The sequence below is a fragment of the Canis lupus genome, chromosome 9, assembly GCF_048164855.1.
Source record: "Canis lupus baileyi chromosome 9, mCanLup2.hap1, whole genome shotgun sequence".
Classification (NCBI taxonomy): Eukaryota; Metazoa; Chordata; class Mammalia; order Carnivora; family Canidae; genus Canis; species Canis lupus.
In genome coordinates, this window is record NC_132846.1 from 70,823,006 (window position 1) to 70,894,520 (window position 71,515).

General features: G+C 51.3%; 1 long non-coding RNA gene across 1 annotated transcript; it reads left to right on the forward strand.

Moving 5' to 3' along the window:
• Positions 1-22,960: 22,960 nt before the first annotated feature.
• On the forward strand, positions 22,961-27,788 carry LOC140639574 (uncharacterized). Its single transcript, XR_012036233.1, has 3 exons — positions 22,961-23,093; positions 23,882-23,987; positions 26,988-27,788. It is a non-coding gene; the product is annotated as an uncharacterized lncRNA (long non-coding RNA).
• Positions 27,789-71,515: the final 43,727 nt, after the last annotated feature.

The window sequence follows — 71,515 nt, forward strand, 5'->3', positions numbered from 1 at the left end:
GAAGTCCTTTAAAAAAAATAACTGAAAAGTCTTGTAGAATTGAAGCATAATTTACGTGCAGTGAAATGATCTCAGGTGAACAGCTTGAGGGCTTTTGAAAATGCATACACCCAGATAACTGACTCACAAATGGAACAGAACACTGCCGTCCCCCTAGAAAGTCCCCTCATTCGTGCAGCCCCAATCCCACTCCCGTCCAGGGCAATCACCGTTCTGATTTCTATCGCCGCAGGTTGGCTGCACCCGCCCTAGAGCCTCACGGGAATCCACCCGTTCATGTCTTTGCTTCTGACCTCTCTTATTTGGCAACCCGCTTTGAGGTTCATTCACACTGTTTCTGTGCAAGTTTTCCTAGGTTGCTTAACGGTATTTCACGTTTGCATAAATCACGGTTTTCCTGGTAAACCGTGGGCGGTTTATAGTTTGGGACTATTATGAGCACATACGCAGCTATGAACGTTCACATGAAAACCCTCTCGTGGGTACAGGTTTGTACGTCTCTTGGCTGAAGGCCCCAGACTGGAGCTGCTGGCTCATAGGGAAGCTGTACGGTTAACTGTGTAAGAGACCGCTGACCAATTTTCCAGTGTTTTTGCCCTGTTCCTCTCCTTTTTTTTAATTATTATTTTTTTGTATATTTTTTTATTGGAGTTTGATTTGCCAACATATAGCATAACACCCAGTGCTCACCCCATCAGGTGCCCCCCTTAGTCACCCCATCCCCCCACCCACCTCCCCTTCCACTACCCCTTGTTCGTTTCCCAGAGTTAGGAGCCCTGCTCCTCTGCTACGGCGATGTATGAGAGTTCTGGATGCTCCAGATCCTTGCAGACACTTGGCACTATCCGTATTAGTCTCGTCACTGGTCATCATTCTGTAGGATGGGCAGTGGTATCCCATTGTGGTTTTAATTTGTATTTCCCCGATCGCTGGCCTAATGCACCTTTGCATCTGTTCACGTGCTCGTTGTCCATTTGCAAACCTTCTCTAGTGAAGTGTCTGTTCGACCCTCGTGCTCCTTGGATTTTTTCCTTTTTATTATTGAATCTTAAAATAATATGAAAGTTTTTAATATATTCTGGATACATATCCTTTTCCAGACATAGGTACTGCGAGTATATCCTCCCCGTGTGTGGTACTCCTTTCCCTTTTTTAAAAAAAAGATGTTTGAAAGTTTCTTTGACAGAGAATGAGTGTGTGTGTGTGTGTGCACAAACGGGGGTGAGAGAGGGAGAAACAGGCTCCCTGCAAAGCAGGGAGCCCTGCCTGGGGCTCAGTCCCAGGATCCCGGGATCATGACCTGAGCCAAAGGCAGATGCTTAACTGACTGAGCCACCCAGGCACCCCATTACTTTCATTTTTAAATTTTTTTGGTAAATTTTTGATTTTGATATACATTTGTGAGAATAGTCTAAGGGACTCCCGTATCCCTTCACTCAGATTCATCAGTTGTAATGATTTTATCTCATTTGCTTGATTATTCTTGCATTTCTCCTTTCTCTCTCATGTACGCAAGCAACACATATGTGTATTGATCTATAAACACACGTTTATATGTATATGCACATGTGTAAAAAATATTTATATAAACATATATAACATATACACATATAAGGATGTGTGTGTGTGTGTGTGTGTGTAATTTCCCCCCTGAACCATTTGCAGAAAAGTTGGGGACATCACGACTGTCTTATACGCAGTGTGTGCATCCCAAGAAAGAGATTATTTTTCATACCCACAAAAGAAAGACCAAAATCAGAACATTCAACACTGATACAATGTCTTCATCCCAACCACAGCCCATATTCACCTTTCATTAGTTGTTACAGAGTGTCCAGGGCAGCCATGGTGTTGAAAGTCCAGGATCCAAGGCCGGGTGGCGCCGAGCGCTCCATGGTGTCCTTCCACCTGGACCCGTTTCTCAGCCTGTCTTTGTCGTTTGCGTCATTGAATTTTGAAGTGTGCAGGCCAGTTCTTTCATGCTCGGATTATGCACTCCTAAGGGGAGGGTACTGGTGAGGGGACACATCCTTGTCATGCACCAGGTCAGGCGAGAGGTGCCGGTTAGAGGCTGACGATGTTCACTTTGACAGCTGTGTTGACTTGGTGTTTGCCGAGTTCTCTACTGTGAAGTTATGATTTCCTCTTGTAATTCATAAGTAATATGACTCTACCAGTCAGCGTGGGCTGCCGTAGCAGGATATCCCTGATTGGGTGGCTTCAGCAACAAAAATGATATTTCCTTATCGTTGCAGGGCTAGTGGTCCAAGATCAAGGGGTGGGCAGGTTGGTCTCTCCAGAAGCCTCTCTCCTGGTGTGATCTCATTCCTCCATGTGGGCATCCCCGGTTGTGTCTCTTCCTCTTCCTGTAAGGGCACTAGTCCTATTGGATTGGCGTCTGGCCCACATGACCTCATGGCATCTTGGGAACCTCTCTCACCGTGCAGTCACTTTCTAAGGTAACGGGGGATAGGGCCCCAACATGGGAGTTTTAGAAGGACACAATCCAGTGAGTAACAAGGACACTTTGGTTTTTGTCTTTTTAAGTAAGCCCCACACTCAGCATGGAGCCCTACATGGGGCTTGAACTCATGACCCTAAGGTCAAGACCTGGACTGAGATCAAGAGCTGATGCTTCACCAACTGAGCCAGCCAGGAGCTCCATGGACACTTGGAAACTAAGTATCCTATTCCTCACCGAACTTTCAGCCAGTAGTTTTAGCAAGCACTGAGGACTTTCTGGCTTCATTTTTCTGTCTGTTTTATTAGTTGACATTCTTCTGAAGGTCCAGCTTGCCCTTCCCTATGTTTATTTATGTACATGTTCATTTTAGTATAGCTATGATGGGTTTTTATTATGTTTAATGGGTTATAGCCCATTACTATTGTTATTTATTTTTGTGCTCCAGTTGTTCTAAATTTGGCCAGTAAGAGCTCCTTTAAGCTGTTTTCTGTCTTTTTGACATATGCCTATGTGCTTTTTTTTTTTTTTAATTATTGCTCTATTTTTAAGAGCACTTTTAGGTTCATAGCAAAACTGAGTACAGAGATTTCCCACCACTTCCCGTCCTTCCCATGCACAACCTCCCCCACTATTGTCACCCTGTGTCCCGTGCCATGATGTTTTGAGGGCTTCCTAGAGTACGTATGCTTTTTTTCATCCCCTAGCACCTTCAGACTTTTAAAAATTATGTCCAAATCTTACAGTGTTTCTGTAAGGGGTATGTATGTGTGTGTTATGTGTGTGGGGTCTTTTAGTAGGTTATTACTTCACCATGATTGAAAGTAGAAATCCTACATCTTTCTTTTATTGTCTCAACTGATAATCCTTGCCTTTCACTTGGAGGGTTTGATCCATTTGCAGTTAGTGAAGTCATTGATGTGGTTAGGTTCAAGTCTATGGTCTTGCTACTTGTTTGCTGCCTTCTCCTCCTTAATTTATTCCTTTGTTTCTTCCCCCTTGCCTTCTTTTGGATTAATTGATTACTTTTTGTATTCCGTTTAATTCCCTTTAATGAGTTTTCAGTTCTACCTCTTTGTATTTTTTTGCTTGCTTCTCTAGGATTGCAATATGTGTTCTTAACCCATCGCATTCCAGTTTGAATGACTGTTCTATCATTTCACATATAACATAAGATGCCTACAGCAGTATTATTTTACTTATTTCCTGCAATCTTTTGGATTATTGTCATACATTTTACTTCTATATAAGTTATAAGCCCTCTTGTCTATCTATTAAATAATTAATTGTCTTTTAAGGGGTTAGAAAAATGCCATTTTATATTTACTCACATAGTAACCATTTCCAATGCTCCACATTCCTCTCTGAATATCAGAATTTCCATGTTATCATTCGCCCTCTGCATAGAGAACTGTATGTTTTAGTATTTCTTAAAATGTAAGTCTGTTGGCCAGGAACTCTCTTGGATTTCATATGTCCAAGAATGTTGCTATTTTTTCTTATTTTTCCAAAGACATTTCTGCTGGATACACAACTCTAGAATGGATTTCTTTTCTTTTACCATTTGGAAGATGTTACCCTGCCATCTCTGATATCAATTTTTCTGATGAAAAGCCACTTAATATTATCATGTTCTCTGGTATGTAATGTGCTTTTTTTCTCTGACAATTTTTAAGATTTTTCTTTTGATCTTTTGTTTTTACAAGTTTTACTATAGAATACCTGTTTTTTTTTTTTAATATTTACTGTCCTTGGGCCCACTGAGATTCTTAATCTGTAGGTTAAGACTTTCCATGAAATTTTGATTTTTTTCACTCTGCTTATTTTAAATATTTTTTCTTCTCTTTCATTCCTCTTTCTTCCTCTCCTAGGAGTCCAATCACAGATATTAGATGGTGTCCCTCAGGCCATTGAGATTCTTCAATGTTTCAAAATCTTTTTCCTTTCCTGGTTTCAGCTTGGCTAATTTCATTTTTTTAAAAGATTTTTGAAAGTAATTCCTACACCAAACATGAACCTCGAACCTACAACCTTGAGATCAACAGTCCCTGTACCAACTGAGCCAGCCAAACACCCCTAGTTTGGCTAATTTCTATTGACCTGTTTTCAGGTTCACCAATACTTTCTTCTTCAGGGTCCAGTCGGTGTTTAATACATTTTTCATTTCAGATGTTGCATTTCCAGTTCTGGGGTCTTCATTTGATTCTTTTGTAAAGTTTTCCTTTCTGTCTTGATATTATCTATCACAGTGGGAACAGGTGCACACTTTGTACATCTTTTGTAAGACTTTTAAACATATCTATAATAGTTTTTTTAAAGTTGTTTTCAAATAATTCCAGCATCTGGATTTTTGTCAGTTTGCTTCTTGTGAGCAATTTTTTTTTCTTGTGATTGTGGTATCACATTTTCTCACTTCTTTGCATGTCTAGTAATTTTAGATTAAATAATGGACATTGTGGGAAATATATTTGTAGAGGCTCTGGATTCTGTTATTCTCTTCTGAAGCCTTTTGTTTTAGCAGGCAGCTACATTACTAGCAATCACCTTGATCTTGAGGAAGTTTGGGTTTGGGCTTTGGAAGGGCAAGTTTATTCCAGTTTTTCCCACAGCCTACCAGGTCACCCTTAGTGCTGGGCCATGACCCTTACATATAAGGCAGAGCCCTTCTTTGGCTTCAGCTGAAGAATTGACATAGTGGAAATTGAACTTCAAATTCTGTCTCTCCTGAACTCAGCAGCTGATTAAATCTCTGCTGCCATCTTTCAAGTGGCTGGGCTTGAGTTTCATTGAGATCTTTGGAGTCTTACTTGGTGTGTCTGTAAATTAGTAGGATTCAGCCAAGGTTTGGAAGAAGAATTTGTATAAAGATTATGGGATACTTCCTTCCACCCTGTGGCTCTCTCTTTTCCTAGATTTCCTCCATTGCTTTCTGGCTCTTATGGTTTCTCTGAACTCAGACCTTGATTTTTCAGCCTCTTTAGACTGCCTCTTTCTGCTTGAGCTCATTCCTGCATGCCATGTAAACTGGAGAGTGCCTCTAAAGGAAGTCCATTACACATATATCTCCTCTGGGGTTTCTCTTGTGTTAAGTGTCATATCCTCTCAAGATATAGCTCATTTTTATTTTATTTTATTTTAATTTTTTTATTTATTTATGATAATCACAGAGAGAGAGAGAGAGAGAGGCAGAGACACAGGCAGAGGGAGAAGCAGGCTCCATGCACCGGGAGCCCGACGTGGGATTCGATCCCGGGTCTCCAGGATCGCGCCCTGGGCCAAAGGCAGGCGCCAAACCGCTGCGCCAAAATCTATTTACTTGAGAGAGAGCAGGGGGAGGGGCAGAGAGAGGCAGACTCCCCCTCTGAGCATAGAGCCTGATGTGCAGCTCCACCTCACAACCCTGAGATCATGACCTGAGCTGAAATCAGAGTTGGACATTTAACTGACTGAGCCAACTGGTGCCCTAGCCCACTTTTGGTTGTTCTTAAGTGTCTTCAAACAGCTGTTGTCCACAGTGCAATTATTGTCAGGAGAAAGAACAGCCTGTTATAAGCTATTTCATTGTTATTGGAGTATTCAGATTTTTCATTTTACTTTAACTTTAAAAAAAGTATTGTAGATTCACTGGAAGTTGCAAAAAATAGTACATAGAGTCCAATATATTTTTCTTCTAGCTTCCTCAATAATAACTCGAATGTAATATCAAAAAAAAGGAAATTGACATTGGTAAAATACTGTTAACCAGACTACAGATCATACTCAGTTTTCACCTGCATTAATGTGTGTGTGTTTGTGTGTGTGTGTGTAGTTCTATGCAGTGTGATCCTATACATGTTAACTAATTATTCGTTACACATAGAGTACTCTTGTGGTATCCCTTTATATTCACACAACTCATTTCATTCCGGTCCCTTGGAAACCACTACTACGTTCTCTATTTCTTTCTTTTTTAAGAGGAGAGAGAGGCAGTGGGGAGGGAGAAAAGAAGAGGGAGAGAGAGAATCCCAAGCAGGCTCCACACCGAGTACAGAGCCCGATGCAGGGCTCAATCTCACAACCCTGAGATCATGACCTGAGCCAAAATCAAGAATTGGTTGCCTAACTGACTGAGCCACCCAGGTGCCCTATGTTCTCCATTTCTATATTTTCTTGTTTTAATAATGTTATATAAATGGAATTCCATAGTTTGTAAGATTTGGGGATTGCTTTTTCATACTGAGCACAATGCCCTTGAGACACATCCAGGTTGTTATATGTACCAAGACTTGGTTATTTCCTATTAAAAAATGTCTGAATTAAAAAAAATAAACATTTAATTTTAGAACAGTTGTAGATTCCTAAGAATTATTCCAAAAGGACTACAAAGAGTTCCTGTATACCCCATACATGCCTAGTTTTTCCTACTACCGACATCTTACATTAGTGTAGTGCTTTGCCACAATTAATGAACCAATATCAGCTTGTTGTCATTAACTGGAGTCCATATATCATTCAGACTTCCTCGCTTGTCTCTACTGTCCTTTTTCTGCCCTAGAATCCCATCCAGGACTCCACATTCCATTTAGTTGTCATGCCTTCTTTGGTTCCTCTCAGCTGTGACAGTTTCTCACACTCTCCTTGTATTTTATTTTCATTTATTTTTTGAAGACCTTAAAAATGTAAAGCAATTCAGGTATTGGGATTTTTCTGATGCTTTTTTTTCATGATTAGCATGGGATAATGTGTTTTGGAGAGGAAGACTTCAGAGGTGAAGTGACATTCCCATGATACCACATCAAAGGCATATGCTATCAATATACCTTATCATTACCTGGCTTGAGATAGTGTTTGTCAGGTTTCTTTGCTATAAAGCTACTCTCTTTATCTTTCTTTCACACTGTCCTCTTTGGAAGAAGGTCACTGTGTGCAGCCTATAATCTGAGGAATAGGAAATATATTCCACCTCCTTAAGGACTAATATCTACATCATTGTTTGGAATCCTACACAGGATATTGTCTCCATTCATTACTTTATGCATTTATACATCTATGCATTTATTTATATCAATATGGACTCTTGAATATTTATTTTGTACTCTAGGTTATAATCGAACACTACATTACTTATTTTGTCATTTGGGTTGTTTCAGCTGTGACTGTTGGGAGCTCTTTCAGTTGACCACTTTATCCCATTGACATATTTCACATCACTGTTGACTTTTCTGGTTTGGTTTTTTTAAGGCACTTTCTTACTTTCTGACACTACAAAATGCTCTAGGCTCATCTCGTACTTCGTCGACCCAGTCCTACAGTAGACATTTCCCCAAGCTGCGCTGGTTCCTTTTATTGAATAATGATGCCGAAGCAGACATCTGGGTGCAAGATGCGCTTGTTGCTACTGGATCATCACTGCTTCTAAGCTCACTAAGCTGATAGAGCAAGGCGATGTGCTTGCTTATACTGACCCACGTGTATGCAACTCTGTACACATGTCTATGTGCAACCATCTGTACTTCTGTTACACTAAACACGAGTCCGTGGTGACATCTCTGCCTCTAGTCCACCACCACATGGATCATTTTTGACTCCTTCCCTTCCTGGTCTGTAACTTCCCATTCCAATGGTGAGAAATTTGGCTGCCACCATCTGCCATCTGTTTACTGCATTGTTCGATTCTCGTGGGCATGCATAGTGGTATCATAATTGTTAACCTCCAACCTCCATGGGAAACAGCACTTTGAACCAGAAGATGATGCTGATGTACAGTTCTTTTTGCCTTCAGGCTTACAGATTCCACTATGTTCGAAGTAACTTGGGTCAGCACCCCACTACCCTCCTTCTCCTCAGTAAAGTTGTGTCATATGTTCAAAGTATATTTAGAGTGACTTGTCATGTTCTGCATTCTATCCTGGGATGCTCCAACCTCCTAAATGATTTTTAAATTTTCCTATATTACTATTTATTCTTTGTGCTGTTAAGTTCTATAGGTATTGATAAATGTATGGTGTCATGTATCTACCATTGCAATATAATACAAAGTAGTTTCACTGCCCTAAAATATCCATTTTGCCTTACCTATTTGGCCCTTCCCTCCAACCTTAACCATGGATATTTGTATCTCCCTATAGTTTTGCCTTTCCTAGAATGTCATATATTTGGAACCATGCAGTAGGTAACCTCTTCACACTGGCTTCTTTCACTTAGACATTTAACGTTAACCCATACCTTTTTATGACCCAATAGACCGTTTCTTTTTATCGCTGAATAATATTCCATTGTATGGATGAGCCACAGTTTGTTTGTTTTTTTCATTTTCCTATGAAGGACATCTTGATTGCTTCTAGTTTTTGGCAATTATGAAAAAACTTGCTATAAACATTCATATGCAGGTTTTGTGCGGACATATATTTTCAACTCAGTTGGGTAAATACTGAGGAGTTTGATGGATCATATGGTAAGGCTATGTTTAACTTTCTAAGAAACCACCAAACTGTCTTCCAAAGTGACTATGCCGCTTTGCATTCCCATCAGCAACAAATGAGAGCTTCTGTTGCTCTGCACCCTCACTAGCAATTGGCATTGGGTTTCAGCCAACCTAATGGGTATGTACTGGTATCTCATTGTTGTTCTAAGTTCCGAGTCTGTAATGACACATGTAGTGAGCACCTTTCATGTTTATTTTTTTAAGACTTTATTTATTTATTCATGAGAGACACACAGAGAGAGGCAGAGACACAGACAGAGGAAGAAGCAGGCTCCCTGTGGGGATTCCAACGTGGGACTTGATCCCGGGACCCCAGGACGACCAGAGCCAAAAGCAGACACTCAACCACTGAGCCACCCAGGTGTCCCATCTTTCATGTTTATTTACTGTGTGTACATCTTCTTTGATGAGAAGTCTGTTCTGAACTTCTTCCTATCTTTTAATTAGGTTGTTTGTTTTCCTATTGTTGGTTCTTAAAGATTCTTTTTTATTCTGGATACAAGTCATCCAGCAGATATATGTGTTTTGCCAATATTTCCCCCAATGTATGGATTGTTTTTTTTATTCTCCTAACAATAGCTTTTGCAGAATAGAAGTTTTTAATTTTGATAGCATACAATCTATCACCTTTTTCTTTCACAGAGCAGGCTGTTGGTGCTGTATCTAAAATCTCATCATCAAACCCAAGGTCAAATAGAATTCTTTCTGCTTTCTCTTAGGGGTTTTACAATTTCATATTTTAATTCATCTCTATGCCCAATGTGGGGCTCGAACTTACAACCCTGAGATCAGGAGTCGCATCTTCACTGACTGAGCCAGCCAGGCACCCTTATAGTTTCATACCTTAAATTTAGATTTCTCAGCTATTTCTCCTTCATTATTGAAGAACATTTCTGGGTACAGACTATAGGGGTCAGTGCCTCTTGTCCTCCTGCCTTCACGTGAATCAGGGTTTCTCTAAATGTGATATATCATCTCTCTTTGGCTTCTCCCAGGTATTTTTCTTTGTCTTTAGGTTTTCAGGCATTTGATTATGATGTTTCTTGGTGTGGATTTCTTTGGGTTTATTCTGTTGAGGATTTACTCAGCTTTTTGAATCTATAGGTTAAATGCCTTTGGCCAAATTAGGGGAAGTTTTAGCCATTATTTCTTGAAATCTTTTTTTCAGCTCCACCTTTTTCCCTCCTCTCCTTCTGGGACTCCAGCGGCGTGAGTGTTACAACCCTTGTAATTGTCTCAACACAGGTCCTTGAGATTTTGTTCATTTTTTTTTCCAATCTGTCTTTTCTCTACCTCATATTGGCCCTTTGAGGGCCATTGGCCTGTCTTTGGTTCACTGTTTCCCTCCTTCATCATCTCCAATCCACTGTTGGGCCCACTAGTAAGGTTTTCCTAACATGGTTATTGTATTTTTTTTTTTTTTCAGTTCTGAAATTTCCCTTTGGTGCTGTTTTATATCTTCTATTTCATTGCCGAGATTTTCTGTTTCTTTTTTTCATGTGTTGCGAGCATGTTCCTAATTGCTGTTGAAGCATTTTGTGATTGCTGCTTTATAATCCTTGTCAGATAATTCCAACGTCTGATTCATCTCATTGTTGGCATCTGTTGATTGTTGTTTCTCATTCAAATCGTGATTGCCCTGGTTCATGGTATGATGAGTGATGTTTTATTGTATCCAGGATATTTGGGGCATTATGTAATGCAACTCTGGATCCTATTTAATCTCCCTGCTCACAGGCAGTCACTCTGTTTAGGTGTTGGGTGCAGGCACGGGTGGGGGTGGGTGCTCGGCTTCCTGCCTTGAGCTTTTATCACCACTCAAGCTAAGTGATTCACCCATTCATACCACCTTGATGCCAAAGGGTGAGACTGGAAGTTCAGTTTGAGAACTTCCCTTTCACCCTGCTGATAGCTCCCTACTGAAACACAGTTGGGTAAGAATGGGAGTGTGGCTCCCTCTTGAGCTCCACTGGCACCACCAGGGGGTTGGGGGGAGCAAAATCCCAACCAGCACCTCCTCACATCACCTCGTTCTGCTTCACGAATTCTGGGTTGGGGTGGATGTTCAGCTCTCAGCTGGACCCCACCAACACCATTATGGGATGTGGGCAATAACTGAGTACTTGGGCTGCCCCCCTCTGTCCTGTTGCTGTGGTCGGGGTGGAGATGGAGCTCCTTGTTCGCTTCCCCTATGAGGGAGGCAGGTGTTTCTCTGGTGTTTGGCTGGAGTGGGGCAGGTATTTTCAAAGAGGTGCTTGCTCTGCTAAGCTGCCCTGTTCTCTTTGGCTACAGGGCTTTTTCTTGGGCTCTTCTTGGGGCTTTTGGGGTCCATGCCTGTTGGTGTTTTGGGTTGCATCCAGTACAGGATGCATAGAAGGCAGAGAGAAAGCCTAGGGACCTGCTGCCATGCTGTGCCTGTAGTCCCAAGGTCCTTTGGCAGTTTGTTTCATCTTTTCCAAGTCTGTTGTTATGCCCAGGGTAATCTTCATTGTAAAAGGGACTAAGGAAGAAGGGGGTCATTCCGTCTTGGCTGGAACTGGAAATTTCTATTTTAACTCACTACTCTTTTAAAAGGAAAAAAAGTCCTCCAAGATCCCCAAATAGACTAGTGACCCCTCTCAGACAGCACAATCTTTGGTCTGCAAGACTCTTGAGAGGTCTCTAAAGAGAAGTTTTGCTTTTATAACTGCCCATGTAAGTTTTTAGATAGTTATTTAAAGGAGCATACAACTTAAAAAGATTCTCATAGAATTTGCAGGCTCCTGAATCTCAGCTCTGATCTGGACATCTTGGTTTGGGCTGAGGAGTGACCCAGGGGTCCCTGTGCCCCCCGCAGCCCTCTCCAGTTCCTTGTTCTGCTCCTGGACCTCGCTGACCCCTTGCTCTTCTCAGTGTGGAGGAAAGTGACACAGACCTGGGTTCAGTTCCCGCCTCTGCCTCTCACAAGCTGAGTCACATTAGGTTGGTAAAAATGGGATAATATTTGTACAGATCTTGGCAGATTTAGCTGTGATGAGTATGTTAGACAATGCAGGTCAAGGTGACAATGCAGGATGCAAGGCCAAGCAGTGAGTTCTCAGAGAATGGTTGCAGATGGAAGAAAAGAGAGCCCAGTGCTCCGTGATGCAGAATGTTATATCTACTTGGATGTGTCGCCTTTCTCTGCTTTCTGGGCTTTTCTCCCAGAGCCACTTCCTGAAAGCATCCAGAGCTCAGGGACCCCCTCTAGGACCCTTCTGTGCCCGTTCTTAGGTCTGTGGTGGCCCAAGCCCCGCTGTGCTGCTGTTTCCTCTGTCTTGATCCCCCTGGCATCTGGGGCTTCCTCAAGGGCAGGGCTCACTTATCCCTGTTCTGTGGAGCCTGAGGAGACCATGGGATCACTCAGGGGACAGCAGGGCAGCAGAAGAGAAGAATCCTGAGACTCACACCCCAAGGCTTATCACTGGTGAGCCGGCAAGCAGGACCCAGGTGGGGCGGCCAAGGGCAGCTGTGCCGTGGAGGCTGGGGAAGAAGAGGGTGAGGAGGGATCTGGGGATGTCGGATCGGGTGGCATGGATGCAGCTGGTGACCCTGTGGGCATTGCGTGTTGGCTTGGGGGCCTGAGGGGTGGGTGGGTGCCGAGACAGTGGGAGCAGTAGGTGTGTTCCTCACTGACCCAACCCTGATCCTGTGTAGGGTGCTCCCTGGCTCTGCTCATAAGCATTCCTACAGGAGAAGCACCCAAAACCCCAAAACATCTTTTTCTGACTCTTTTCCTCCTGCTCACCTGTCATCAAGGCCCTGGGATGGCACTGGGGCCCACCAGGGTAATCCAGGGTTGTCCCCCCATCTCAGAGTCCTTATCTTAATCACCTCCGCCAAATCCCCTTGCCACGTCACAGGTTCTGGGTGTTGGAAACCTTTGGAGTTCCTTGCTCTGCTGACCACAACCGGCTCCCTGGTCAGTGCCTCATAGGGATGTGGCTCTCGCATGGTCTCAAGTAGCTGGGGCCCTGGTTCGAGGCGTAGAGAGGTACTAGCTCTATTTTTTGGCTTTGCAACGAAATCCAAACTGGACCCCCTGGCAAACGCTTTGTGTAGGGGTCCAGGCAGGATTCTGACGGGGTCTCGAGGCACCCGAGACAGCCAGGCTGCGGGCCTTGGTCTTGCTTGCACTGAAGGCTTGAAAAGGTGGCTGGAGCGCTTCCTCCAACCTAATTCCCACCAGCCACTGAACTTTTATAGGGTGTGCGGAGTCCCGGCCCGTGTAATTACTAAACGAGGTCACAAGTTTCCTGTCACTGTAAAATGTAACAGGTTGGACTTCACTCACAAAAAAAGGAATGCTTCTCCACACAGACACACCAGCGCCGAGCCAGGAACTTGCACCCAGGGGCCGCGGGCCCATGCCCACCCACCCAGCTCCCAGTTCTGAAGAATTCGGGGTACTCTGTGTACAGGGCACATTATAGACGAGCCTCGGAGGGGGCAAGGGGCTTTCATGAGCTCCTGGCTGGCAGGCCTCGCCTAGCCTATGCCTCTTTGACTTCACTTTTCCCAAAATGTTGGTTGCCATGAGATGCCAGCGCCATCCGGGGAAAAGGCCAATCGGAAACACCAATCATATTGCTAGCCTCGTGAGGCTGCAGGGTGGTATGTGTGAGAGCTTCCCGGGACATGAGTGGCTGGAGCCCACCACCCGCAGCTCCCCTCTAACACGACAGGTTATGGTGTCTGCGTTCCCCTTGGTGGCAGGGCTGGCATCTCATGGCAACCCCTAGGGCCACCTTACCTGTACTTTCCCAGAAGCCTGATTCTGGCCTCTGTACCCAGGTGGCTCACTGCTTATTTTTTCTTTTAAAGAAAGAGGGGAATATATATTCTCTGGCAAAGAGTATAGACCTTGGGAGAGAAAAGAAATGCAGGCAGGGGACTGTCCCTTCCTCTAGTCCCCTGGCCACCATGCTCACACCCTCAGTTACCACTGGGGTCTCAGAGACAGGCCCCTCCTGGGCTGCATTGCTGGGCTGCCATGATTTCAGAGAGGCCAGGAAATGAGGTTGACCAACTACCTAAATGAGCTTAACAGCAGATTTCCCCCAGTTGAGCCTCCAGATGAGAATGCAGCCCCCCCACATCTTGCCTGCAGGCCTGTGAGATGCCACACGGAAGACCCAGCTCAGCCATGCCAGCCTTCTCCCCCCTGGAAACTGTGGGGAAGGAAATGTGTGCTGTTCTAAGCCACTGGCTTATGGGAATTCACTGTGCAGTGGGGTTAGCTGCAAAGGGACAGAGCCAGCGTCTCCTCCGGGGACACCAACACTGGAGCTAGGTCTGCTCAGTCACTCAGCGCAAAATCACTTCAGCATTGTCACCTGTAATATAGAGCCACCAGGCCTGATTCTCTGTGGCCCCTGTGCAGGTTGAATTGCAGAAGGCAGACGGCCTCTGAGCTGGGCTCAGGCTGTCATGGAGGGAGGACGTCACTGTCACAGTGTCCATAACCAGGATTATGCTACAAAGATTATAACCTGGTCTTTCTTTCCTTGCTCCCATGGGCCTCACCCTGGGACTGGGTCCATGGGCAGCCCAGGATGTGCTGAGGGTCTTTGCACACCAGCCAGCACAAGCTTCAGGATAACATGGGGTAACACTCCCTGCCCTGAGTCAAAGGCCGTGCCTGGTCCCACACATGTCGAAGCCACTACTGCTCCCGCCTAATGTTCACGGCCCCCAGCCTGGCCCTCCAGGACGGACACTGTGTGTTCCGTCCTGAGCCCTGGACATGGGGTAGGGGGGGAAGCCATGAGGTCCTGAGTCTGGATACACGCAGGTCCCGGGGACCAAGGTGACAGCCCTACATATGTTCCCAGAATGCTGGGCCCTGCTCTGTCCATCAAACAGGGAGATGTTTGGCCAGCTGACACTTTGGAGGACCAGATCTGTATGTGGCAGTGGGATGGGCCCCAGACAGTAGGAGAGGATGGAAACACGGCTGGAGCAGATGCACGGGGCCCACTCAGTTGCATCTCCTTGGATCTAACATTTCAGAACGTACTGGGCAGCCTTCCAGCTGCCAGCAGCTGCGCTCTGCCTGAGGGCTTTCTCTGAAGCTGCAAACGTCTGCTCTACCCATGCACACTGGCCCGAAATATTGGGGGGTTAACATCCCTGGGACACCTCGGGAGCTTCAGTGCAAGCATGCCAGCCCTCTGCCCCCTGAGTGGGGCAGCTCGGGGATGTGTGCTCCTTCTTGACCCCCAGATCCCGAGGGAGTTGTCGCCTCAGCGGCTCCCGAGGGAAGTTGTATGGAAATGCACCCTGCTCCCTTTCTTGGTGTTTTGGGGGCTCCCCTTCCAAACCAACCGCTAGCATTGTCTTAGGGTCTGCTCCTAAGGAACCCAAATAAGACAGGAAGTACAAACTGGCCCTCGGGAGGCTCATCACCTGCTAGAAGTGACCAGTGGTCACCACTGGACTCCGGGGCAGATGCTAAGCCTCGAGTAGCACAAGACGGTGCTCACGCCGTCCTCTGCGTCCCGGTCTGACATCCCGGGGCCTCTGAGGATGCTGCTCGCCGACGCAGAGGTGGGGAAGAGTGGCGTTTCCTGGAAAACAGGCCGGCCTGCCAGAGCTCTAATCACAGGAAAAATGACAACCATTCTAGCCAACCTTCGATTGCTGATTGGGATAAACACAGTGGGATTAAAAGAAACCACCAGAATTCCAGCTCATTTGAGCTGAAACATTACTAAGCTTGGAACGTCATCTTGTCAGGTCCCTCCAGACCCAGCCAGCCGGTGGAAAATCCGGCTAATTCAAACACGAGTGTGGGAGTCTGCTCCCTCCCAGGCCCCACAGGTCACGAATCTGGCTGGAAGGATGGCAGGCCCCAGGCTGGCTCCATGCAGGCCCATGACAGCCGTGATCTCACCGGGCCCTCCCCACTGCCTGCGAGAGACATCTGGGGTCACTCAGGGAGGGCCCGGGGCTCGCTCTGGTCGTGCGCCCCCATGTGCCAACCAGCTCTAGCTCCCCCTCCCATCCTCTCCAGGTCGTGACAGAGGGACAGCCCCACATGAACCCCCACTTGTGGAGGAAGGGCTCCAAAAGCCTTTCTGTAAAGGCTCAAAGAGTAAATATTTTAGGTTTTGCAAGCTGCATATGGTCTCTGTTGCATATTCCTTGCTATTTACTTTCTATGGGGCTTCAAAAATGTAACACTGTTCTTAGCTTTTGGGCCACAGAAAATAGGTCTCAGGCAGAAACGTGGCCTCTGGGCTGTAGTTCCCTGAGCCCTGGTCCACAGCAGTACAGATGTTCACGTGGCACCAATTTCTCCACTTTGGCCTCCCGTAGACTCCTACTCGTCCTTCACAGTCCCACTCAAGTGCCCCCTTCTGCATAAGGTCTTGCTCAGCTTTCCTCCTCCAGGCACCTACAACCTCAGAACTGCCTCCCAGCCCAGCAGGGCCTCGGGGCCTTGGCATCCACCCCAGGGATCACCCCGATTCACCCTTCTCTTCAGTACCTGCATGGGCATCCTCCAGGCACTGGGGCTAGAAGGGCATGCTCAGTGGCAACATTGCCCAGACTCAAGGTCTCCAGTTTCCCAAGGGACCCCGTGCAACGTGGCTCCCGCCCGAGTGATCACCGCCACATCCAAGGTACAGACCAGGGTCTGAGAAGTGAAGATAGCATGGGGCAGACCACACTGGGACAGGGACAAGTCATTTCCAGAGAGGACCCGGGGAGGAAGGGCCATGGGGCCAAGACCAGCTGGGGCTGCGCTGGGGCTGGAGGAAGGGCAATCTGAGGACGGGACAGCATCACCGCGGCTTCAGATCACACCATGAGGGCCAGGTGGTGTGTGTGCGCTGCTCTCAGCACAGGCCTGGGCCGAACCGGAGCTCAGAACCCATAGAGAAGAGCTGCGTGCATGGGGCAAGCATGAGCCATGCTCTGCGAGGTTGGAGACAAAGCAGATGGGGCGCGTGGTGGAGACAGCCTTGCGGGGAGGGTCTAGGCTCTGGGGGCCCCCACTGCTGGAGGGGGCACTTTGGGCAGGCCAGGTTGATGGGTCAGGAAGCCCCAGGAGCACCGTGTGGGAGTGGGTGGGGTGGAGTGGGGTGGTAGGACTGGGTGGTGGAGAGCTCCAGCGTGGGTGTAAGTCTCAGGGAAGGGTTTGAAACTCAGTTGTGGGAAGCAGGAGCTCTCCCCTGAGGCCGGGACTCAGACCCCACCGTCAGCAGGACGGGGCCAGCGATGGGAGACCGGTCGTGTCGTCCTCAGCTCAGCGAACCCCACGGAACCTGAGTGTCTGGTGTCTGATCAGGATACGTCCAGCCCTCGGCCTGAGATCCTCCGAAGAAAGGTAAAGGCTGAAGTCTTTCTGGAGCAAAGGACCAGTTATGTGTGCAGAGGAGGCCCCAACACAGGCTAAGCCTGGAAACTTCCACCAGGCCAAATAACCTTCCGAGTGACTGGTGACCTCGGCTCACCCTTTCCACCTGGCAGGGCTCGGGGCGGAACCCTCCTGCGGGCTGCCTTCTCTCAGCGGGGTCCCCGAGTGAGAGCCAGGCTCTTCGGAGAGCAGAGCATGCCTGCTGTGGCCGGGGTGGCTGGGGTGGCTGGGGTGGCCAGAGTGGTGGGGGTGGCCAGAGTGGTGAAGGTGGCTGGAGTGGCTGGGGTGGCCAGGGGACCAGGGAAGCCAGGGTAGCTGGTGTGGCTGGGGTGGCTGGGATGGCCAGGGTGGCCGGGGTGGCTGGGGTGGCCAGGGTGGCCAGGGGGCCGGTGGGCCCGCGGTGACTGGGGTAGCCAGGGTGGCTGGGGTGGCCAGGGCGACCAGGGAGGGAAGGGGATGCCGGGATGGCCAGGGTGGCTGGGGTGGCCGGGGTGGTCAGGGTGGCTGGAGTAGCTGGGGTGGCCAGAGGACCAGGGTAGCCGGGGTGGCTGGGGTGGCGAGGGTGGTCGGGGTGCCTGCTGTGGCCGGGGTGGTTGGGAACAGGGTGACAGCACACGTGGCCCCCCTCTCACGCCCCTTTCTGCCTCTGCAGCTTCCGAAGCTTCCCCTCCACAGGCAGAGCTCGCAGCCTCGGGATTCCCAGCCCCCCAGGGCCCAGGGCAGCAGGCGTCCCCCAGGTGTCAGACGACGTTGGAAATCCTGCTCTTCCAGCCTTAATGGAAAGCACGTTGACCCATAGTGGGGGAGCAGCAGCCGCGGAGCCGGCCAGCGACCCCCAGCCCCGGCCCTGGCTCTGGGGGCTCGGGGAGGGGGGTCCCGCCACCAGCCAGGCCTGGGCCACTGGGGCCCACGCTGTCCCCCACCCACAGGCCTCTGAGCAGCAGGCTGGACTAGGTCTGCGGCCTAAGCTGCCAGTGGCTCTCCGGGCCTCAGGAGGTCAAAGCCCCGGAGACGGGCTTCACGCGTGTCTCCGAAGAGCCCCTCGCAGCCTGTCAGCTGCCTTTCTGGAGAAAAGCACAGCCCCCCTTCCCCGTGGTGGGCAGAACAACGCCCCCTCGAAGATGCTTGGAATGTGGGGCTCTGTGGGTGGGACCAGGGACGGCAGGGGGCAGCGGGTTCTGGAGCACCGGGGCGGGGGCAGTGTCACCACAGGGCAGGAGAAGGGAGGCAGGAGGTCAGAGTCCAGGAGGCTGGGAGAGCGGCGGAGGTCAGAGCCGCACCACCAGCCTGAGGGGTGGGGAACAGGCCCCGGGAGCCCCCAGGAGGAGCCGCCTGCAGACGCCTTGATGCAGCTCCGTTTGGGACTTCTGACCCCCAGAACCGCAAGAGAATCCATCTGTGCTGTTTCAAGTTGCAGTGGTTCCAGCAGCTGGAGACCCCCCACCCAGGCCCCCCGGCTGCTCCCCTGCCCGGGCTCCCCGGGCTCCCCGTGCTCCCCGGGCCCGGGGTCTGCTCCAGCCGCGTCCCACGGTGGCGGACGGTCAGCGACAGCCTCATCGAACGGCCCCCGGAGTGGCGCCCGCGCACCTGCTCTGTGCCCCCCACTGCCCGGTGCCCCGGGAGCCACGGCGGGCTGCAGCGGGAGAGCAGGGCCACTTCCTCCTCAGGCCCGCGGGCTCGCCTCTCTCTCGGCACCTTGTGACCCCGAACTCCTGCAGGCACCCGTGGGCGCCTAGGGGCACAGTGGCCAGGAGGGGCTGCGGGGTCTCTCCCAGGAGGCTGCAGCTGGTCCGATAGGAAGGGGCAGACACCACCCCCACCTCAGGCCGGAACAACCAGCCGCTTTGGGCCGATCCTGGGACCCAGAGTTGGTGATAATGAGCGGGGGTGAGAGTGGGTGGCCGGGCCCCTGAACCCCCACCCCGGAACAGGTGCCGGAGGCCCCGGGAGCGCCCTGGGTAGCCAGCTCATGCACGGGATAGCCTGCCTGGCCGAGGTGCCCAAGCCCCCAGACCCAAGAGCCGACACTGAAACTGCTCTTCCAAGGTGTCCTCTGAGAGCTGGCTGCACCCGGGGACAGTCACACGTGCCCTGCCACAGCCCCAGGAGGGAGGGTCGAAGAGCCGGCGTGGAAACCTGCTCAGGAATGACACGAGGCCAGGGAACCAGCTGGCCTCTGAGAGCAAGGGAGTGAGGCTCTGGTCCTAGACGGGCAAGGGCCCGGGGCCTGGGGCCTGGGGGTGGGGAGGGGCAACGGCACAGCAGGTGCCAGGCTGGAGGACACCTGCCCCTGCCCTCGGCCTACACCTCTTCACGGGGTGGGGGGGAGGACATCACCCTATTTCTGTGGGGGCCCAGGTAAGAGCTCTACAGACACAAGGAGCAAGTGTCCGGCTCACACACACACACACACACACACACACACACACGGCCATCCCTGTAAATAAAGTTAGGTCCCTGCAAGCCGAATTGGTGGGTCTGAGCATCCGTGCATTTTCTGTTACGGAATATCCTGCCAAGCTGTCCCCCACCCCCCACCCCAATGTCGTCCCCGGGCTCTTGGCTGTGGATGCGTCCGCAGGCACCATGCCGCACGCCCCTGTCAGCCCCGGGTGTTGGGCCAATGTCACAGATGAAAAAAAAAAACGTTCAAAAAACATCTCATTGTTTGCTTTTGTCATCTAAATATTCCCGGTTGAGAGGCCCTTCGGATGTCTGCTGCTGATTTGCCTCCTCTTCTGCGAATTGCCTGTTCAGAGTCTCTGTCCATTTTCCGTCGAGAGCTATTTCTAATTAATTTGTAAGAGCCTGTGTTTATTTTTTTTAAAGATTTTATTTATTTATTCATGAGAGACACAGAGAGAGGCAGAGACACAGGCAGAGGGAGAGACAGGCTCCATGCAGGGAGCCCGACATGGGACTGGATCCCGGGACCCCGAGATCACGCCCTGAGCCCAAGGCCGATGCTCAACCGCTGAGCCACCCGGGCGCCCCGAGCCTGTGTTTACTAAGGGTATCGCCCCTCCGTCTATCAGAGATGTTGCAGATGTTCCCTCCGGGCTGCCATAGATCTGTTGGGCTGGTCCTAGTGCTCGGAGGCCTGGTGGTTTCCGTTTGCGGCTGCCGGGGCTTGCGTCCTGCTCGGAACGGTCCTACCCGACCTCGGGGTTCTGGCATCGTCCCTCTGTCTCCTGATGCTGGGCTATTCGTAATGTGGAACATCTCCAGTGCGGGCAGGACGTTCGTTTGGCCTGAAGTGCGGACCGACCTTGGTAGGCCCCCAGGGGGTGAAAGCCACACCGCTGTCCCCAGTGACCAGGAGGGCTGGGGTCTCACGGGGACCCTCCCAGGAGGGCTCTGTGCTGGAAGGAGAGGCAGGTGCGCAGGAGGAAGGCGGAACTCTGGGGTGTTCTCAGTCACTGACACCTCGGGGTGGGGGGAGTGGAGAGAAGGTGTCCCCCTGCCCCCCGGCCCATCACCCTGGTCTGTGCCGCACCTGAGCAGCAGCTGGACCCCAGGTCTGGGCCTAGCTGAGTTGGAAAGCTCTCAGAAGCTTTCAGAGCCATTTCTGTGTTCTGGGGGCATCAGATCTCGGGCGGGGTGCTGGGGACGCCCAGAGTCACTGTGGCTGTTGTCGCCTCTGCTGGGCCAGAGCCCTCCTCTGGACCAGTTTGAAGAAAATGGGTGTCCCCCGCTTGGTTGCAGGGGCTCCTGGCTATACCTCCAGTGGGGTCACATCCAGCAGGGTCTGCAAAGTGGGGAAAGAGGCCAGGGAGGCGGCTGGGGCTGCAGAGACCCTACTGGCCACTTCTCGAGCCTCCTTCCAAAGGTGGGAAGAGGTTTTCCGACTTTCTGCCAGATGCAGACAGGACACGAAGGTTATAACCACGGCCGTGACTTAGTGGGTGCTTCTACAGGCCGAGCCCCAGGCCAGCTCTTTGCTTCGTTGTCACCGGGACCCACAACAGCCCCGCAGGATGGACTCGTGACGCCTACCTTACCAAGGAGAAAACGGATGCTCAGAGAGGGTGAGCAAGCTGCACGGAGCCCACAGCGGGTAGGGGAATTGAAGTCGCCTAAGGAGGCGTAGAGCGGCCGGGCTGGGAAATGGTCAGCAGAGCGCCCTTCGGGTTTTTATTTATTTTATTTATTTTATTTTATTATCATTTTTTTTGCCCTTTGGGGTTTGCATGACGTGGGTGCTTGAAAGACTCAAGTGCCCCCCCAGCCCCCCTCTCTTCTTGGTGTCTCTTCTTCTCTTTCCAGAATGCCCCACCACCTGAAATCTGTAACAATTCGTAGCAAGGCCCCAAGCAAGGCCCCAACCCCCCCACCCCCAAGATGGGAAAGAAACTGGAATTCAGTAACTATATGATAGTTGCCGTTCATTTAAGAAGCTCCCCCTGTGAGCAAGTGCTTAGCCAGGGACCGTCCCCACACCTGGACGGCGCCCTCTCCAACCAAGGCCGACGCACGATCTGGAGGGGTTCGGGTGGGGAACATTCTCACCCGTGGGTCAGCTCTCAGGAAGGAGGGCGATCCGAAGGGGATCCCGGGGGAGGGGGTCTCTGGCCCGACCATCTGGGACAGTGGTAATGCAGGGCGGCGGGGAGCGTGCAGCTGTCCTGCTTGCCAGCCTGCGGAGGTACCAGACGCAACACTTGCAAAGCTTGTTGAATACATCACGGAGAAGTCCACGACACGATGTTGGATTTCGAGTGTAAAAACTCAATAAGCAGAAAAAGAAAAAGTGCAGAAATCAGGATAATGATCACCCCTGGGGCTGGAGGGCTGCTAACCTGATGGGAGGCGTGGTGGTGGGTTTCGGGGCGTGGGTGGGGGGCACTGGCCAGACTGTGTTTGTGTTTCTTCCTCTGGAGGAGGCTGGCTGAAGGCGTGTGCCTCTCACTTTATGGAAATGCAATGTGTACCCCTTCGATCCATGTACTTTTCCGCTGGTGCATCATACTCCAGTAAAAAGTTAAAATTTGTTGAAACAGGAGCTCAGGGGACGAGAGAGTTTGAACACGATTCTGGAGGCAGTGGGCAGGCCCAGCAGGCCTCTGAGCAGCGGCAGTTCGTGACCAGAGCTGGTTTTGGATGATGAATCTGGCAGGGCGTGTGAGATGGGCTGGCGGGGGGGAGAGGGGGTCGGCTGGCGTCTGCTCCGAGACGGTGGGGAGCGCAGGTGAGAGGTAATTCGCAGCCGCCCCGGGGAGGAGAAGCCGTGCTCGAGCTGTCTGGGGCTTCATTAAATATCAGAAAGAGAAATGAACCAATTTCACGGCCCCGGTCTGTGCCTTCTCCCAGGATGTGAAGTCAAAGGCTATGCGACCCAAGGCCAGTAGCAATCCGATTAATTCCCCTGGATAAAGCCTTTAATCTAACACATAACAGCAAATTCTTGTTTTTCCATTAAAAACAATACCTCGGCCCCCACGTTGGCTGCCAGGGCCTTAATGAGATCCCCTTTCCCACCCGGGAGGCTGAATTGGACCTTTGTTTCTCGCAGCATGGGGTTCGGAAGATTGCTAGTTTGGCGGTAGGGCCAGTTGGGGGTATTTGCATTGATGGGGAGCGTGAGGCTGGATGTGACATAAGCAGCGCGGGGTTCTCGGTGACCTCAGCTGAACTGGAAGTTGGCCTAACTTCTTGGAAGAATGTGTGGGGAGGTTGGTTGGGGCCAGGCCCGGGCATGGCCTGGGGTGGAGACAGCCTTGGGCCAGGATCAGGGACCTAGGAAGGATCTAGTCCTCGCCACATCACTCGCTCACTGGGTGACCTCGGTAAGTCCCACCCCGCTCTGGCTTCTGTGTCTCCGCATGTCAGGTGGGACAGTTGGCCTCCTGGGGAGGCCAGTTACCCAGGGAATCAGGTGTCTGGGTGCCCGGCCTGTGATGTTGAGGCCTGAGCGTGACCATGGGCAGTAACATGCTCCTCCACCTAACTACAGGGGACAGGGGTAGCGGGGAGGACACCCCCACGCCACTGGGGGACACAAAGGGTGTTGCACCATGGCAGAGGGGAGCCCCGTCCAACACGGACCCCTACAGAAAGTGACTTGCCCCCAGAGACAGTGGTATAGACACCACCTGCCTCCCGGGTGGGGTGACCAGCTCATCCTGCCTTGTCTGGGACTCTCCTGGTGTTAGCCCCGAAAGCCCCACATCCCAGGAAAGCCCAGGCCTTGGCAGACCAGGATGGTCGTCACCCACTTCTAGTCCCGGGTGACAGCTCAGCCCTCGAAGCAAACTGCCACCAACTGCCCCTGCAGGGGGCATCCAGGTGGGTGACCCAGACCCTTTCCCCACATCCAGCAGCACGTGGGGACCCGACCCAGAGCCGAGACTGCCCTCTTGACGGCCCTGGTCACGGTGACCCCTCCCATCCCATCCTCACAGAAGGGGGACCGATGCTTCTCTCAGAATCCAGTCAAAGCTGGCTTGCTGGGCAGAAAGGGACAGTCCCCTAGTCTCTGCCTATTGCTGGGATGCTGGCTATCATACCTCAGGTGGACAGGTCCCCCTTCTAGGCTCTGGGCTCCATTACCCTCGTCAAATCCTCTTCTTGCCAGAGATCCCTGAGTTCACAGCATGCCCTCCAGAAGGACCCAAGGAATGGCCTCATGGCCCCAGCTGACTTCTGCAGCCAAGCGAGGAAAGCCAAAGGGACCAAACCAGGTGAGTGGCCCCCTCTAGGCAGAGCTTAATTCCGGCCCGATGTGTGCCAGTCATGACCTTACTTGGCTGGGGCCTCAGGGCCTGGCCCACCTCATGCAACTCTGCATCCTCCAGCTGACTCAACTTCCAACAAGGAGCAAAGCCCGTGGTCATGGGGCGGCCACTCGGCCAGGTCAGGGGGTCTTGGACCTGAGCAATCACTTCCGAGGGAGCATTAGGGTATTGGCCCAGCCACGATTTCCGGGGCTGGAAGTCTCACCTCTCTTAACGAGGTGTCACTGGAAAGGTGTCCAGGGCAGGCCGGGATGCCGGACAGGCAGGCACAGCTCCCAAACAGACCCCGCGCGGTGCCGTGGAAAACCACCTCTGACGCCTCCTGCCTACCGCCCAGCGGACTGGGGACACTGCTCGTGGGAACTGGCAGCCAGTGGTGACCTGTGAAATCAGGACTAAGGGGATGAAAATGTTTTGTCACCGAGAAAATATGTTTATGCTTATTAGAACAACATTTTTTGGGCTCATATAAAATAAACACATTGAGTCGAATGTTGCTACAAGTGCTCCACTTACAAAGAGGCGAGGAAGGTATGAGATTGTGGTCAGGAGCTGGCAAGGATGAAAAATTATAGCAGGATTAGCTTCTTGTGTTGTAAATTGGAAAGTCCAGAGATGTGTGGCACTGCTGCGGAGACCCAAACTCCGAAATGAAATTTATTCTTGCTGTAAAATCTGGAAACGACGTCTTCACGGATAACAAATACAGAGAAAACATGATTTCAGCCTCGATATTTGGTCTCCTTGCAGACGGTTTTCATTAAAAAGGGCTTTATAAAAATGATAAAAATGTTACAGTTTGCTAAATTAAGTCTGAAACAGCTCTATTTAATAATCTGGTGCGTTTTAATCATTTTTTTTTTTTGAAAAGCCTGACATATTGAAAAGAACCTCAGTCTTGGATACCATTTTAAAAAAAATGAAGAAAAGAGAAAAGGAAGCACTCTCAGCTCATCTTGGGTTGTTTTGCTCATTTCTTCACTTAAATTTGTCCTCCTCACTAAGGATTGGCACCAAGTGAATAAACATCTGATGCCCAGCTCTCCAGGCCTCCAGAGCTTTTGTAGCTGTGACAGGGGTCACGCGACAGTGGGTTTCCTCGTTCAGTTTTCTCTTGGGAATCAACTTGAAAAGGGTAACCGTTCTGTTTCCATCTTTAGGTTCCATAATGCAACACACTAAGGAATGGGGGTGTGCAAGGTGGGAGGGGGCAGGAGGGACAAACCATACTGGGAAGCCTTCTATAAAAGTCTCATGGAAAGTCTTTGCCAAAGAGCAATGCAAAGGGCCTTCCAATGAGTCCTTAGAAAAGTCTCAGTTTTGGAGCAGGAAGTGGAATTTGAGAGGCAGCTGTGGGGAGTTGTAAGAACACTGGGTTCAGACTACAGAAACCCAGTGCTATGAAACCATCCAGGGCCCAGGACTGTATGTATGTATGGACGGATGATGGGTGGATGGATGGATGAGTGGATGGATGGATGGAAGGATGGATGGATGGATGAGTGGATGGATGAGTGGATGGATGGATGGATGGATGGATGAGTGGTTGGATGGATGGATCAATGGATGGATGAGTGGATGGATGGATGAGTGGATGGATGGATGAGTGGATGGATGGATGGATGGATGGATGGATGGATGGAAGGATGGATGGATGGATGAGTGGATGGATGGATGGATCAATGGATGGATGAGTGGATGGATGAGTGGATGGATGGATGAGTGGATGGATGGATGAGTGGATGGATGGATGGATGGATGGATGGATGGATGGATGAGTGGTTGGATGGATGGATCAATGGATGGATGAGTGGATGGATGAGTGAATGGATGGATCAGTGATTGGATGGATGGATGAGTGGATGGATGGATGGATGGTGGGTGGGTGGGTGGATGGATGGATGGAAGTTTTGGGTCCTGACTGCCTATAATAAGGGAAGGACATGTGTTCATCTTGACAATGTACCTGACACTTGCCAAGCATTGAGTCCACTCTCACATTATCTTCCTCAGTCTTCATAGCAACTATATTGATTTTATGTGAGAAGATAGAGTCTCAGAGGAACAATGTGCTACAGGCAGCATGACACAGCCCGTGAGAGAGTGAGCGGAGCTCCCAAAGCCTGGGTCCAGGTTTGGAAGACTACAGTTTTCTGTGAAACCATCCCAAAACCTATGATTATTTTCATTGTTAAAGATAATGCTTTTGGTTGGTGGAAAGATCTAGAAGTCATCTTTCCTGTGCTCCATGGATTCTTCCAGACTTTCTGATATTCCGGCCAAGGACTAGGAAACATGGAAAGACAAGCTTTGATGAGGAGCCAGTTGGAACGGCACTGGGAGAAAGTTTCAGAACAATTTTAAAATTACAATTTAAAAAAGAGGGGGTGAAGCAGCTGAGGTACCTGGCATCGTGCTGGGTGCTGGGTATGGGGTGCTGGGTGCTGAGGAAGGATCCAGGACATAGTGGGCTGGGAGAAGAAGGTAGAGACCTGCTTCCAGAAGTGGAAATCTTTGTCTTGAATTTTCTTCATAAGCACTGCTAGATGGGAAAATGTGCGGCCCCAGAATATGGCCCAGAAGGCATCACGGTGCAAAGTAGCAGAGGTGGAGGCCCGGAAAGCCCTGACTACATCCTCTCTGCCAGATGTGCCTTGGAGAGTCACCTTACTTCCCTTGGCCTACATTTCCCACTCCTGAACGTGGAGCTGATACTGTCTACACCCTGAAGCCACTGTGGGCATGGGATGAATGCGGATATGGTTGGTCACCATTGAGCTATAAGGGTCCCCCCACACAGAAGGGGCTCAGGACCCTCACCAAGCCCCAGAGCCTACCTTTGTGAATCCACCCCCTTCCCCACCCAACCGCCCAGGCCCAAAGCACAGCCATGACCTTGGGATCTGCCTTCCTTCCTGGACCTGACCTCTTCTCCTGCTCACCCAGGACCCTGGCAACTTCTGTGGCAGGAAGCCCACAGACCCCAGCATGAATAGGCTCTGGGATGGCGCCAACCAGAAACATCTTGGAAGCAGCTTGGTGGATGTTGTGGCAAAACCTGGAAGGAACACCATCATCTCTGGCCGGCCCCTCCCTGAGAACGCTGCCATAACAAGTAGTTATCCCCTTTGCTTTTTGTCTTTTTCTTTTCTAAACAAGCTTATTAAAGATTACTTAACTGCAAAGTGAAACCATCCCCAAGCTACTAAGTAGGCTGTGACTCAGTCCGTCAGACCACGGTGGCCTCTGGGCAGTCATCCCTGTAGGAACAGGGATGTCCACTTCTGGTGTGGGGTCCCAGCAGGACACCTTTCCTCCAGCAGTGCCGTTGCCCTCACCTCGCGCAGTGTCAGAGCGGTGCTCTCACCCCAGCGTATGAAGATGCAGATTCCAGTCTCATCAACGCAGAACCTGCTCCGTCCACCACTCCCGTGGACACAGTTGGCCAATCACCCATGAGATCAAGTCCCCCCCCAGCTCTGGGGGCTGTCTTCCATCTCTTGATGAGTGAGTGAGGACACTGCTGGGCAGAGGAAGGCAAGGAAGGCCCAGTGGCTGCCCCTCTGTCCGGGGTCCTTGCATTCTTCGCCACAATCATGGATCAGGAATTCCGTTCTATGATTTTATGGAAAGACCTGATGTCTCCTCGTTCCTGTAGGTGCCTGAGGGACTGTCAGTTAAAACCCTCACCCAAATCCAGAGATGACTATGTTTGCCTGTCCACTGGCTACCAGGTTAGCAATGAAATTAAAGCAGAAAATGGTTGATTCTTGGTGAATCCATGTTTTGATCCCAGAACCATTTTGGGGGGCCTAGATGTTCTCAGGCCATCTGTTGTAATGTCTCCCTTGGAATTTGATTGGGAGCCACCAAGAAGCCAGATCGACCTCCTGAGATCTGTAAGGATTCCTATTTGCAAACTTCAGCCTTAGTTGTGTGACACCCAGAGTGGTGGGTCCCTAGATCCTCTGCAACCCAAACGTGATGGTGTTCACAAGCCCCTCTGATACCCAAGTGTGCATGTGCACATTTTTCTGGGAGCCATAATTTCATCATATTTCCAAAGGCCTCTATGTATGATGGAGAGGATCCTCCCAAAGAAATGTCTAGTCTCAGGAGAGGCTGTGGGGGGCAGTAGGAAGGTTTGGGGTCAGATAGCCCCAGGTTCCCATGCTGGCTAACTGGATAACTGCCCGTCAGCGAACTGGTCTGCATGTCTGTTCTTTCCTGTCCAGTGGGGCTACCTAGACCGGCCCTCCAGGCTGCCAGGACAAAGAACCGGGATGCTGTGTGGCCACAATCTTTGGTTTCTACACCGGAGCATCAGGTTTTTTGTTCCCAGGCTCACACTGTACACACGCTGGAGGAGTTGGGAGCCTGGACAGACTCTTCTGTGGTGGGAATCACCATGTCCTTTGGGGGTCATGGGGGGCACTTCCAAATCTGTAGATGGCTCATGCCTCAGTTTCTTACTTAGCTCTCTCAGGCCAGACTCACTTAATAGAAACACAGGTCCCTAAGAGGCCCATGCTCAGCTTGCAGCAAGCAAAGGGATGGGCACTGCCCGGCCTGGCCACCCCATGCCTGGATCGCTCAGCAGCCCTCACTCCCCTCAAGTTTCTGGCAAGGGGAGGGGTGTTCAGGCACCTCCGATTACGGCTTACAAAGTCTGGTTTATCTGAACTCTGCTTCATCTCGCCCCAGACACGTACATATTTCTTGTATTCATCTCCACCGAAGCAGAGAAAAACACTCGGCTTGTTGCAAGAGGGAGCCCCGAGAGGCTCGTTAGGAGGGCTGGGGGCTCTTGCTGGCATAATAAGTAGTTATCAGCCCAGGGCCACGCGGCCTGCTGGGCGCCCGTGACACAGCACCCGCCCCTCGGCGTCCTGCTGCCAACAGTGCTCCCGCGATGTGTCCAGCCCCCTGCCCCAGAGCGGCCACAATCAGTGTGGCATCTGCTGTCACGCGCCCCGGGTACCCCGAGCGGGCGGGAGCGATCACATCTGCCTGATGAGGGCGAGACCGGGGGGCCAGTCGGTGAGCCAGCCAAGGCCCCGGGCCCGGGCCAGCCTTTCAGGAGAACCGTGAGAGGCGAGGGCCCACGGCCTTGGGGACAGACCCCCAGTGGGATGCGGGGCCCCTCTGGTGCCCGTGAACTCTGGAGCCCCAAGAGGTCCCGCCCAAGTCCACCCAGGTGGACGGTGGCAGCGCTGGGAGGCCAAGCCAGCTCTGCTTTTTCTCCTTCCCGCCCACCCCTGGCCCAAACAAGGCAGCTTTCTGAGCTGCGGGGAATCAGCCCCTCCTGGGACCCTCCTCCTACATCCCCGCAAGATGAGAGTCCCTCAGGACGCGCAGCTCACGCCCAGGCCCGTTGGCTCTAAATGTAAGAAACTTCTGGAGGTGAGGTGAAAACCAACCCCGTAGGCCGTAAGCATGTGCCCGGCTGTCTGGGGCCACCCAGGGGAGCCTTCTGTAGACGTTGGGCATGAGGCCCATGGGATATTAGCTCAAGGAAGGATGACCACATACAGACGGGGAGCAAGTGCAAGGGCCCGAGAGGGTCCCTCGAGAAGGAGATGGCACCAGCGCCCCCCAGACACTGTACCCTGCTTCCTGCAAACCCGGGAACCACAGGGGGAAGGTGGCCCTTCCCCTGCTCCCAGGGAACGGCAGGAGATTGTCCTTGCTCCTGGGACCTCGCTTCCTCACAGGAAAATGGGAAAGAGTGAGGTAGTCAGAGCTGAGCTCAAATGGGCACGGGGCTGGGGCACAAAGGAAGCATCCCCTAATTCCAGAACTTTCTCTGGCTCCTTCTGCTCCTGAGAGCTTTGTGGTCACAGTGGAGCAATTCTCATATCTGCATCTGCCCCACACACACCCTAGTCTTCCTGTCTTTGGGCAAAATACCTGTCCTCCCATAGGCTCCCCTATGACAGCCTGGCCACCTCCCTCTGGGCAAGCTGGGTCCCTCCCGTGTGGCCCGACGGTGTCACGACTCATTGGGGGGCCCTCTCCCGTCTGACAGGAGCCCCGCCGGCCCCACACAGGCTGTCATCACGCCTCCCTGTTTCTCTCCAAGCCGCTCACTGGTTTCGGAGCCTGGAACATCTGACATGTTTTCCCAACATTTGCTTCTCATTTCAAAGTGTAAACCTGGCAAGTCAAGGAAGGTTCCGTGTTTTTCCCCTGCCCGTGTTCCTCTTGAGCTCTCTGCCTTCTCTTCGCGGGGAGAAGTGTCTCTAAAGTTGATCTTGGGTGGTTGTTCTCAAATAACTGGGCCCAAGGAGCTCAGAAGAAGCAAGTGGGACGAGCCCGAGTCTCTGGCAGCTTCGGCTTCCCGTTGAATTTTCCAGAGAGATTTTTGGGCAAAGGGTGTTTCTTGAGCTCATCAGGTTTCTCTCGTCCGTGTTGACGGCCATCCGCAAGTCACCCCATTCATCCTGGGCAGGGCGGGCCCCCAACTTCCTACCCGAGGCCTGTCTCCTGAGCCCCGGGCCCCCTGCGCCCCCCCACGGCTGCCACCAGCCTCCAGCCTCCGCGGTGCGTGCTCCAAGCGAATTCTTCCCACCGCATCCAGTGTAGACAGGACTTCAGGCTGCCATTCCCTGGGAGCTCCACTTTCCAGCAAGGGGTTGCGGCGAAAGTGAAGGCGTGAGAGGGTTCCAGGCCCGGCTGCCCTGAGTGGAGCCAGCAAGACCCTGGACACGTCACCCAGCCTCCGCTTTGTCACAGCAGCACCGCCTCATCTGATGAGCGGCTCTGGCGCCGAGCGTGCATTCCGCAAAGGCAGCTATGATTGCTCTGCATGAAGCTGCCTGCTATGCTCGTCCACCCGGACTCATTTCTACCCGTGGAAGGGACCATACCGCACACCTGGGCGTATCGGGGGGTGCGCGTCTCTAGGGAGGAGGTGTTACAAGGGTCACATCCAGGGGATTAGGAGATGCGGCCACCTCTGGTGAGCTGTAGCTTCCCTCCCAGAGTGCGGTCGGGAGCCCAGGGCCCAGCGGGCCCAGGGCTGGATGGAGGCTTCTAGGCCAGGGCGGGGTGAAGAGCGCGGACCCCCGCCCACCCTTCGCCAAGAGGCTTCTCTGACCAGAATGAGTCTTCATTCACACTTCCAAGAATGTGAACCCAAAGCGACCTCTCCCCGCCCAGCTCAACGGGTCCAACTCCGTATAGGGATGGGGAAACTGAGGCCGGCCATCCCCAAGGCAACCAAGTTGCCAAACGCAGAAGCCGAAGGGCCAAGCCAGGGGCAAGGTCCCCTTGCCAGCCACTGGGGACAGTAGCAGGCCTCCATCACGAACTAGCTCAGATCCAATTGCCCCGGGAAATGCAGAAGGCTCAGTGCCCTGACCTTTCTGGGCTAATAAGGAGAAATATTTGATGTCATAAAACATTTCATTATTAAAGCAATCGGGAAAACCCTTATGGAGGCACAGCCAACAGGCTTTCTCAATTAGCATGAGCATGGACCCCCCCACTCCCCCACCCCAGTCCTCTCTGGGCCGCCCACCCCCACTTCCAGAAGCCAACAGAGGCCTGGCCCAAACCGCAGCCTCTCCAGCAGGGAAGGGCCCCGTGTGAATGCAGAACTCTGAGGAGGTTTGTTTTTCTCTGACCGCTCCACCTCCCTTGGTCTGCTCCCCAGGCTGGGCCCGGGGGGACAGGGGCTGGGGTGGGCATGCGGTGAGGAACCTCCATGAGCCAGGGGTACCTAGCACAGCTGGGGGCTCAAGGAAGTCTTCCTGGAGAGGACATGGTAGGAGCTGCCTCTTTGTGGAGGAGTTAGCCGGAAACTTCTGGAAGCCAGAGTTGCCACTTGTGAACTAGTTCACCCACCACTTCTGGAGGATGCCCAGAAGGCTTCCTCGAGATGCCTCGCTTCCTGGGTCCCCCATGCTTGTCCTTTGGGTATCACTTTCTGCACACCCAGGCTGTTTGTGTGGGGTGCAGGCTGGTCCTGCTGAATCTTGGCCTCAGCCCTGCAGGGCACCCAGGGCTTGAGATCAAGCAGCCCGGAGCAGCAGACCCCTGGGCACCCAGCCACAAGACAAAACAGCAAGCCCCCTGGGAGGGCCTCCGTGGGCAGAGGGTCAGCAAGGTGGGGGTCTGGGGCACAGCACATCTGTTGGGGTTTTCCTGGGTTGATACCAAGAGCAGCTTCACAGCAAGAAGGCCTGGTTCTGGAAGCAGCCCATCTCAGCCCCCGGCCTCTCCCCCTTAGCTCTGGAGGACCCTGCACCCAACCACCACGCCCTCCTCACCCTGCAGTCAGGATGCTCGTCCCCCGGAAGCCTCTGTCTGCCCCTGCCCAGGGAGTCTGCAGGGCCTTCAAGACACAGCTGGCTGTTTAGAAGCCTCCTGGCTCCCAGAGGGATTTCCTTCCCTACTCCTGCTGCTCCCCTGGGAGGGCCAGCCTGACGTAGGTTCTCAGAGAACCCTAGACATTGCCCAGACCGTGGCTCCCACGTACCAGGGAGGCCTCGGAGGCCCTCTGCTCCCCATCCCATCTTCCTTCAAGCCCACCACCTCTGGCATTTCCCTCACGCTACCCCTGAGCTGGGTCCAGCTGTGCTCACCTATGCACACCTGTGCCGACCCGCACGCCTACCCTCACCTGTGCCCACTGCAGGCCAGAGCCTCTCCCTTCTCATGCACCCAACCTACTGGGCGGTAAACAAAGAATCCCTTCTAGGGGAGGGAGCCTGGAAAGCAAAATGTCTTTTATGTAAACGTTTTTTCTTGGAAGGGGATTGAAAACACATTTGTAATACTGTCCCCAGTAAAAAACGCCCCAGTCACTTTTTTGGATGCGCTGTTGTTTGTGACTGCCTTCTGATGACAACCCAAACACAGACCTCGTGACCTCCACAGTGAGCCCCAGGCTGACCACAGGCCAGGGCTGAGACTGGTGCGGGGCCTCCCCCCGTGCACACGGGCCACACAGCCAGGTCCCCAGCCTGGCATCCAGTGCCTACCTTTATTGGGCCCGCCCCAGAACCCCACCGTGTGTCTCCCACTCTGCTCCAAGTAGCACCGCCCCGCCGGGCAAGCGAATGCACCTGCCCTTTCCAACCTCCGGGCATTTGCACAGGCTGTGCCCCCGCCCCCACCCCCATGTTTTTAGCAGGCGCTTCTCTCCGTTCCGGCCCTCCCCTATCCTCAGAGCTAATTTAGGGGAGTCACATCATCCCTAGGCCCAAGGATGCCGCCTCGGGTCGTCATCACGTGGGTACTTTACAAATCCTTTGGGCGGGTGGGACAGGAGCCCCCGGGCAGAGGGAGGGAGCCCCGTCTCTGGTGATCGGCTGTGGGGTTGGCGAGAGACTCCCCACGTCTCATCAGCACCACACCTGAGCCGGATTATTCTCCTCCTCTAAGAGGTGGAGGACACTGGAGCTCAGAGAGGTTAAGCACCCGCCGCAGGTCACACAGCACACGGCAGGCCCCGATCTCAGCCTCCGTCCTCCCGGCTCTGGCCCTGGCCCAGCCCTGCCCCGGCCGCCCCCCTCCCCACCACCCCCGGGGGCGCGGGCCAGGCCAGGAAGGCTCCGGATGTGTTTCCGGCACGATCCTGGGGCCCACCCCCAGATCCGGAGCGGGGGTCTGAGGCTCCAAACCTACAGAATGCCTCCCGGGGCGCAGCACAGCCTGGCAACCTGTGATTAATTTTCCTGTCCTCATTAATTCCCGGATTTCGCCCTCTCATTACGAGGCGGTGGGCGGCGGCTGGGGCCGCATGCCTGCCTGGCTCTGCGGAGCGCTTACGGGAAGGCCTGGCACTCCTAATTGCCTTGCCTGGCCTCAGACGGGCTCATTAGAGGTAATGAAATCTGGGAGCCCGGGGCGGAGGGAGGCGCAGCGGCCCCGGGAGACGTGCAGGCGGCGCTCTCCGCTCCACTCCACGCTCCACGGAGGACAACGAGGACAACGGCCGACCCGCCCAAGAAGCAGAAGGCCCCGAGGGCCGCGGCCGGTGCGGGCCCCACTCCAGGGAGGGCCGGCGGGAGGACGGGGCTGGGCCGGGCCTCCGGGACGTGGGGTCCAGCGCCTTCTCCCAAAGCTCCAACGTTCGTTGGCTTTTCCGGGAAAAGCAGGCCCCACGCACGCCTCCCACTGCCCGTGGGCCGTGGGCCGAGCCATCGCCTCTCGGATAGGCAGGGTTGGGCCTCCTCCCCGCCTCAGTCTCCAGTCTCAGCCCTGCCCCTTCCCTGTCCGCTCAGAGAGAACCGTCTAGAACCCTCCTGGCTCCTCGCACGGGGTCCTGCAGGGGCTGGCCTCAGCTCCCGCCTCCCTGCCCCCCCCCAACCCCAGCTGCTCAGCCTCCAGTCCAGGGGACTCCCCTCTGACCCTCTTCCACCTGCAGCCCCTGCCACTCCCTGCCCTGGGCTCCCATTCAGCCAGACACTGACCTTGCACTTGATCAGGGCCTTTCCTGTGCCCCCCCCAGCCCCCCGGGTCCCACTGCCTGTCTGCACTGTCCTCTTCACGCACTGACCTCTCCATCCCCTGCTGGAAAGTCTCCCTCTGGATCCCCAAGGACACCCAGCCCAGGGTGTGTCCACACAAGGCCGTGACAAGTGCATGCTGGTGTGAAGCAGCCGTGCCTTCTTGCCACTGTCTCCCTCCACGTGTCCTGTGACTCCTGCCCCTCTGGCCTTCAGAGCCAGCCCCAAGCAGTGTGCTCCTTTCTTGGGGATTGGGCAGTCTGTGTCCTCCCGAGCCTGGGGACCAGCAACTTGTCCCTGCTTCCCATGACAAAGGAAGCCTGTCAAGGAGCCCAAATGGAGAAGACGAGAAGACGCATAAGTGGGGTAAGAGGTCAGTGCACTGTTGCCCCACTTGTGCCTCCTGTGGCTTTGATTTGGGGAAGCTATAGGGCTGGGCAGGGGCTGCCAGTGAGGCTGGCTCCAGCCCCGGGGACCGCGATGGTGGCCACGTGCCCTCAGGACCTCGGCGCCCCAGTGGATGCTGCAGGGACAGAGTCACTGACTTCTGGGCCTCATCCTCAGTGGCTTCCCTGGTGCTCCTGGCTGAAGTGCGTGCAAGCCGGGTGGATGCTCAGGTCTGGTCTGCGTGTTGGCTTCCACCTTCATGCTGCAGTGGCTGGTGGGATCCTTCTTATACCACATCCCCCAGACCCTGACCTCTTGACTCCCTCTTCACCATGATGACACTGAGCCCAGGGTCACCTCCTCATCTCAGGGAACTTAACTCCAGCCTGTGGGCAAGGTCCTGTTGCCATGTAGGGTCACAGTTCCCGGGGAATAGGGCCTGGAGCTGCTATTCTGACCACAACATTGAGCTGTCTCAGGAAGCAGAGGCCTAGAAGGATCTGAAGAGGGCCTGCTCTGGGGCACTGGTGACTCTGCCCTGCTCACCCTGCATGTCAGGGACAGTGCTGGCATGGGAGCTGAGCTGGCCAGAGGCCCGCTGTCAGGGCCAAGCGGCTCTCCCTGAGGGCAGAGAGAGGCCAGGTGATAGAAAGTTCTAGTCTATGTGGCTGGCCACAGCCCTGTCTCCTGGCGTGAAGCAGCCAAGTGGACCCCCAAGCCACCTGCTGGCCTGCCGGGAACTGCGGGCCCTGGCACCCCCGCCCATCCCTGACCACAGGGGCAGCTCCTCCCTGCAGTGATCTGGGCTTCCTCTGACTGCCATTAGCCTTTCACATAAATCAAATCTGCGCCTTCTGGTCCCAACACCTGGAAATCAGCATCCCCCGGGGTGGCTGGACCTCTAATTGGACATCTCGCGCTGCAGGCACGCTGCCCAGGCCGGCCCAGGCTGCAGTCCTGCCAGCGTGCTTTAGCTGGCCACAGGCAAGTCCCAGCCTGAGCGCGCGGCCTCGGAAGCATTTATATAGGCACGTACAGGCCCGCGTTAGCTCTGGGATGACTTCTGTCGCTCATCTCGCACACTGTTGACATGTGGCCTCATAATAGGGCCACGGCTCATTTCCTCCAGGGGTCTCCTGGGAGCTTCGGGTCCCCTGATCTCCTCCTTAGCCTCTGATAACCCCAGACATCTTTGCTCTGCCTGCCGGATCGGACCTGAGCTCTTGCAGGCTGGGCGCTCAGCCTCCCCCCGCCTCGCAGGGCCCAGAAGGCCTGGCTACGAGGGGGTGCCCAGCGTGCGTTTGCAGACTGGCTGCAGCAACAGAATGGCCCCAGTGCTGGCTGAGCCCTAGGCTGGCCATGTCCTCGCCTTCAAGGAGAAGGGGCCACTGAAACTCTCCAGGTCCAGGAGGCTGAGCAGGATTACGGGGCTGGGCAGTTACGGGCCCCGGAGCCTGCGGGGCACGCACTCTGTCACCCAGCTCTTCCAGCCAGCCTCTGCCACTTTGCTTTGAATGATGTTCCCACTCAACATGGATATCCTGAGTGTCCTCTCTTCCTCTGTGCCACATTCTTGAGGACTGCAGGATCGAGGGGAGCGATCTCTCTGTTGGAAGGGAAGCAAGAGACATAGGTCTTGGAGCAGGAAGGGTATAGTCCCCAGACTCGGGGGGCAGCCGCCCTGATATCCTGGGGGCCCAGAATCAGTTGACAGACTTGTGGGCTCTTTCCACCCTTGGCTATTATGAATGAGGCCGCTACGAACACTGAGTAGAAGTTTTGTGTGAATATATGTTTTTAGATCTCTTAAGCATATACCTAGGGGTGAAAGAGCGGAGTCACGTATCAACTCCACGCTGAAGTCTCTGAGGAGGTGTTTTCCAAAGTAGTGGCACCATTTTACATTCCCACTGGCAAAGTGTGGGGGTTCCAGTTTCCCCACATCCCCACTAAGATGAGTTATTTTATGTCTTTTTGATTACGGTCTCCACAGTGGGTGTAAGGTGGCATCTCGTGGTTTTGATTTGCATTTCCGTAGTGACTAATGATGGCGAGCATCTTTCCATGTGCTTGTTGGCCATTTGCATATCTTCTTTGGAGACATGTCTGTTCAAATATTTGCACATTTTTCATTGGGTTGTCTTTTCATAATTCAGTTGTCTGAGTTCTTTATATATTCTGGATATAATCAGATGTATAATGTGCAAACACTTTCTCCCATTTGATAGGATTTCTTGATAGTGTCCTTGAAACAAACACAATAGTCTTTAATTTTGATGAAATCCCATACTTTTTCTTTGGTTGCTTGTGCTGTAGATGTTATAGCTAAGAAACCATGACCTAATTCTAGGTCAGAAAGACATCCACTTGTGTTTTTTTCTAAGGCTTTTAAAACTTAAGACCCTCTTAAATTGAGGTCTTGATCTCTTTAAGTTTATCTTGTGTATGGTGTGAGGTAGGGTCTCAACTTGGTTTTATTTGGGTTTTTTTTTTCTTTGCACATGAACATCCAGTTCTAGCAGCACCATTCATTGAAGATTATTCTCTGACCATTGAATTTTCTTGGCATCATTCTCAAAAGTCATAAGCATACACGGAGGGGTTAATTTCTGGATTTCAGATCTATCGTATTGATCTATATACCTACCCTGATACCAGTATCACCCTCGTGATTCCTGTAACTTCGTGGTAAGTTTTCCAATCAGGGTGTATGAGCCCTCCAACTTTTTTTTTTTTTTTTTTTTTACTCTTTCAAGATTGCTTTGGTTATTCTGGGCTCTTGAATTTCCAAATGAATTTTAGGATGAGCTTGTCAATGTCTGAGAAAAGCCAGCTAGCATTTTGACAGAGAATGTGCTTCCTCTCTATCAATTAGGGGAGCATTGCCATCTTAACAGTATTAACTCCTTCAATTTGTGAGCATGCAATGTCTCTCATTTAGCGCTTGTTTAATTTCTTTCAGTGATGTTTTGCAATTTTCAGTGGACGAAGCCTTCGACTTCTTTTGTTAAATTTATTCCTAATTATTTAATCCTTTTTGGTACTACTACAGTTAGAATTGTTTTCTTAATTTCATTTTTGATTTATTCAATAATAGTGTATAAAATTACAATTGGATTTTGTATATTGATTTTTGTATCCTGGAACCTTGCTGAACTCATTTACTACATCTAATAGTGTGTGTGTGTGTGTGTGTGTGTGTGTGTGTGTGTGTATTCCTTATGATTTTCTACATACAGGATTATGTCATTTGTGAATAAAGATGATTTTATTTCTTTCTTTACAATGGGAGTGCCTTTATTTCTAGTTCTTGCTTAATTTTTCTGGCTAAAACCTCCAGTACAATGCTGAGTAGAAGTAAAGAGAATGGGCACTCTTGTCTTGTTCCTGAACTTCGGGGGAAAGCTTTCAGATTTTCACCATTAAGCAGAATGGTAGCTGTGTGTTTTCATGGGTACTGCTCATTAGCTTGGGAAAATTCTCTTCTACTTCAAATTTGTTGAGTGAAACCACACAGAGAGGGGTTATAATAAAATGGTATTCATTTTTTCAAACTTGCTTTTGTATCTATTGAGATGATTATGTTGTTTTTACCCTTCTATTAATATGGTGTGTTACACTGATTGATTTTTGAATGTGAAAGCAGCCTTGCTTTCCTAGGTAATCCTCTTTATGGGTTGCTGGGTTTGCTAGTATTTCCTGGAGAATCTTTGTGTCTCTATTAATAAAAGATATCAATTTGTAGTTTTCTTGTGATGTCTTCATTAGGCTTTGGTATCAGGGTAAAACTGGCCTCACAGAATGAGTTAGGAGGTGTTTGCTCTTCTATGTTTTTAGAAAATTTTTTTAAAAAAAAGAAAATTTTGTGAATGATTTGTATTAATTTTTCTTTAAGCTTTTGGTAGAATTAATCAGAGATACCATCTGGTCCTGGGCTTTTCTTTGTGAGAAGTCTAATTATTATTATTAATTATTAATTATTATTATTATTATTATTTTAATCTCCTTGTTTGTTACAGACCTATTCAGATTTTCTACTTCTTCTTGAGTCAGTTTCAGTAGTTTGTGTCTTTTTGGGAATCTGTACATTTCATCTAGGCTGTCTAATTTATTGGGATACAATTGTTTACTGTATTCCCTTATCATATTTTTTATTTCTGAAAGACCAGTAGTTACTCCCCTCTTGCGTTCATGCCTTTAGTAATTTGAGTCTTTTCTCTTTTTTCATGCTCAGTCTAACCAAAGGTTTGTCAATTTTGTTGGCTGTTAAAAAAAAAACCCACATTTTTGGCTTTCCTGATTTTTTTCCTATTTTTCTATTCTCTCATTAATTTTAAATCTAATTTTTATTATATGCTTCCTTACATTTACTTTTATATTTATTCTTTTTCTAGTTTCTTAGGGTAGACAGGTTATTGATCTGATCCTTCTTTTTTAAGTATCAGCATCAATAATCATAAATTTCCCTCTGGGCACTGCTTTAATTGCATCCCATAAGTTTTTGAGTATTGTTCTTTTCATTTTCCTCCATTTACTTTCACTTTTCTCAGAGTGTTTTCTTTTAATTCCCTTGTGATTTCTTCTTTGACCTGGTGGTGAATTAGGAGTATGTTGTTTAATTTCTACGTATTTGTGAATTTCTCACATTTCCTGTGTGGTTGATTTCTAATTTGATTCCCTTGTGGTCGGAAAACATGCTTTGTTTGATTTAAGTTGTAAATTCATTGGAACTTGTCTTACAAGTCTAATTCATAGCCTATTCGGGAGAGTATTTCACACACACTTGCGAAGGATGAATTTTCTGGTGGTGTTGGGTGAGACATTCTATCTATCTGTAGGTATCTGTTAGGTCCAGTTGATTCATTCATATTTTTGTTTGATTTCCTTGTTCTTTCTATTGTTCCACCCACAATAAAAGTGGAGTGTTGGGATGCCCGGGTGACTCAGCGGTTGAGCATTTACCTTCGGCTCAGGGCATGATCCCGAGGTCCTGGGATCAAGTCCCACATTGGGCTCCTTGTGGGGAGCCTGCTTCTCCCTCTGCCTATGTCTCTGTCTCTCTCTGTGTGTCTCTCATGAATAAATAAGTAAAATCTTTTTTAAAAAGTGGAATGTTGAGATCTCTAGCTATTATTTTTGATCTCTTCATTTTTGTTGCATGTGATTATGACTGCTGTGTCTTCTTAATAGAGTGACCCTTTCATCATTACAAAATCTTGTCTCCAGTAACAACTTTTGTCCTAGAGTCTATTATGTCTGATTTAAGTACAGCTTTTATACCCACAAGCTCTCGTTTGATTGCATGACATATCTTTTATCCATCCTTTTACTTTCAATTTTTTAAAAACCAAAGTATGTCTCTTGTAGACTAAAACTAATCAGATCATATTTTAAATCCATTCTGTCAATGCATGTCTTTGACTTGGAAAGTTTAATCTACCTACATTTAATGCATGGTAGTATATGTATCTGCCATTTTGCTATTTGCTTTCCATGTCATTTTTTTGTTCCTGTGTTCCTCCATTACTGCTTCTTTTGTGTTAACTAGATGTTTTCTAGTATAAAATTTTAATTCCCACTCCCCCTTTTTTTTTCTTTTACTCTGTATCTTTGAGGTTTTGTTTTGGGATTACTAGCATCTTTACTTGTAACAATATAGATCACATTAATACTAATTAAATTTCAACAGTATATAAAAACTTTGCTTCTCTCCACCCCATTTCCTCCTCTTTGCTTTGTGCTATTATTATCATAAAAATTACATTAATGTACACTGTATGTCCATCAACTTAGATTTGTAACTCTTGCTTTAAGTGGTTGTCTTTTTGATTCGATAGGAAGAAACTATTCGTACAGAGTGGTTGCACAGCCCTGTGCCCTGTCTAGTCATTCCTTCTTCTCCCCACTCCCAACCCCTGGCAACCATTGACCTCTTCACTGTCTCCAAAAGTTTTGCCTTTTCTAAGAATGCCACATAGTTGGAATCACACAGTGTATCTGGATGTACCAGTTTATTTTTATGCATTCACCCACTGAAGGACATGTTGGTTGCTTCCAAGTTTTAGCAATTATGAATAAAGCTGCTGTAAACATCGGGGTACAGGTTTTTGTGTGAATATATGTTTTTGATTCCTTTGGGTAAATACCAAGAAGTATTATTGCTGGATCGTATGATAAGAATATGTTCAGTTATGTAAGAAACCACCAAATTGTCTTCCAAAGTGGCTGCACCATTTTGCATTCCCACCAGCAATGATTGAGAGTTCATGTTGCTCCACATCCTGACCAGCATATGGTACTGTCAGTGTTCCAAATTTTGGCCATTCTAAAAGTGTAGAGATATCACATTGTTACTTTAATTTGCATTTCCCTAACGGTACATTACATGGAGCATCTTTTCATATGTTACTTTCTACCTGTGTATCTTGTTTGGTGAGGTATCTTTTAAGGTTTTTGACCCATTTTTAAATTGGAATGTTTGGCCTCTGATTGTTGAGCTTTAAGTGTTCTTTGTATGTCTTGGATAACAGTGCTTTATCAGATCTTTGAAAATGTTTTCTCTTCACTTGTGCTTGCCTTTCCATTCTCTTGATACTGTCTTTCATAGAGCAGAAGTTTTCCATTTTAATAAAGTCTAACTAATCAATTCTTTCTTTCACAGATTGTGCCTTTGGCATTTTACCTAAAAAGTCCTGTAAACCAAACTCAAGGTTATTAAATTTTATCCTGTACTATCTTCTGGGAGTTTTATAGTTTTGCATGTTACATTTATGTCTATAATCCATTCTGAGTTAACCTACTGTAACTTTATAGTAAGTCTTGAAATCAGGTAGCATCAGTCCTCCAATTTGTTCCTCTCCTTCAATATTGTGTTGGCTATTGCCATGGTCTGAATGTTTGTGCCTCCCCCCTCCCTCAATTTACATGTTGTAAGTCTAATATCTAATGTGATGGTGTTGGAAGATAAGGCATTTAGGAGGTAATTAAGTCATGAGAATGAAGCCCTTATGAATGGGTTTAGTGCTCTTATTTAAAAAAAAATACCCCACATACTTCTTTAGCCCCCTCTACCATGCAAGAATACATCAAGAAGTCAGTAATTCAGAAAGGGGTCTTCTCTTGACTATGCTGGCACCCTGCTCTCATACTCCAGCCTCCAGAACTATGAGCATAAGTTTGGTTTTTTTTATAAGCCATTCACTCTGTGGTATTTTATTATAGCAATCACAGAAAACTAGGAAGATATCTATTCTGGGTCTTTTAACACTCCAGATAAACTCTTAAACTACTTTGTCTATATCCACAAAATAACTTGCTGGGATTTGGGTTGGGATTTCATCGAATCTACAGATCAATTTGAGAAACTGACAAATTAATAATGTTGATTTTCCCATCCTTGAACATGGAGTACTTCTCCATCTATTTAGTTTTTCTTTGATTTTTTTAAACTCAGTTCAATAGTTTTCCTTAGATAAATCTTGTACATATTTTGTTAGATTTATACCAAGTATTTCATTTTTGTGGAGTTAATGTAAATAATATTTGTTTTTTTTTTATTACAAATTCCACTTGCTCATTTCTGGTATATAGGAAGGCAATGGCCTTTTGTATATTAACATTGTATCCTGTATTCTTGCTATAATCACTTATTCCAAAACTTTTTATTGACCCTTTGGATTTTCTACATAGATAATCATGTTATCTGTGAGCAAAGATCCTTTTGTTTATTCTTTGTCAATCTGTACATCTTCTTTCCTTTTCTTGTCTTATTTTTTTATAAATTTATTTTTTATTGGTGTTCAATTTGCCAAAATATAGAATAACACCTAGTGCTCATCCCATCAAGTGCCCCCCTCAGTGCCCATCACCCAGTCACCCCCACCTCCCGCCCATCTCCCCTTCCAGCACCCCTAGTTTGTTTCCCAGAGTTAGGAGTCTCTCAAGTTCTGTCTCGCTTTCTGATATTTCCCACTCATTTTTTCTCCTTTCCCCTTTATTCCCTTTCACTATTTTTTATATTCCCCAAATGAATGAGACCATATAATGTTTGTCCTTCTCCGATTGACTTATTTCACTCAGCATAATACCCTCCAGTTCCATCCACGTCGAAGCAGATGGTGGGTATTTGTCATTTCTAATGGCTGAGGAATATTCCATTGTATACATAAACCACATCTTCTTTATCCATTCATCTTTCCATGGACACCGAGGCTTTTTCCACAGTTTGGCTATTGTGGATATTGCTGTTATAAACATCGAGGTGCAGGTGTCCCGGCGTTTCCCTGCATCTGTATCTTTGGGGTAAATCCCCAGCAGTGCAATTGCTGGGTCATAGGGCAGATCTATTTTAAACTCTTTGAGGAACCTCCACACATTTTTCCAGAGTGGCTGCGCCAGGTCACATTCCCACCAACAGTGCAAGAGGGTTCCCCTTTCTCCGCATCCTCTCCAACATTGGTTGTTTCCTGCCTTGTTAATTTCCCCCATTCTCACTGGTGTGAGGTGGTATCTCATTGTGGTTTTGATTTGTATTTCCCTGATGGCCAGTGATGCAGAGCATTTTCTCATGTGCTTGTTGGCCATGTCTATGTCTCCCTCTGTGAGATTTCTCTTCATGTCTTCTGCCCATTTCGTGATTGGATTGTTTGTTTCTTTGCTGTTGAGTTTAATAAGTTCTTTATAGATCTTGGATACTAGCCCTTTATCTGATATGTCATTTGCAAATATCTTCTCCCATTCTGTAGGTTGTCTTTTAGTTTTGTTGACTGTTTCTTTTGCTGTGCAAAAGCTTCTTATCTTGATGAAGTCCCAATAGTTCATTTTTGCTTTTGTTTCTCTTGCCTTCATGGATGGATCTTGCAAGAAGTTACTGTGGCCAAGTTCAAAAAGGGTGTTGCCTGTGTTCTCCTCTAAGATTTTGATGGAATCTTGTCTCACATTTAGATCTTTCATCCATTTTGAGTTTATCTTTGTGTATGGTGCAAGAAAGTGGTATAGTTTCATCCTTCTGCATGTGGATGTCCAATTTTCCCAGCACCATTTATTGAAGAGACTGTCTTTTTTTCAGTGGATAGTCTTTCCTCCTTTGTTGAATATTAGTTGACCATAAAGTTGAGGTGAATCCACTTCTGGATTCTCTATTCTGTTCCATTGATCTATGTGTCTGTTTTTGTGCCACACTGTTTTTGTGGTACACACTGTCTTGATGACCACAGCTTTGTAGTACAACCTGAAATCTGGCATTGTGATGCCCCCAGCTATGGTTTTCTTTTTTAATATTCCCCTGGCTATTCGGGGTCTTTTCTTGTCTTATTACATTAGCTAGAGCTTCTAGTACAATGTTGAAAAGGAGTAGTGAGAGGGGACATCTTTGCCTTATTCCTGATAAAAGTGTGAAAGCTTGGAGTTTCTCACCAATATGTATGATGTTGGCTGTAGGGTTTCTTTTTTTTTTTTAAGATTTTTTTATTTATTTACTCATGAGAAACACACAGAGAGAGGCAGAGACATAGGCAGAGGGAGAAGCAGGCTCCCTGCAAGGAGCCTAATGTGGGACTCAATCTCAGGACTCTGGGATCATGACCTGAGCCAAAGGCAGATGCCCATTCACTGAGCCACCCAGGTGTCCCAGCTGTATGGTTTTTTTTTTTTTAATTGTAGACAATTTTTTAATTGTCTTTCTTAAGTTGAGGAATTATCCATCTCTTCCTAGTTTATTGGGAGTTTTTTTAAATCATGAATTGATGTTGCATTTCTTCCAGTGTTTTTCTTGCAAACATTGATTTGATTGTGTGGTTTTTCTTCTTTGGTTTGTTGATGTGATGGATTACATTAACTGACATTTTGAATGCTGAGCCAGCCTTGTATACCTGGGACAAATTCCACTGGGATGTGGTGTATAATTCTTTTCCTATACATTGTTGGATTTGATTTGCTAATATTTTGTCAAAGATTATAGTATCTATGTTCATGAGAAATATTGGCCTGTAGTTTTCTTATAATATCTTCATCTGGTACTTATTTATTTATTTATTTATTTATCTACCTATCTACCTATCTATTTATCTATCTATCTATGAGAGACACAGAGAAAGAGACAGAGAAATGGGTCGAGGGAGAAGCAGGCTTCCTATGGGAAGCCTGATGCAGGACTTAACCCCAGGATCATGACTGAGCCAAAGGTAGATGCTCAACCACTGAGAAACTCAGGTTCCCCTATCTTCATCTAGTTTTGATATTAGGATAATACTGGACTCATAAAATGAATTAGGAAATATTCCATCTGTTCCAATCTTCTAGAAGAGATTGTAGAGAACTGATTAAATGCTTCCTTAAATGTTTGGTAGAACTCACCAGGGAACCCATCTGGGCCTGGTGCTTTCTATTTGGGAAGGATATTAAATATTGATTCAATTTCTTTAATAGATATAGGCCTATTTATATTGTATATCTTATATGAGTTTTGGCAGTTTGTGTCTTTTTTCTAGGTTTATTTTCTCTCCTTTATTAATATTATCAGTGAAATAATTCCATGCATTGCATTTGCTATTATATTTTCTCACATTTACTGTGTTGGGAAATGGCAGACTGTGTCTTTCAAGGAATAGATCCATTTCATCCATGTTGTCAAACGTGTGGGCAGAGTTGCCCCTAGTGTTCCTTGATTATCCTTTCAATGTCCATGGGATCTGTAGTGATGTCCCTCCCCTCTTTCATTTCTGACATTAATAACCTATATCCACTTTGTTTGTTTTTTAATTAGCCTGGATAGAGGCTTATTGACTTAATTGAATTTTTCAAAGAACCAGCTTTTGGTTTCACTGATTTTCTCTATTGATTTCCTGTTTTCAATTTCCCCAAATTCTGCTCTAATTTTTATTATTTCTTCTCTTCTGCTAACTTTGAAATTAACTTGCTCTCCTTTTCTAGTTCCCTAAGGTAAAAGCTTAGGTGATTGATTTTAGATGGTTCTTCTCTATATATGCATTCAATGCTATTCATTTCCCTCTAGGTACACTGCTCTCTCTACATTCTACAAATATTGATAAATCATGATTTCAACATCATTGAGTTAAAAATATTTTTAAATTTATCTTGAGATTTCTTCTTTGACTCGTGCTATGTGGAATTGTGTTGTTTAATCTCCAAGTATTCAGCAATTATCCAGCTGTCTTTCTGTTAACAATTTCTAGTTTGATGCTGTTGTAGTCTGAGAGCAAATACTGAATGAGATCTATTCTTTAAATTAGTCAAGATGTGTTTTTATGGCCCAGAATGTGATCCATCCAGAATGTTCCATGTGAGCATATGAGGAATGTGTGTTCTGCTCTTGTTTGATGAAGTAGTCTTTTATTCTTCCTCTCTTTTTCATGTTCTAGTTTTTTTATTTGAAAACTAGACATTTAAAATCATATAATGTGCTGATGCTGAAAATCAGATGCCCCCCACCCCAGGGTTTGCTGCTGCAGCTTCTGTGTATTTGTTTGTTTATAAGAATTAAATATACAAATATATATTTAATATAAATATATTTTAAAATAAAACAAATAAATATATATATTATATTTTAATATATATTAAAATAAAACATAAAAGCTCCTAGGAACATTTCATTTCCCAGCATTTCCTTTCAAGTTTTCTGGTTAGCCTGTTTGCCCCAACTGTTACCTGTTACTCACTGCCTCTGGAAGCCATGAAGGTAAACATTTGCCTATAAATGCTTTCAACAAATAGTCTCATTTTACCAGGGGAGTTCCCAGTCTGGTCAGACAAATATAGCCTTGCAAATGGGGTCTTTTAACAAATCATCAGACTGCTTAAGTAATGACAATTCTCTGGTAATGGGGCTTTGAAGTAACTACGACTCCATTTGTCCCTTCCACTGGCTACCAAGCTGCCAGTCTTCATCATCATCCAGGGTTGTTGATTTTCAAGACTACCACAAAGCTGGAGAGAGGAGACAGGCATAGGGTCAGTTAAAATGCTACAAACCTTGTTCTTCTTTTTAAGTTCCTGCCATTTTTCTTGAAAATGCTGCTTGGACTGTTGCAAGCTTTGGTCAATTTCCAGAGTTCTGAAAAAGTTGGTTCTGCTCATTTTTGCTGGAGAAAATTGTTGGAGGTCCACGTTCACTGTCTACCTCTTCCAGGGATTCCTTTCTTTTTTTTTTTTTTTTTTTTTTTAAATTTTTTTTTTTTTTTTTTTTTATGATAGTCACAGAGAGAGAGAGAGAGGTAGAGACACAGGCAGAGGGAGAAGCAGGCTCCATGCACCGGGAGCCCGACGTGGGATTCGATCCCGGGTCTCCAGGATCGCGCCCTGGGCCAAAGGCAGGCACTAAACCGCTGCGCCACCCAGGGATCCCATCAGGGATTCCTTTCTATATCCCCAGGAGGAGGCTTTGAGGAGGCCCGAGTCAGGAACCCAATGGAAGGCCCAGGGAAACTCTCTGTATTCCTCTCAGCCTCATTTTCCAGAGCTGTAAAAAGAGACGTTCAACAGAGGTAGTCCCAGAGGGTGATCTTGCCTCAAATGCCCCATCTCTGTGCCTTGCCTAGAGGCAATTGGAAAACAGAAAGGGGATCTTTTTAATCTCAGCATCCCCCAAAGCATCAGCTTTTCTTTTCCACACTCAGAGACTGTGACACAGTCCATGCACCTGTGCAGACATGTGCTTTGCATTTAGGACAAAAACCCTAACACACAATAACTACTGCTTCAGGGGTATACTCTGATTTTTCTATTTTGTTTTATTTCTTTAAAAAAAAAATGTGTCAGTGTTACACTATATGTTGGCAAATTGCATTTAAATAAAAAAATAAATAAAATTAAAAAAATGTGTTGGTCATGGCCCACTAAAATGACTTTCCTGATGACTCATGCATCATCACCCACAAGTTGAAAACTGTAGCCCTAAAGTCACCCAGTTCAGGTGCCAGCTGCCCCTGAGCTGAGTGGGAGAATGGGCCCTCTGTAGGAGAGCAGGTAGGCACGTGGGAGGCAGGTCTTAAGCTGTGGCTGAAAAGTTTGGGTTTTTAAGAGAGTGTTCATTTAAGGGTCCAGAAGAGTGGGAGGTTATGGAATTAGGACACTGGGCATTAGGAGCTCTGGGCAGATGGCCCTGGTAGGGCACAAAAGACTCTTCCCTGTGTGTCTCTTGTAGGCAAATCTTACATGTGAGCTACATGATCTACTTTTCCCTCTGCTGTAGATTGAATTTTGTCTCCTGAAAATTCCCATGCTGATGCCCTAACCCCAATGTTATGGTGTCTGGAGATGAGGCTTGTGTGTGTGTGTGTGTGTGTGTGTGTGTGTGTGTGTGGCAGGAGGTGTAATTAGGTCATAAGACTGCAGTTCCTGTCATGATATTAGTGCCTTTATCATGAGACTGAGAGATCTCCTCCCAACCCCCACCATGTGAGCACGCAGCAAGAAGATGACCATGTGCAAGCCAGGAAGAAAGTCCTCACCAGAAACCAGGTTGACCAGCACCCTGATCTGGGATTTCCTGTCTCCAGACCTGTGAGGAATACATTTCTGCTATGTAAGCCCCCCAGTCTGTGGATCTTGTTCTAGCAAGCCAAGGAAACACACACATCCAATTGTAAATCCCCAGACACTGCATTCAGACTTGCACCCAGACCCCAGGGAGTCATCTAGACCATTCATCAAAGTCACCCATATGTGCTAGCCCCTGGGGAACACATGGCAGAGGAGACTTTCCCTGCCCCCAGGACCGGTACATGTAGGAAACATCTTTTTCTTGTAAGGCCAGACATCTGAGAGGTGAGGGGCAGGTGTTTCAGGCATCATTCCCGATTGACTGGAGAGAAGTCTCCGTGAGAAACTGCACAACATGGAAGTGCTGAGCTCACCACTCAGAGTCCCACACTCTTTTCATATGGTGCCACTGCGGCCTGCCTGTCTGGGAGAGGCTACCCAGCCCATGGGAAAGCCCTGAGGACCCTGCCATCCCGGCCCGCCCCCTCCATGCCCACCCTGGGGCAACACCTGCTGTCAGCAAGGCAGCTGTCTGTGCCATCACTTCCGTCTTCATCATCTGTATTGTTGGCATCGCCTTTATCTTTAACCTCATCAGTGAGACTAGAAGAGTCCAGATGGGCCCCTGGCACAGAGCGGGTGCTCAGCAAATGCCACTCCCCCCTTCCTCACCTTGAGGGCTCCTCCCCAAACACCTTGCTGTCTCAGGCCTGATAATGTTAATAAAAGCAATGGTAGGGGCCATTATCCAGCGCTCCCTACAGGCCCGAAACAGAAAATAAAAGCTCCCAGGGACGCACACAGGGAATCCTGGCAATCCTGTGAAGTAAGACCTACAACGCCCATGAAGAAGCAGGGGACAGAGTTGATGTGTCTTGGCCAAGGGCACCATGTTTGCTTCAAGGGTGGCGCTGAGAGAAGAGCCTATTCTAGGCCGGGGAGTTACAGGGCCCTCTACGTCGTCATCCAGCTGCAAGAAGTAAGACCCAAATAGCCCAGCACACACATTCACACACCTACACACCCTGCAAACACACACACTCACCCACCACACACACATCGCATCCACTTACATGCACACACACACACAAACTCATGCACATATCGCACCAAACACCTGTTCATACAGCCCTACACACAACACACACACACTCATCCATGCATAAACCTACATGTACACACAATTATCCACAGGCAGGCACGCATACACACCACGCACATAGAAACACACTGTGATGGCTAATTTTATATGTCGGCACGGCTAGGCCACAGTGGGCAGACACCTGTCCAAGCCTTGCTCTGATTGTCACATGGAGGGTGTTCTTTGGCTGAGATTAGCATTTAAATCAGTGGACTTTGAGCAAAGCAGATTGGGTTCTGTAATGTGGGTGGGCCCCATCCAATCTGTTGAAGGCCTGACCAAAATGAAGCCTGACCACCCTCGAGCAAGAAGGAATTCTGCTAGCAGCCAGCCTTTGGACCTGAGCGCAGCTCTTCCCTGCTGGCCCAGCCTGAGAGTTCCGGCTTCCCAAGCCCCTCCACAATTGCATGAGACAATTTTTTCTTTTCTTTTCTTTCTTTCTTTCTTTCTTTCTTTCTTTCTTTCTTTCTTTCTTTCTTTCTTTCTTTCTTTCTTTCTTTCTTTCTTTCTTTCTTTCTTTCTTTCTTTCTTTCTTTCTTTCTTTCTCTTTTCTTTCTTTTCTAAAGATTTTATTTATTCATTCATGAGAGACACAGAGAGAGGCAGAGACACAGGCAGAGGGAGAAGCAGGCTCCCTGTGGGGAGCCTGATGTGGGACTCAATCTCATGACCCTGGGATCATGCCCGGAGCCCAAGGTAGATGCTCAACCACTGAGCCACCCAGGCGCCCAGAGACAATTTCTTAAAATAAATCTCTCTCTTTCTCTCCCTACCTGTCCCCTGCCACCACCAACATCTTGTTAGTTCTGTTTCTCTGGAGAATCCTGACTAATACACACATGTATATATGCATGGAAATAGTCACACACGCCACACTCATACATACACTCGCACATACATAAACATATTGTCTACACAAACACATACCCTACATGTACACATCCCCCATGCACAACCATCCACCCACATTATGCACGTACTACACACACATACACATGCCACATGCATGCACACCCCACAGCCATAGACAGATGGACATACACTCACTCACTAACCATGCACACACCCACACATCACAATTCCACAGACACGCATACTCGCACACCATGCTGCCACCCCCAGACCCATGTGCACACACATGCCCTTCCATAAAGGCCTGATTGAATGATCTTCAGGCCAGTATGGACAGTCCTCAGATCTCAGGGCTGTGGATCAGTGTCACTCCAGGTGGGGTCCAGACGCTTCTGAGGACAGGCCTACTTGTTTTTCTTTTTGGATTCCTAGATGAGATGAGCTGTCTTTGAATGTGTTAAAGGAAACTTGACATAAATAAACGATGGTTGCTGTTGTTAAACTCAATGAACAGGAACCAGCTGGGCCCTGAGGTGCTTCTGGCCAAGTGAGAGGAGGGCTCACCTCTCCATGGCTTGTTCCATGTGAGGACACCCCCAGGCATGGGCTCCTCCGTTTCGGTAGATAGGGACAGACAGGCATGATGGATGGCTTCTTGTGGAAGAGCCTGGCCCCATGTCACCCCTGCAGGAAGTCAGCACCAGTGACTGGGCCACAGTGGGTGTCACTCAGAGAGGACCCCAGCTCCCTCACTGGTCTCAGATCAACAGAGCTTGGATCAGAAACACAATCCGAATGAAACACAGGCTATTACAGAAACATCTGCACTAAATGTTTGCTTCAGCTTCTTAGCACGTGGAAATGATGCCATCCCTCCCTCAAACAAGAAAAATTTTAAATTGACAGCAGAACTCTTAGTAGAAGGTTCCGTGATCTCTATGGGAGTCTAGCTTTCCAAGGGAAAAACTAAATGTATGAAATCTCAATCAGTGGCAATCACAGCTGGCTCCAGCACACATGAGCCGGGAGGCCGCGCTCCCCTGGAGCATTTGGAAGACGTCTTATTACCTAACACATCATCCTCATCAATGGGCAGCGTGTCCAAGGGTTGCATGTGATGCAGAGCAGAGCAGACCAGGACACCAGCGGGGCCAGGCCAGTGAGCAGCAGTGGAGCAGGGGGCCCTGGACTGGGCCAGGCTGGTTGACCCTCCCAGCCCCCACCCAGACATCTATGTGGAGCGCAATAGGGAGGTGGGATGGCCAGAGGAGCCACTCTGGGTAGACCGTTTAATCCCTCAACAAGACACTCTGAGGACAACGGTAGGAGTCCATTTTTTTTTAAATGTATTTTATTTCAATTCAGTTAATTAACATACAGTGCATTATTAGTTTCAGAGGTAGAATTCAATGACTCATCAGTTGCATTTTAGTATATGTGCTGCCGAAGCGAGCACGACTCATCAGTTGCATACAACACCCAGTGTCATCACATCATGTGCCCTCCTTAATGCCCATCACCCAGTTACCCTGTCCCCCACCCCCCCCTCCAGTGACCCAGTTTGTTTCCTAGACTTAAGAGTCTCTTATTATTTGCCTCCCTCTCTGATTTCATCTTGTTTTAGTTTTCCTTCCCCTATGATCCTCTGTTTTGTTTCTTAAAATCCACATATAAGTGAAATCATATGATCATCGTCTTTCTCCGATTGACTTATTTCACTTAGCATGATACCCTCTAGTTCCATCCATGCCATTGCAAATGGCAGGATTTCATTCTTTTTGAAGGATAAGTAATATTCCATTGTATATATACACCCCATCTGATCTATCCATTCATCTGTTTTTTTAAAAGATTTTATTTATTTATTCATGAGATACACAGAGAGAGGGAGAGAGAGGCAGAGACACAGGCAGAGGGAGAAGCAGGCTCCATGCAGGGAGCCCGATGTGGGACTTGATCCCGGGACTCCAGGATCACGCCCTGGGCCAGAGGCAGACGCTCAACCGTTGAGCCACCCAGGGATCCCCTATCCATTCATCAGTTGGTGGACATCCAGGCTCTTTCCACAGTTCTGTTGTTGACATCACTACTATGAACACTGGGGTTCAGGTGCCCTTTCGGATCACTGTTTGTATCCTTTGGGTAAATATCCAATAGTGGATCCAATTGCTGGGTCATAGGATAGCTTTATTTTTATCTTCTTGAGGAACCTCCATACTATTTTCCAGAGTGGCTGCACCAGCTTGCATTCCCACCAGCAGTGTAAGAGGGTTCCCATTTTGGTAGGAGCCCATTTTACGTCTGAGGAACCTGAGGATCATAAGATGATCAAGCATTTTTTGTTAATAAGGAGAAGGAGGCAACTGCCTGCCCACCTCTGCCCTTTGGGGTATCTCCTTGAAAGCATAATAGGTCGGTTTTACTTTGCAAGGTCGTGAGCCCCTGACCCTTGTACCTGAGAGCACACACCTCTGAGGTTGCTTTGGAAGACCCACATGGATATATCCTCCTGTCTATCTATGAGATACAAGAAGGTTCTCGTGTTCTCTCTTGCACTAAGGTATGAATTTGTTGAAATTCTGCCCAGAATTTGTACGCGCTTTCATGCTACCTTGCATGCATGTGAACCTGATCACACTTACCTCAGATTAAACCGCATTCTTCCCTTGATTCTGGGACAGAAGAGTCTTCTGTGAGCAGGTGTTTCCTATTTCCCCAACACGCAGTGGTGGTGGGGGGCTGTGACCCTCCTCATCACCTTGCCATTCAGCCAGAGGGTCATGGGAATCTCAGGGAGGACATCTGGAAGTGGAGGCAAGCACCCTGCCTTGTGGAGAGGTCACCTGCACAAAACACTGTTACATGCTACCTTGGCCCGAGATGCAGAATGACCCAAAGGCCCCATAAGCTCAACAGGCGTCCACAGGCTGAAGATGGTGATGGTGCCGTTGCCTACACAGCCCCGGCCAATTCCCTTGGCGCTTGCCAAACACTCTCCTGCCTCCGAGACACTGGCTCCTCTCACGTGCACACTGCCCTTGAGATCCGAGTTAGTGTCGAGCAAGGACTGGCTCCTTTCTGTGGCTGAGCAGTGCCCCACGTCACCCAGTCTACTCTTCGGGCAGGCCCCACCGTGGGTCGGCTCTACTGGGGCCCATGTCCAGCAGGTGCACCACACCCAGCATCTGGTCAGGAGCTGCTGTTTTCTTTGCTTCCCTGAGTCAGCCTTTAGCCATCACAGTCCAGCAACATGAACACTATTATTATGCAGTTCATTAGCCTTCTTCTTCTGACTCAGCCTCTTCCCTCTGCCTTCGTGATGTACAGATGGATCTGGTGGCGAAAAGCTAATTGCATATGGCTCCGCTATTTTAGGTCGGTCAAACAAACAAGCAGCATGCATCTTAATACCATCAACCGCTTTATTTTTAAAAAGCTGAACATCTTTTATGTATACACCAGTGTAGCCTCTAGATTTGGTGGGGAGGGCTGGCTGTATCTTGTAGAAAACTCTCCTCGCGTACATTAATACTTGCCAAATGTGATTATGGTTCCACTTCCATTTTGTATGTGCTCTACACGACCTGTTCACCAGAGATGGAATCCATGAGGAGGGAAAGACAGGAACATCAAATATCAAGCATGGACAGTCACCACCTCAGCAGTCTTCAGGGACAGGTACCGTAAACTCAAACGTATCATCTTGCTGAAGTCCACACTGTACAAATACCGCCTTGAACCACATGGATGATGAACCATAGGGTGGTGCACACAGGTACTGGATGACTTCTGCCCCACTGCCGAGGTAGGCTCTGCAAGAAGCTACTCTCCCAGCGACAAGGTCCTGTAGAAGAATGGGTGCTCCTTGTTGACTGTGCCATAGTGGCGGAGATGCAGCCTCGGTATTGAGCAAAGCACTTTTGGGACTACGAGGCAGCGGATTCTTGGAACAGGGTGGAGGACTCATTTTCATGTCCTGTTAATGTCTTCTCTTTACCCTTGTGCCATGTGAGTATGAAGCTCCTAGAGTATTCTAGAAGGGGTTTAAAATATACTCCAAACAAACCAAAAAACAAAAACAAAAACAAAAAAACCCAGCAATGGTCCGGACTATCAGACTTCTCCATCCTCAGCTTTCAGGTCACTGGACAGCCGGGTGTGGGCAGCATCCTGTGCCTTCCACAAAGGGCCCTGAGCTCCTGAACTCTGTCAGTGCCATGACCCGAGCCACTGTGCCAAGACAACACCCAGAACCAAGTGGCTCACAATTATCTTTGAAAGACATATTTCCAAATTAGAAAAAAATGATGTATGTATATATCTACACAGTTACCATTCCTAGTGTTCTTCATCCCATTGCGAAGGTTCCGGTATCCATCTGGTATCCGTGTCCTTCTGCCACAAGAACTTCTTTTAATTATTATTATTTTTGTGTGTGTGTGCAGGTCAGATGATCCTGAATCCTCTCAGCTTTGTGTGTCTAAATATGTCTTTATTTTGCCTTCAATTTTGAAATTTATTTTTTGGCACTGTATCGAAGAGAAAGCTGGCCGCTTTCTCTCTTTTCAGTGCTGGCAGGTGTTTTCCTGTGGCCTCCTTGTGTGTGCTGCTCTGATGAGAAGCCCATCTCCATCTTTGCCTCCTTTCCTCTCTGCTCATGGTGTGCTTTTTTTTTTTTTCTTGCTACTTCTAAGATTTTCTCTTTCTCGTTGGTCATAAGCAGTTAGATGAGGAGGTTCCTTGGTGTGGCTCTCTTCATTGTGTCTGTGCTTGCAGTCTCTTGGGTCTCTGTGCTTAACCATCAACTTTGTAAAATTTTCTCCCATTATTTTTTTTCAAACATTTTTTCCTGCCTTTAGGGCTACTAGAAATTACCCCATAGGGAAAAAAAAAAGAAAAAAGAAAAAGAAATTACCCCATAGCTACCTGATGCTCTGGATTGTTGAGGTTTTTTTCCATTTTTATTTCTCTCTATATTTTATTTTGGATGGTTTCTATTCCCAAGTCCTCAAGGTAACTAATCTTTTCTTCTACAGTGTTTAATTGTTGGTCAATCCCATCCCGTGTATTTTTCATCTAAGACATTGTATCTTTGTTCCTTGACATTCGTTTGTCTTACATTTCTTTTCTTATCTTTCATGTGCTCACTTAACACATTCAGTGTTTTCTTTTGCTTCTAGAACAAAGAATAGAGTTATAATACTTGTTTTTAATCCTGTCTACTGGCTCTATCATCTCTGATTGAGTCTTCTCCCCATTATGGCCATATTTTCCTATATCTCTACATACCTCGGTAATTCTTGTTGGATCCTACACGTTGTAAATTTTACCTTGGCAGGCGCTGGGTAAGTCTGCGTCCCTATAACTATTGCTGGGCTTTGCTCTCAGGCATAGTGACTTGGAAGCAGTTTGATCCTTTGAGGCTTGGTTTTAAGATCTGTTGGGTAGGTTTTAGTCTAGCATTGTTTACCCCAGTCCTGCGCCAGTACCCTCTGAGCACTCCACCCAATGCTCATGAGCCGCGAGAATTTCCAATCCAGCACAGGACCAGGACCATTCCCCACCCTGCAGGAACATGGATACTGTTATCTCTAATCCATCCAGATGGTTCTTTTCCTGACTGGAGTAGTTTGCTCACACATCTGTGCTGATCCTCCCCCACTGAATGCCCCAGGGGACCCCTCCATAGAGTCTAGATGGATCCCTCTCTTCACGCTCGACCTATGGACCCCAGTTGCCCTTCACCTCCCGGCTCATCTCCTCCACTCAAGAAGATCCCTGTGGCTGGGCCCCCTCCCCACCATGGCCTGGAAGCTCTCTCCAGGCAGTAAGTTGGAGCAGTACCAGGGCTCACAGGATTTTCTCCCGCCCCTCAGGGATCGCTTTCTTGAACTGTTTGACGTCCAGTGTCTGAAAACTGTTGATTGCATATATTTTGTCCAGACTTCTAATTGTTTCAGGCAGGAGGGTAAATCTAGTCCCTGTTATTCCGTCTTGGCCAGAGGTAAAAGTTCATCAAATATTTGCTGAATGTCAAATATTTACTAAGTGCCAAAGATTGTTGAATGTCAGGCAAACTTCTGTACATTTGGGATGCATCAAGGACAAAATCCAACATCTCTACCCCGGGGAGGGGAGGGGAGGGGAACAGCAGTGGTCAGGAAATCAAAAATAAACTTAAGAAATCAATAAATTATATATAGTGTTATATGAGTTTGCTTGGGACGCTTCGACAAATACCATAGACTGGGTGGCTTAAGCAAGAGAAATTTACTTTTTCACGGTTCTGGAGGCTACAAGCCCAAATCAAGCTGTCGGCAGGTTGGTTTCTCTTGAGGCCTCTCTCTTTGGCTTGTAGACAGCCTCGTCCTCTCCGTGTCCTCACATGGTCTTCCCTGCGTACACATCTGTGTCCTGATCTCCCCTTCTTATAGAATGCCAGTCACATGGATCAGGGCTCATCCTAGTGACCTCATTTAATCTTAATCACCTCCGTGAAGGTTCTATTTCCAAATACAGTCACATTTTAAGGTACCAGGAATTAGCACTTCAACATATGCGTTTGCGGCGGGCGGTGGGGGTGGGCGGGGAGGGCACCACTGAGCCCATAAAAAAGCATGTTGGAAGGTAGTAATTACTGTAGAAAAAAAAAGAGGGGGAAAGCGGAGTAGGTTTGGGGGGATCAGAGAGCCACATGGGGCACATTTGAAGTAGGGTCTTACTGGAAAGCTGACATTCTGCTCACTGTCCCCTCTGCTCCCGCCCAAACCCTAGTGTGCTCGGAAGGGTCTCAGAGCCACCTGGAAGCCAGAGCGGTGTCCTTGGAGAGGGCTCATTCCAAGTCTTGGATTGCTAAAAGCCCCCCCACCCCACCCCAAGAAGCGCCTGCTGCTCCCCGCCAAGGCTGGGAGGGACGCAGAAAGGAAAAACTGACCAGGAGCAGGGCTCTCAGAGGCACATGGCCCCGAGGCCCGCCCAGGCCGTAATTAATTGGGACACATGCTCTCAGAGTTTACAAATGTTTATTCTACAAAATCTAGGACCCAGATCCAATGAGAAAATGCATTGTTCCTGGTGAGTGTCTGGGTCTGATCAGCTCTTGTGACTGAGCGCAGCTGAGCTGAGCAGCTCACACCGGTCAAGACGAAGCATCTGGAAGGCGGTCATCTGTGTTTGAAACGTGCCGCATCCACAGTCTTGTCCACGGGAGGCGGGCCCCTGCTCCTGGACGGGGCGCACGGCACCCCAGACATAAGCCCCTTCCCCGATGACAGCCGTGCCTGGGCTCACCCTTGCGGGGTGCTTCTGCCCAACACAGGGCCCTGCACCGTGAAATGTGGAGAACTTTCTTCCCCAGCCACAGCCCACCTCCCCAACGTGCGGGCTCCCCGCTCTGGTCACCACACTGTCCCCAGCTCCTGCCGCCACACCAGCCTCGCAGACACACCCGGTCCCACACTTAGCCTGACCCATGCACTTTGGCTTCCTTCCCGCCAGCAACTGCCCTGAACCCACCCCCAGCCCTGTCAGTGTCCTTCTCCCGGCCCCTACTGTAGGGGCTCCTGGCCCTGGAACCTTCTATGGCGGGCTGTGCGCCCTCCTGGGCTGGAGCCCTGCCGTCGAGACATGACACCCCACAGGCTGGCGTCATCCGAGGGCATGGCTCTTAGCAAGGGTGATAACCAGCGCCTGCGGGCCCAGGGGCCAGCTGGGGGCACTGCGCAAAGATGCACGGAGGCCCAATATCACACTATGCCTTCCTTCCTGCCCCCACCATCCCGTCATCTGACAGGCTGGGGGGCCCCAAGAGCCCCGGGGCCCCCTAAGATGCTGTGGGTGCCGTGAGACACGGAGCAGAGACAAGAGAATGGTCGGAGGGAAGGAGGAAGTGAATTGTTGGTGTGGGTGTTTCGGCCCCAGCCCGTGGATTTCTTCCCAATCTCCCAGCTTTGTAGTTGCACAGAAACAATTTCTTAAAACTTTTGTCAAACCTTTAAAAACTCTGCCCTCTTCTTTGGATCCAACCCACAAATCCTGAAGGAGGCAAAACCGAAACCAAACAAAAACAAAACCCCCAACAGACTTCGCCTTTGAAACTCAGCAGCCATAGGCCTTACAAAGCCGCCAGGCCCAGCAGGCCCTTCTACTGATGGGGCCTGGCCCACCCAGCTTTGCGTGGGCAGAGCTGCCCTTGCCTGCGGCACCTGCCTTTGCCTGGACACGTGGGAAGCTTCTGGAGCGTGGGGCCGGGCCCCCCTCCAGGTTGGTTCCTTTCAACAGCCCGAGACTCGACTTTCAAACAATTTGATCCATCGACCGGGGCATGGTGTATACAGGCGGCGCCTGCTCTGCTTCAGAGAGTCAGCACGGCGTCCTAGAAACGCCCCAGGTTCCAGGCAGGAACTCGGCCGTGACCACGAGTCCACGGGATGTGCACCGGCCCGGCTTTAGTGAGGGGCTGTATGGAAGCAGCCTGGGGTAGGGGACAATGTGGGGTCTGAACACGACAGGCCCTGTGGACATCTCGGTGGCAATCCTCTACTCGTAGCCTCCTCTGGAGTCGCGCGCCACCCCCACCACATGCCTCAGTTTCCTTATTTGTAGACGTGTCCACGGGGGGTTGTGTAAGGTTAAGATGCGGTTTGTAAAGGGTTTCACGGATTCCTGATGGGAATATGATTTATTAACATGTGAATGTTTCCTGCGCACCCTGCGTCCCCATGGAATAAAGAGAATTTTGACCTTGGGGGCTCCCTCCCTCCTTCAGTCTTCCCCACTCCCACCCCCCTATCCCCCCCCAACAAAGAGAAAGTTCTCTATTTGACAGCTGGGTTTCAAGCTTTTTTATGATGCAGATTTGGGCCAAAGGGCACAAAGAGGGAGGTCTCAGGAGGGAAGGAGCTGGGGGGTTGGAGAGAGAGAGAGGGAAAGGAGGAGGCGGGGGCGGGGGTGGGGGGTGAGTATTATTGGCTGGGTGAGCTCCAGGGCTCCCCTTTGTTGTAGAGAAATATGGGGAATGGGCAAAGCCAAAAGAAAACAAACCAGGAGCAGGAGGCCGAGCCTAGCTCACCCAGAAGAGCCCCGAGCGAGTATGGGGGCTGCTGGAGAGCGGGAGCCCGGGGTGTGGGTGCTGTGGGAGGGGGCTCCCCTGCAGGTGCTGGGATGAGGACTGGGGAGGGGGGATTCATATACACCTCCGGAGGCTCTCAACCGCACCCCCTAACGTTGCTTCCAAATCTCCAGCGAGGACTGGGAGCGGGGGACCCGCCGGGGCAGGGCGGGGGCAGGCTGCAGCCCCTTCTCCTCACCTGCTGAGCACCTGCCACAGCTCCAGCTCCGTGGCTGCTGCTCCAGGGTGGTGGCCTCAGAGCCAGGGAATAGGCAGGTGCCGTGGGAGGGGGCAAGAGGAGGACATCCGGAGGGCTGAATCCCAGAAGGACAGGCTGCCTGCAGGTCAGCAAGGGGAGGAGGGTGGGAGAGGACACGTGCAAAGGCCCAGGGGCAAGAGCACACTAGGACTCAGGCATTGCAGAGGCTCTGACTTTAACGCGCGATAGGGAGGCAGATGAAGGGAGTTTGGATTTTACCCAAAAGGACTGAACAGAAGGATTTAAGTCCAAGGATGACGGGAAGGCCAAGTTGCCAGTTGGGAAGTTTGCTTTGGCTGCGGCAGGAGGAAGAACGGAGGGGTGGAGAGCCCACCTGGCTGCATAAAGGGGAGGTTCCTTACCTGCTGCTACCTCCGTGGGGTCAGGCACGTGTGTGCACACATGCGTGTGCATGTGTGCGTGTGTGCGTGTGCGCGTGTGCACCGGCTCTGAGACCTCAGGCTGGGGAAGGGACCCTGAACCAGAACCTCGCCCGCCCTACAGGGACGTCCCCACTGCTCCCGGCAAGCTTTGAGGGACACAGCAGGTGGCCCCTGGCTGGGGGAGGCCAAGGCAGAAACAGCTGGAGGGGAATCAATTTGTTCTTTGCTACAGCTCCACATAAACCAATTAGAGCGGACCCAACAGGAGCCTTGGTGTTGGGAGAGGAGAACACGAGAAGGGTCAACCTGGGCATGTTAATCCTTGCTGGTACCTTCCAGCTGCCTGCGGGATAAAGCGCAGACTCCCGGGAAGGTGGCCAAGACCTGCGGCTGCTGGCTGCCTCCCCTCACGCTGCCCCCTCCTGACCCGCACCCAGACACACTGGGGGTTCCAGGGGGCTCCTGCCTCCAGGCCTGGGCTCCTGAGTCCTGCCCTGGGGCTGCCCGCCCCATCCCGGCCCCGGGCAGACTTGCCGGGTCTCCTCTGTACAGCTGGCCTTGGCCGCAGGGGTCTGGGGGGGGGGGTGCTCCAGCCAGGTCACTGGGAGGACTGGAGGCCGTGGGGCCTCCACACCAGTCCCAGCTCAGGGGCTGGCTGTGCAGTCTCAGCTCTCAGCTCGCTTTCCACATCAGTGTGAAGGGGTCACACGCCAGCCTGTGCCCCTCGCAGACACCTGCTCGGGTGCCCAGGACAGGGACCCAGGAGCTGGGGTGCCCAGCCCCCTCAGTGCGGCCTGCCTGAAGTCATTGTGGGGGTCTCAGGATCCCCCCAAATCCCCGCCAGGACCCCAGTGGGCGCTCAGTGAGGCAGGCTGCTTCTCGGTGGCCCTGCTGCTCCTCTGACCCCTGTGACCCCCTCTGGCCCCCTCTGCTGCCCCCCAGCTGTGCCAGGCCTGGATCCTGACCCGCTCCACCCCTGCCAGCTCCTGGCCCCCTGCCAGCTGTGAGCCAGCCCTGCGCAGGCCCCCGTGGGCCCCTGTCTTCCAGGAACCAGCACCTCAGCCTTCTGCATGTCGAGAATGGTCTGGCCATGCCCGAGGGCCATGGTTCCTGGAACTGGCCTTCCAGGGAATGGGTGGGTGGCAGGGGAGGGCCCTCCTTTGCCTCCTGGGGGTACCTGGCCAGGTGAGCCCAGGGCGTGGGAGCCTGCGCACCTGTGTGGGGTGCCCCACCTCCTGCCTGTCCCCGTTCTCGGGGGCTGGGCGTTCCCGCCGAAGGGCTGGTCTGCCGCTGGCACGCTTGCTTCTTTTTTTTTTTTTTTAATTCTTTTTTTTAATTTAAATTCAATTAGCCAACATATAGCACATCATTAGTTTCAGAGCTAGAGTTCAATAACTCATCAGTTGCGTATAACCCCAGTGCTCATCACATCGCGTGCCCTCCTTAATGCCCATCACCCATTACCCGTCCCCCCCTCCGCTCCAGCGACCCTCAGTTTGTTCTTTATAGTTAAGAGTCTCTCACGGTTTGTCTCCTTCTCTGATGACTTCCCCTTCAGTCTTCCCTCCCTTCCCCTGTGATCCTCTGTGCTGTTCCTTAAATTCCACATATGAGTGAAATCATATGATAATTGTCTTTCTCAGACTGACTTATTTCGCTCAGCATAATACCCTCCAGTTCCACCCACATTATTGCAAATGGTAAGATTTCATTTTTCTTGACGGCTGAGTCATATCCTATTGTATATGTACACCGCATCCTCTTTATCCCCTCATCTGTTGATAGGCCTCTCGGCTCCTTCCACAGTTGGGCTGTTGTGGATGTTGCTGCTGTGAACACTGGGGCGCAGGTGCCCCTTCAGATCAATACATCGGTGTCTTTGGGGTAAATCCCCAGCAGTGCAATTGCTGGGTCATAGGGTAGCTCCCTTTTTAACTTCTGGAGGACCCTCTACACTGTTTCCAGAGTGGCTGCACCAGCTTGCATTCCCACCAACAGTGCAGGAGGGTTCCCCTTTCTCCACATCCCCTCCAACACCTGTTGTTTCCCTGACTTGCTGGTTTTTTGTCACTCTGACCGGTGTAAGGTGGTATCTCCCCGTGGTTTTGGTGTGTATTTCCCTGATGCCGAGGGATGTGGAACATTTTGTCATGTGTCTGTTGGCCACGTGTATGTCTTCTTGGAGAAATGTCTGTTCATATGTCTTCTGCCCACTTCTTGACTGGATTTGTTGTTTGGGTGTTGAGCTTGATACGTTCTTTATAGATCTTGGATACTATGCGTGCTTGCATCTTGAGCCCCTCTTGCCTACAGGTGTGGGGCTGGGGGTTGGGAGCTAGGACTCACCTTCCCTACTTGGAGGGAGGGACCTCACGTGGGCCGTGGGCCGTAACAGAGCTCTGTGAACAGTGTGTGCACCCAGAGCAGGGAATGCAGGCAGGATGGGGAGGCTCCTGGTGCAGAGGGAAGGAAAGGGAAGGAAGGTGCACAGCAGAGGTGAGAGAGCAGACCATTCTCCTGGGCTCCTGATCTCCGGGCTGCCAAAGGGCTTAGGGAATGCACTCAGGTGCATTCTCTGCAGAAGGTGGACGTGGTGTTGCAGGAGTCCCCAGAGGGACCGAGATCCTTCTACAGCCCTAGACTGTGCTGGGGAAGGCTGAGTCAGACTCGTCCAGGGAACCCAGCAGCAGCAGGGGACCCCACAACGAGGCCCATTTGGGGCCCGGGACAAGGCAGGGAGCTGCCACCCTGGCCATGTTTGAGGTACACACAGCTGCTTTCTGCTGAGGTCAATGAGATGTGCCCCCTCCCGGCTGCTCCATGCCTTGATGAGCCTCGGGGCCACAAGTGGATTCCAAGCCAAGCCAGCCCCTTGCTGTGGGGATGAGCTCAAGGCCACAAAGCACAGTATGTGGCCAGAGCTGAGAGGAGGCCGGTTCCATCCCAGCATAGGGCCTAACTTTCTAGTAATCTCTGTTGTCCAAGACGAGAATGGGGGTAGAGCTGAGACCAGGCTCTGGAGGCCACTCACAGACAGACCCATGGACAGGCGCACCCAGGATCGAAGGAGAGACACCACACAGGCACTTTGACCCTCACACATCCTCCCTGTGGACACGCAGGGAGACAAAAGGGTACATGCTCTGGGTATGGACAACACACCTTCATACAAGGATGTGCACACTTGCACGTGGACGTGATTAAAGACAAAGTGCTGGTGCTGATGTGAGACCACCGCCCATGCTTCAGCCACCTGGGCAGGGGGAGACGGGGATGAGGGGAGCAGGTGTGCAGGTGGTCGAGGACAGGGTGAGAGATTTCTCACCCTCTTCAGCTACAGACCAGCAGCCCCGAATCCTTTCTGCAGGCCTGGGACAGGCAAGCAGGAAGATCTGACCACAGGAACCACTAAGGAAGAACGACAGAGACATGGAAACATGTTTTCTAGAAGAAAGAAGCCAGCCTAGAGGGGAAGAGGTGTCAAGAGGGAGGTGTTCCAGGAGGCGGAGCCCAGGGAGAACCGGGTTGGGGCAATCACCTCTAGCCTGATACCTGTCACCACTCCCTGGACACCCCCAGGGCAGGGGCAGGTGGGGGCCATCGTTCGGGGACACAGATGGTGCCACACACAAGCTGGATGTTGGATGAGGGGACACTCAGTGCTCGATTCAAGAACGTTTTCCAGAGGCCAGAACAAGGGGTGTGGGTTGGGAGGGGAGAAGGCCCTGGAGAGAAACCGGGCCTGGGAAGCTGACCCATGGTGGCTCGAGGCGAAGACAAGATGAACCGAGGTGGGAGGAATATTCCAGACCCAGGGCCCCCTTGTGTTGTAGACAGTGGCGTTTCTCAAACTCAAGCACCTAGGGATCCCTGGGGTTAGAGTACCAGCACCCAGGGGTCCAGGAAGCTGGTGAAAAAACACTGTGAGGACAATCTCTTCCAGCAACGAAGTCGCATCACAAAGGGCGGCTGATGGCCTACAAAAGGGTCCCCCCAGGTAGGAGTCCCTGGTGACTAGGCTCGGCCTGAGGGTCCCTCCAAGTAGACAAAGAGTGACAGAGGAGCTCAGGACTGCACCCTGTGCCGGGAGGGGTCTACACAGCCCCCCTCACAGCCTGCCTGGGCCCCTTCAGACAATGGTCTGTCCCCTCCAGCCCATTGGCTTTCCCAGGGGCTCCCAGTCCCCCCCACCAGCAGCCCCGAAGCCCTCCGCTCAGGCCTCCTGCTCCCCCAGCCTGGCCTCACGGCTTCCTGTCCCCTCACCCAGCACAGCCCGCCAGCCGGAGGCCAGGCCGAGGCCCAGGCCAGACCATGAATCCCCTTCCACTGCATTGGTTTCTCTCTCCTCTTAAAAAAAAAAAAAATCCATGGAGCATTTCTGGTAAATAAAATTACCCACCTTGTTCCAAGTGACTTGGTGAGTCAGCTGCTGCTGACTCGAGGCCGGGACTGTTTCTCTCCCTCGGGGCCTCAGGGGCCTCCAAGAACACACGCGTGGACCCCAGGGTCCAGGACTGGGGCCTGGGAGCCCCTTAGCAGGAGGCCCCCCAGCCCCACCTCCTTCTGCGGCTCCCCTCGGCCCCCCACTCCTCTGCTGTGCCACCACCAGGAGCCCCCCACAGGCCCTCTCATGCTCCCCTGTTCCAGAACGTTCTCTGCCTCTTACTTGCTCTTCTTGTCTGCCGTGAGCCATCCGTGGTCCGTCTACCCCCGCCGGACCCAACCCAAGGGTGCCAAAATGCGAGCTCGCCACCCCGGGAGCTCTTTGCCTTGTGCCTACCTGGGCAGCTGTCCTGGGCACGCTTCACTGCGACCTCGTCACATGTGTCCCCTGTTTTCTGAGGCCAAGCTGACCAGTGGAGCTCTGTCACTGCCCCCACCCCGCCCTAGACGCCCCCCCCCCACGACAGGCCGTGTGCTCTGCCCGCGTGGGAGCCACGCCCCTCCCCCCTAAGGCCACACCTAGGCCTGGCTGCGGAGGCGCCCGTTGGTGGCCGGTAGTGAGCAGAACTGCCTTGCCCGCTGTCCTCAGCGAGTCATAGAGCCCTGGGACCGTAGTCTGAGGGGCGCGCCCCGGGTGACCCCTGAGTGGGGGAGAGTGGGGCCACAGAGCCCACATGAGCCTCGTCCTGCCACTGACGATGCTGCGATCTGCTGAGAGCTTGGGGTCCTCGCCCTTAAAGCGGGCCAGTGCAAGGGGACGGTGCACACAGATCTCCTCCCCAGGGCTTGCACACAGTAGGCGCTCAGTAACGGCACAGCCATCCTGCTGCATCCCAGCTGGATCTACAGGCATGACAGTCTACAGCTCGCTGTCCGCTTGCAGACTCCGTGGTCTGGAAATGTGCCCTGGGCTTTCGCCAGGGGTGGCTACGAGGAGCAGCTTTACGAAAACTGTCCCAGCGTTTGCTGTCTAAATGCTGTTGGGGACATCGCCCATTTTTCATTTCGGGGCCACCTAGATGGCATTTCTCAGGAAAAGCAACTTTCAGAGCCAAGGCTGGAAAAATCCTTGTGCTTTCCAGGGCACCGAATGGCCACTGCCGTGAAGGGAGCCTTTTTCCCCACACAGGTGTGCGGAGACACTGCTGCATTCAGCCCTCGGGACGGTCATCGCCAGGCTGATGGGAGCAGCCTTGTCTGCCTTCCCCGGGGGTCTTACACATTTCCTGGGCGCCCTGATGCAAAGAGAGCTGGGAAGCCCTATCCCAGGGGGCAATAGGACAACTGAACTGATCCTATTTCCCTTTTCACTTTAGCTGCCAGGAATCTCAGGGCCAAATTTGAGAATCCCATCAAAACCGCCACCCAGGACCTACTGGCCTGCATGTGTCCCACTCTCCTCTTGGTGCTCAGTTCCTATTGTCGTTTATATTTGCTGTAGCCTGGAAACTTCAGTGTCTTGCCTTTCACTCATTTTCACTGCATCTTCCCTGTAGTCCGAGGTCATCCTTCACGAAGTAAGGTGGGGTTTGAGTAAATAGTTACAAGTGTCAGGCATGTAACCCCAAACCCCAAGGGGCCCCGCTACCTCCAGGAGCTGACCCCACACCTTCTCCTCCCACCTTTTCCGCCCCGAGGGTATGCACGTCCAGCACCTGTGCTGCATGCTGTCTTTGGACAGCACCACCCTCTGAGGGAGGATATTCGGACCCATAGTCCAGGGGGAGTTTCTGACTCATGGAATTTTGGATCCAAAGGGATGCCTGGCCCTGGCCCTTCATTCCGGGTGACATGGAAGCCAAGAGAGGGTGGGTGGCGGGTCCCAGGTGACGTGATGGTGGCCTCCTGGCTTTCACCCACACGGGACATGCACCAGCTCATCCACCCTCAGCTTCCAACAAGGTAATGGATTCTCGGGTGCAGACGCTTATAACTGTGAGATTGAGGCAGCATCATGATTAAGGGGCGGTTGCCTTGGCTAGAGGTTTTGGGACGAGGAGGAAAGCTGTAGACAGCTGGATGCTTCTGTCCACCAAGCCTTTCAGCAATGTGGGAAGCACCACCCCGAACCCAGCCAGGGCCCCCCCACGGGGCTGGTAAACACCACTGCCGGGGCCACCAGGGAGCCAAAGTGGCCCAGTCCGCAGAGAGGACGGCTCGGGCTGTGAGAAGGAAAGAGAAACCAACTTCCAAAGCACGGCTGGTTGGAACCCATCGGCCTTCTTCCCCTTGTGCCCTCTACACAGTGCAGAATGCACCTATGCACGCATGCTCACACACGTGTGCACGCACTCACCCACTCCCACACTTGTGCATGCACCACCCATGCGTGTACACACATGTATGAACCCATGGAAACAGACACGCAATCATATGCACACACTTGTATGCATGCACTCACCCACTCCTACACGTGTGCACGCACCACCCATGCAGGTGCATACACGTGTGAACCCATAGAAACAGACATGCAATCACATGCACACACACGTGTACACACTCACCCACTCCCACATGTGCCCACACCGCCCATGCGTGCAAATACACAAACACACACATGTGAACCCATGCAAACAGACGTGCAAACACAAGCACACACAGAGCATGGGAGCGCCGTCTGATGGCAGCCCCAGCACCCCCAGCCGTCCCGTGAGTAATGTGGACGCTGCAATGGGTGCGCTCCGAGCTGGGGCGCTGCCCGAGCCCGTGTGAAGCAGGATTCTCGGCCCCAGGAGCCAGAGTCTGGTAGAAGCCGTGCCTCACTGTCAAACTCTGTTGGCAGCTGGAGAGCAGAGCTTGCAAAGCCCCGGAGAGCTGTAGCACTTCTCAGAGCTGTGCAGAAGGAGAGCCGCAATGCGGCCCTGTCCTGGCATCCCCAAGGCTTCCTGCACAGCTGCCCTTCCCGGTGGGGGGGGGGGGTGTGAGGACCCCAGAGCCCACACAGACCTGCTTCTAGCCCCTCCCCACAGTCTATGCTCCTTCCAGCACCTTCTGCTCCTGCTCCTCCCCAGGGCGGGGGGGGGGGGGGGTTGCTGGTTATGAAGGGGGCCGGGTGGGTGTTTGCCGGAGAAAGGCCCTGGGGCCTCCCCCCATCCCCCCGTCCCCTCCCTGTGCCAAACCATGGGGCACCCCTCCTCTGTGAGCCCACCCAGAACGGACACCGAATCTTGGTGAAAAAGATTGATGGCAAAGGATCAGAGCCCTGGGGAGGCTCCCGCCAGGCGGAGGCCTGGGGAAATTGAAAACATCACGTCAGCAGCATCTCAGGATGGAGGAGCTCAGAGGGGCAGAGCCAGAACCTCAGTCTGGGCTACGGTATCAACTCCGGGCCCACGGGGCGGGGGGGGGGGGCAGGGAAGAGGGGGTGGGGGCTCTGAGAGCAGGAGGGTCCCCTGGGACCTTGCCTCCCCTTCCCCCAGGTGAACCAGGAAACAGGGCCACTGGATATGAACGGTGACCCCAGGTTGGGTGGGTGGCATCTCCCTGCGGAACGCAAGAGAAAGAGCAGGGACTCCCTGTGGCCACTCGCCTGGAAAGATCAGAACAGGGACCAGCCCCCACTCCTTGCCCCCTGGACCCCAGCCCCAAATGAAGGCCCATGAGGCACACTCGGGTGTGGAAGCTGTGACTGCATTTGTCAGGACTCAAAGCTAAGCAACACCCCACATCAGGATGGTGATGGCCTGTCCGGTGATGCCCGGCAACTGGGAGGACTGGGCCTTGGACATAGACTTTCCTCCACGAACAAAGGCTCTTGGGTCAATGGGACCTGATTAGATGGGTCTAAGGCACCTGCCGCAGATGCACCCCCGGGCTGGGGCCTCCCATCTCCCCCTCTTGGGGTGGGGGGAGTGCAGACAACTCTCCCCAAATCCAGCAGAAAATCCAGCAAAGAAGGAGCTGGGGGTGGGTTGGTTTATTTGAATAGTCAGAGAACTAGATGAAAACAATCGGCAACTAGATGAGCAATCGGCAGTCTGCAAGGGAGGGGGCTCGGGGGCACCTGCTCCCACCCACCCACCCCCACCTTCACCTCCACCCCAAAGAGGGGCTCTCCAAGGTCCCCAGGAGGGGAGCTGCCCCCTCTACCCTCCTCTGCAGGTCTGCAGACAATACCTGAAAGGTGCTACCTCCTTTGCTGTGTGACCCTGGGCAAGTGACTCCCCGTCTCTGGGCTCAGTTTTGCCATTGTAAGCCTGGGGGGGGGGCAGAAAGTGTGAGAGGGTGGTGCAGAGCAAGGATGGAGGGGAGAGGCAGGGAGAGGAGACCGAGGGGCGGGTAGCACCGGCCTCCAGCGGCAAAATCCACGGCTTCCAACCTCTGCACCGCCCACCGGCTTGGGATGCCTGTGAGCGGCTTCCCCAGGCCCCGTCCACTAAGGGAATTAACTTCGAGAAGAAAATGGAAGTCAGCAGAGTCCAGGCTGGGGCTGGGGAGGCCTGTGGGGAGCAGACCCCCCTCCTCCAGCCCCGACCCTGAGAGAAGCTTCGAGATGGTGGGATGCCACCCTGCAGAGGGCATGCTGGCCCTGCAGGCTTCAGGCTGCGAGGGGGAGGGGGTCCAGGGACCCGGAGGACACAGCCTGGCTGGAGAAGGGGCTCCCAAGGAAGGGGGAGCCAGCGCAGGGCCCTGGCCAGGGCTCGCTCCTCCATCAGGCTGTAGGGCCTGCTCCGAGAGCTCTCTGGGCAGCCTGGAAGGAGAGAAACAAAAGGAAAACCCAGGAAACCTACGTTCCCAGGAGGGTACTGGGTACCCAGGTCCGGGTGGGCGTGCACAGCATGGGTGCTGGGGGTGCACGTGCGGATGCGTGAGTGTGCGTGTGTGAGTGCGTCAGAGGAGAGGCTGTGAGGTGGACACTGGGGACACCCTAGCGCCCAGGCGGAGCGTGGCCCCAGAGCCCCAGGGCCGGGACCGCTGGGGTCCTGGCTGCCCGTGCCGCCCCATGCGAGGCCTGTCTCCCCCCCAGGCTGCCTCCTTCTCTGGCTGGGCTGGCGGGCCTGGCACCTCTGGGTGGATCCCTGCCAGGTGTCCTGGCTCGCACTGCCCCCCAGTGGCCATCCTGGGTGCCCAAGGGCCCGGGGCTGGAGTGGCCAGGGCTGGCGACAGGGCCGCAGAGCCGCCAGGGTTGCGGTGCCCGCCAGGCAGGGGCCTGTGGCCTGTGGCCCCTCCGGGAGAATGGGAGCTACTCTGGCCCCAGACCCCTGGACCCGCCAAGGTGGTCCCTGTGGCTTCCGGCCAGCCTTCCCTTGAAGGGAGGACCCGGAGTCTTCGGGCACCTCCACCGCTCCAGCGACTCACCCAGACACCCGTCCTGTCCGCCAGGGGCTCCCCGTGACCTCAGCCAGGTCACATCCGCGCCCCGGACCTCTGTTGCCACATCTGGGCGAGCACGGACGGGCGTCCTCAAGACACACCTAGGAGTCTGGGACATCGAGGTGTGGTCACAAAGGTCTGGGGGCTCCCAGGGCCTGTAGCCCTCGAACCGCCCCCACGGGGAGCCCCCCGGCCCCGAGGCCCCTTCAGGGCTGGACGGCGCGGCCACTCCGCGGTCCCAGTCCCGGGGAAGGGACCAGAGCCAGCCCACTCAGGCGCCTGCTTCAGAGGAAGAAAAGGGAAAAGCAAGGGGAAGGAGCCCCGCCCTGGGCCGAGGGGCTCGCAGGTCCCCAGAAAGCCCGCGGGGGGCTGGGCAGCGCTCTCAAGAGCTGCTATTTTAGGACAGGGAGGGAGCTGGGAGGCCCGAGGGCTTGTGAATAAGAGGACAAGTGGCCTCCCGGGGCCCAGGCGACAGGACAGGGCGGGGAAGTCGGAGGCAGGGGCCAGGGTCTTTTCCAGCCCCGAAGGTCGCCCCAGCACAGAGCCCGGCCTGCCGCGTGGGGTTGCCAGGTGATGCCAGGTGACGCGCCAGGAGCCCACTTGCGTCTGCGAGAAACGTGCCGGGTTGGGCACCCACGGACGCCGACACTGTTCACTGGGATTTCAATCGTTACCGGGTGTCCCGTCGGTTCATTTGCTCGTCTGGCAACGGGACAGGCCCCATCCCACGGGCTCCTCTCTGGCGGCGCAGAGGACCCCGACCCCGGGTCTCGGGCAGGCCGGGCACCCCGGGCCATCGGGGCCCACAGCACCCGGGAGCAGCAGCGCGCAACAGCCCAGCCCGGCCCCACTCAGCTGTGATCACTAGATCCTTCTCGGCTTCTCACCTCCTCCTCGCTGGAGCCGACAGGGCCTGAACCCACGGGGCAGAGGGGACACTGAGGAGGGGTCCAGGACCCTCCTGCCTGCTCTGTGGCCTTTTGTGGACTTTATCTTCTGTGACCTCAGGGTTAATCACATGGGATCAGGTGACAGGGTGTAGACGGGGTCCTACAGCGATTCCTGTACTCCCTGGGGCGCTGGGGTGTGGGCAGGGCACCCCTAGAAGGGAGAGGGGCTCATCCTTGCAGAGCCTGGGGTAGATCGGGGTCTCCGTCCCACAGACACAGATGCCTTTGAGCCACCTCTCCCCACCACTCCGTGCCCCCCTATTCCCCCAGGACCGTGGGGGCTCCCTCCACCTGCCAGCCCTCACCACGCCTGCCGCCCTCCAGCACAGCGCGGGTGGCATGGGGACCCCCTCCACCGGGCAGGGGGGAGCGCAAGCCCCAGTGCAGAGGCAGCCCCCAGACGGCAGACGGGCCGGCCCAGGAGACCAGGGACTCCCAGCGGAACGGGGCAAAGCCGGAGGGACCCGGCCAGATCCAGGTGGGAGGCAGGAGACGCAGCTGGAGGCGAGGCGGCCTCTGGGGAGAGCAGGGGTCCCACGGAGGGCGGCGTGGTCTCTGTGGAAGCCACTCAGCTCTGCCGTGAGCGCAGTCGCCGGTGCGGTGCCGAGGAGCGTAGCTGTGTGCCCAGAGAACTTTACTCGCAGACCCAGAGGGCGGGCGGATGTGGCCTGCAAGCCACG